Source organism: Pseudophryne corroboree, chromosome 2 (genome assembly GCF_028390025.1).
Source record: "Pseudophryne corroboree isolate aPseCor3 chromosome 2, aPseCor3.hap2, whole genome shotgun sequence".
In the NCBI taxonomy this organism is placed as follows: Eukaryota; Metazoa; Chordata; class Amphibia; order Anura; family Myobatrachidae; genus Pseudophryne; species Pseudophryne corroboree.
Window position 1 is genome coordinate 427630245 of NC_086445.1, and position 72089 is coordinate 427702333.

At 45.2% G+C, this 72089-nt stretch overlaps 2 protein-coding genes across 6 annotated transcripts; both read left to right on the top strand.

Annotated features, from left to right (window-relative positions):
* Positions 1 to 14636: 14636 nt before the first annotated feature.
* On the top strand, positions 14637 to 58714 carry NXPE3 (neurexophilin and PC-esterase domain family member 3). Of its 5 annotated transcripts, XM_063953604.1 has the most exons (7): positions 14637 to 15063; positions 19912 to 20128; positions 20873 to 21627; positions 25081 to 25154; positions 31850 to 32047; positions 46194 to 46540; positions 58568 to 58714. In XM_063953604.1, exons 2-7 carry the CDS (start codon positions 20018 to 20020, stop codon positions 58583 to 58585), a joined length of 1503 nt encoding a protein of 500 aa, XP_063809674.1. In that variant the 5' UTR covers positions 14637 to 15063; positions 19912 to 20017; the 3' UTR covers positions 58586 to 58714. The 5 variants fall into 5 exon arrangements, with proteins under 5 accessions (XP_063809674.1, XP_063809670.1, XP_063809671.1 ...); XM_063953600.1 differs by lacking the exon at positions 58568 to 58714 and having other exon boundaries at positions 14638 to 15063; positions 46194 to 47639; XM_063953601.1 differs by lacking the exon at positions 58568 to 58714 and having other exon boundaries at positions 14639 to 15063; positions 19912 to 20110; positions 46194 to 47639.
* Positions 49823 to 56859, top strand: LOC135026146 (uncharacterized). The gene is made up of 2 exons (XM_063953599.1): positions 49823 to 50777; positions 50816 to 56859. The coding sequence occupies exon 2, from the start codon at positions 52798 to 52800 to the stop codon at positions 54247 to 54249; it is 1452 nt and encodes a 483-aa protein (XP_063809669.1). The 5' UTR covers positions 49823 to 50777; positions 50816 to 52797; the 3' UTR covers positions 54250 to 56859.
* Positions 58715 to 72089: the final 13375 nt, after the last annotated feature.

Consider the following 72089-nt stretch of genomic DNA (forward strand, 5'->3'; position numbering starts at 1 on the left):
CCTGTACTTGAAGAGTTTCAAGTTCAAAATGGAATCGCTCAGAATGGTCATCGCCAGCCTGGAGGGAGGGGATTGGATGGTGTCCCTGGACATAAAGGATGCGTACCTTCATGTTCCGATTTTCCCCCCTCACCAGGCGTTTCTGAGATTTGCAGTACAGGATTGTCACTACCAATTTCAGACGTTGCCGTTTGGTCTTTCCACGGCCCCGAGAATTTTCACCAAGGTAATGGCGGAAATGATGGTGCTCCAGTGCAAGCAGGGAGTCACAATTATCCCGTACTTGGACGATCTCCTTATAAAGGCGAGATCTCGGGAGAAGTTGCAGGACAGCGTGTCTCTGTCCGTGAAGACGTTGCAGATGCACGGCTGGATTCTCAATTTACCGAAATCCCAGCTAGTACCTGCAACGCGTCTGACCTTTTTGGGCCTGATTCTAGACACAGACCAAAAAAGAGTTTTTCTTCCGGTGGAGAAGGCTCAGGAGCTCATAGCCCTGGTCAGGAACCTTTTAAAGCCAAAAAAGGTTTCGGTGCATCATTGCACAAAGGTTCTGGGGAAGATGGTGGCTTCATACGAGGCCATCCCCTTCGGCAGGTTCCATGCGAGGACTTTCCAATGGGACCTATTAGACAAATGGGCCGGGTCCCATCTACAGATGCAGAAACGGATCACCCTGTCTCCCAGGGCCAGGGTATCTCTCCTGTGGAGGCTGCATAGTGCTCACCTCCTAGAGGGTCGCAGGTTCGGCATTCAGGACTGGATCCTGGTGACCACGGACGCGAGCCTCCGAGGTTGGGGGGCTGTCGCACTGGGAAGAAATTTCCAAGGTCTCTGGTCAAGCCTAGAGACTTGTCTCCACATCAGTGTCCTGGAGTTAAGGGCCATTTACAACGCCCTACGCCAGGCGGAGGAGTGGCTTCAGAACAAACCGGTTCTGATTCAGTCGGACAATATCACGGCAGTGGCTCATGTAAACTGCCAAGGCGGCACAAGGAGCAGAGTGGCCATGGCAGAGGCGACCAGGATTCTGCGCTGGGCGGAAGGCCATGTAAGCGCACTATCAGCAGTGTTCATTCCGGGGGTGGACAACTGGGAGGCGGACTTCCTCAGCAGGCACGACCTGCATCGGGGAGAGTGGGGACTACATCAAGAAGTCTTTAAGCAGATCGTGGATCGGTGGGGACTGCCTCAAATAGACATGATGGCGTCCCGTCTCAACAAAAAGCTAAAGAGGTATTGCGCCAGGTCAAGAGACCCTCAGGCGGTAGCGGTAGACGCTCTGGTGACACCATGGGTGTTCAGATCGGTCTATGTGTTTCCTCCTCTGCCTCTCATACCCAAGGTGTTGAGATTAATAAGACTAAGAAGGGTCAGAACAATTCTCATTGTTCCAGATTGGCCAAGGAGGACTTGGTATCCGGATCTGCAAGAGTTGCTCACAGAACATCCGTGGCCTCTTCCTCTAAGGCAGGACCTGCTGCAGCAGGGGCCCTGTCTGTTCCAAGACTTACCGCGGCTGCGTTTGACGGCATGGCGGTTGAACATCGGATCCTAGCTGAAAAAGGGATTCCGGAGGAGGTCATTCCTACCCTGATCAAGGCTAGGAAGGATGTGACATCGAAACATTATCACTGTATATGGCGGAAATATGTTTCTTGGTGTGAGGTCAGAGCTGCTCCTACGGAGGAGTTCCATTTGGGCCATCTGCTTCACTTCCTTCAAACGGGAGTGAATTTGGGCCTAAAATTAGGGTCCATAAAGGTCCAAATTTCGGCCTTATCCATTTTCTTTCAAAATGAATTGGCTTCTCTTCCTGAAGTACAGACTTTTGTGAAGGGAGTGCTGCATATTCAGCTTCCCTTTGTACCTCCGGTGGCGCCTTGGGATCTTAACGTGGTATTAAGTTTCCTCAAGTCACGTTGGTTTGAGTGGAGTTGAAATACCTCACTTGGAAAGTGGTCATGTTGTTGGCCTTAGCTTCTGCAAGGCGTGTTTCGGAATTAGCGGCTTTATCATATAAAAGCCCATACCTGATTTTTCACGTGGATAGGGCAGAGTTGAGGACTCGTCCTCAATTTCTGCCCAAGGTGGTCTCATCTTTTCATATGAACCAACCTATTGTTGTGCCTGTGGCTACACGGGACTTGGAGGACTCCGAATCCCTGGATGTGGTCAGGGCTTTGAAGATTTACGTGACCAGAACAGCTAGGATCAGGAAGACTGAAACTCTGTTTGTTCTGTATGCGGCCATCAAGGTTGGTGCTCCTGCTTCAAAGCAGACAATTGCTCGCTGGATCTGTAACACGATTCAGCAGGCGCATTCTACGGCAGGATTGCCATTGCCTAAATCGGTTAAGGCCCATTCCACTAGGAAGGTGGGCTTTTCTTGGGCGGCTGCCCGAGGGGTCTCGGCACTACAACTGTGCCGAGCTGCTACTTGGTCGGGGTCAAACACCTTTGCAAAGTTCTATAAGTTTGATACCCTGGCTGAGGAGGACCTCCTGTTTGCTCAATCGGTGCCGCACTCTCCCGCCCGTTTGAGCTTTGGTATAATCCCCATGGTCCTTACGGAGTCCCCAGCATCCTCTAGGACATTAGAGAAAATAGGATTTTACTTACCGGTAAATCTATTTCTCATAGTCCGTAGAGGATGCTGGGCGCCCGTCCCAAGTGCGGACTTCTTCTGCAAGATTTGTGTATAGTTATTGCTTACATAAGGGTTATGTTATAGTTGGTCGGTCTTGAACCGAGGCTATGTTACTTGTTCATACTGTTAACTGGGTAATTTATCACAAGTTATACGGTGTGATTGGTGTGGCTGGTATGAATCTCGCCCTTAGGTTACATAAATCCTTTCCTCGTACTGTTCATATCCTCTGGGCACAGTTTCTCTAACTGAGGTCTGGAGGAGGGACATAGAGGGAGGAGCCAGTGCACACCCAGAATCCAAAGCTTTCTTAAAGTGCCCTATTTCCTGCGGAGACCGTCTATTCCCCATGGTCCTTACGGAGTCCCCAGCATCCTCTACGGACTACGAGAAATTGATTTACCGGTAAGTAAAATCCTATTTTATTTTCTCTATCGTCCTAGTGGATGCTGGGGTTCCTGAAAGGACCATGGGGAATAGCGGCTCCGCAGGAGACAGGGCACAAAAAGTAAAGCTTTAGGATCAGGTGGTGTGCACTGGCTCCTCCCCCTATGACCCTCCTCCAAGCCTCAGTTAGATTTTTGTGCCCGGCCGAGAAGGGTGCAATCTAGGTGGCTCTCCTAAAGAGCTGCTTAGAAAAGTTTAGCTTAGGTTTTTTATTTTACAGTGAGTCCTGCTGGCAACAGGATCACTGCAACGAGGGACTTAGGGGAGAAGAAGTGAACTCACCTGCGTGCAGGATGGATTGGCTTCTTTGGCTACTGGACATTAGCTCCAGAGGTACGATCACAGGTACAGCCTGGATGGTCACCGGAGCCTCGCCGCCGGCCCCCTTGCAGATGCTGAAACAAGAAGAAGGTCCAGAATCGGCGGCATGAAGACTCCTCAGTCATCTTAAGGTAGCGCACAGCACTGCAGCTGTGCGCCATTTCCTCTCAGCACACTTCACACGGCAGTCACTGAGGGTGCAGGGCGCTGGAAGGGGGGCGCCCTGGGAGGCAATGAAAACCTATTTTTGGCTAAAAATACCTCACATATAGCCTCCGGGGGCTATATGGAGATATTTAACCCCTGCCAGAATCCGTTAAGAGCGGGAGACGAGGCCGCCGGAAAAGGGGCGGGGCCTATCTCCTCAGCACACAGCGCCATTTTCCCTCACAGAAAGGCTGGAGGGAAGGCTCCCAGGCTCTCCCCTGCACTGCACTACAGAAACAGGGTTAAAACAGAGAGGGGGGGCACTAATTTGGCGTTAGAAATATATAAAAAAGATGCTATAAGGGAAAACACTTATATAAGGTTGTCCCTATATAATTATAGCGTTTTTGGTGTGTGCTGGCAAACTCTCCCTCTGTCTCTCCAAAGGGCTAGTAGGTCCTGTCCTCTATCAGAGCATTCCCTGTGTGTGTGCTGTGTGTCGGTACGTGTGTGTCGACATGTATGAGGACGATGTTGGTGAGGAGGCGGAGCAATTGCCTGTAATGGTGATGTCACTCTCTAGGGAGTCGACACCGGAATGGATGGCTTATTTAGGGAATTACGTGATAATGTCAACACGCGGCAAGGTCGGTTGACGACATGAGACGGGCGACAAACAATTAGTACCGGTCCAGACGTCTCAAAAACACCGTCAGGGGTTTTAAAACGCCCGTTTACTTTAGTCGGTCGACACAGACACAGACAGGGACACTGAATCCAGTGTCGACGGTGAATAAACAAACGTATTCCTTATTAGGGCCACACGTTAAGGGCAATGAAGGAGGTGTTACATATTTCTGATACTACAAGTACCACAAAAGAGGGTATTATGTGGGATGTGAAAAAACTACCGTAGTTTTTCCTGAATCAGATAAATTAAATGAAGTGTGTGATGATGCGTGGGTTCCCCCCGATAGAAAATATGGGCGGTATACCCTTTCCCGCCAGAAGTTAGGGCGCGTTGGGAAACACCCCTTAGGGTGGATAAGGCGCTCACACGCTTATCAGAACAAGTGGCGGTACCGTCTATAGATAGGGCCGTCCTCAAGGAGCCAGCTGACAGGAGGCTGGAAAATATCATAAAAAATATATACACACATACTGGTGTTATACTGCGACCAGCGATCGCCTCAGCCTGGATGTGCAGAGCTGGGGTGGCTTGGTCGGATTCCCTGACTAAAAATATTGATACCCTTGACAGGGACAGTATTTTATTGACTATAGAGCATTTAAAGGATGCATTTCTATATATGCGAGATGCACAGAGGGATATTTGCACTCTGGCATCAAGAGTAAGTGCGATGTCCATATCTGCCAGAAGATGTTTATGGACACGACAGTGGTCAGGTGATGCAGATTCCAAACGGCACAAAGGTGTATTGCCGTATAAAGGAAGAGGAGTTATTTGGGGTCGGTCCATCGGACCTGGTGGCCACGGCAACTGCTGGAAAATCCACCGTTTTTTACCCTAAGTCACATCTCTGCAGAAAAAGACACCGTCTTTTCAGCTTCAGTCCTTTCGTCCCTATAAGAGTCATATCTGCCCAGGGATAGAGGAAAGGGAAGAAGACTGCAGCAGGCAGCCCATTCCCAGGAACAGAAGCGTTCCACCGCTTCTGACAAGCTCTCAGCATGACGCTGAGACCGTACAGGACCCCTGGATCCTACAAGTAGTATCCCAGGGGTACAGATTGGAATGTCGAGACGTTTCCCCTGCGCAGGCTCCTGAAGTCTGCTTTACCAAGGTCTCCCTCCGACAAGGAGGCAGTATGGGAAACAATTCACGAGCTGTATTCCCAGCAGGTGATAATTAAATTACCCCTCCTACAACAAGAAAAGGGGTATTATTCCACACTATATTGTGGTACTGAAGCCAGAAGGCTAGGTGAGACCTATTCTAAATCTAAAAAAATTTGAACACTTACAAAGGTTCAAATCAAGATGGAGTCACTCAGAGCAGTGATAACGAACCGGGAAGAAGGGGACTATATGGTGTCCCGAGACATCATGGATGCTTACCTCCATGTCCCAAATTTGCCCTTATCACTAAGGGTACCTCAGGTTCGTGGTACAGAACTGTCACTATCAGTTTCAGACGCTGCCGTTTGGATTGTCCACGGCACCCCGGGTCTTTACCAAGGTAATGGCCGAAATGATGGTTCTTCTTCGAAGAAAAGGCGTCTTAATTATCCCTTACTTGGACGATCTCCTGATAAGGGCAAAGTCCAGGGAACAGTTGGAGGTCGGAGTAGCACTATCTCGGATACTGTTACAACAGCAGGGGTGGATTCTAAATATTCCAAAATCGCAGCTGATCCCGACAACAAGTCTCCTGTGCTTAGGGATGATTCTGGACACAGTCCAGAAAAAGGTGTTTCTCCCGGAAGAGAAAGCCAGGGAGTTATCCGAGCTAGTCAGGAACCTCCTAAAATCAGTGCATCATTGCACAAGGGCCATGGTAAAAAAAATGGTGATTTCCTTCGAAGCAATTCCAGTCGGCAGATTTCATGCAAGAACTTTTCAGTGGGATCTGCTGGACAAATGGTCCGGATCGCATCTTCAGATGCATCAGCGGATAACCCTATATCCAAGGACAAGGGTGTCTCTCCTGTGGTGGTTACAGAGTGCTCATCTTCTAGAGGGCCGCAGATTCGGCATTCAGTTTTGGATGTTGGTGACCACGGAGGCCAGCCCGAGAGGCTGGGGAGCAGTCACACAAGGAAAAAATTTCCAGGGAGTGTGATCAAGTCTGGAGACTTTTCTCCACATAAATATAGCTAAGGGTAAATTTATAATGCTCTAAGCTTAGCAAGACCTCTGCTTCAAGGTCAGCCGGTATTGATCCAGTGGGATAAAACATCACGGCAGTCGCCCACGTAAATAGACAGGGCGGCACAAGAAGCAGGAGGGCAGTGGCAAAAACTGCAAGGACTTTTCGCTGGGCGGAAAATCATGTGATAGCACTGTCAGCAGTGTTTCATTCCGGGAATGGAAACTGGGAAGCAGACTTCCTCAGTAGGCACGACCTCCACCCGGCAGAGTGGGAACTTCATGGGGAAGTTTTCCACATGATTGTAAACCGTTGGGAATTACCAAAGGTGGACATGATGGCGTCCCGTCTGAACAAAAAACGGGACAGGTATTGCGCCAGGTTAAGAGACCCTCAGGCAATAGCTGTGGACGTTCTGGTAACACCGTGGGTGTACCAGTCGGTGTATGTGTTCCATCCTCTGCTTTTCATACCTAAGGTACTGAGAATTATAAGACGTAGAGGAGTAAGAACTATACTCATGGCTCCGGATTGGCCAAGAAGGACTTGGTACCCGGAACTTCAAGAGATGCTCACAGAGGACTTATGGCCTCTGCCGCTAAGAAGGGACTTGTTTCAGCAAGTACCATGTCTGTTCCAAGACTTACCGCAGCTGCGTTTGACGGCATGGCGGTGGAACGCCGGATCCTAAGGGAAAAGGCATTCAGGAAGAGGTCATTCCTACCCTGGTCAAAGCCAGAAAGGAGGTGACCGCACAACATTATCACCACATGTGGCGAAAATATGTTGCGTGGTGTGAGGCCAGGAAGGCCCCACGAAGAAATTTCAACTCGGTCGATTCCTGCATTTCCTGCAAACAGGAGTGTCTATGGGCCTCAAATTGGGGTCCATTAAGGTTCAAATTTCGGCCCTGTCGATTTTTCTTCCAGAAAGAATTGGCTTCAGTTCCTGAAGTCCAGAAGTTTGTCAAGGGAGTATTGCATATACAACCCCCTTTTGTGCCTCCAGTGGCACTGTGGGATCTCAACGTAGTTCTGGGATTCCTCAAAACACATTGGTTTAAAACCAGTCAAATCTGTGGATTTGAAGCATCTCACATGAAAAGTGAACATGCTCTTGGACCTGGCCTGGACCAGGCGAGTGTCAAATTGGTGGGTTTTTTCTCAAAAAAGCCCATATCTGTTTGTCCATTCGGACAGGGCAGAGCTGCGGACTCGTCCCCAGTTCTCTCCCTAAGGTGGTGTCAGTGTTTCACCTGAACCAGCTTATTGTGGTGTCTTGCGCCTACTAGGGACTTGGAGGACTCCAAGTTGCTAGATGTGGTCAGGGCCCTGAAAATATAGGTTCCAGGACGGCTGGAGTCAGGAAAACTGACTTGCTGTTATCCTGTATGCACCCAACAAACTGTGTGCTCTTGCTTCTAAGCAGACTTTTGCTAGTTGGATGTGTAATACAATTCAGCTTGCACATTCTGTGGCAGGCCTGCCACAGCCAAAATATGTAAATGCCCATTCCACAAGGAAGGTGGGCTCATCTTGGGCGGCTGCCCGAGGGGTCTCGGCTTTACAACTTTGCCGAGCGGCTATTTAGTCAGGGGCAAACACGTTTGTAAAATCCTACAAATTTGATAACCTGGCTAAGGAGGACCTGGAGTTCTCTCATTCGGTGCTGCAGAGTCATCCGCACTCTCCCGCCCGTTTGGGAGCTTTGGTATAATCCCCATGGTCCTTTCAGGAACCCCAGCATCCACTAGGACGATAGAGAAAATAAGAATTTACTTACCGATAATTCTATTTCTCGGAGTCCGTAGTGGATGCTGGGCGCCCATCCCAAGTGCGGATTATCTGCAATACTTGTACATAGTTACAAAAATCGGGTTATTATTGTTGTGAGCCATCTTTCAGAGGCTCCGCTGTTATCATACTGTTAACTGTGTTCAGATCACAGGTTGTACAGTGTGATTGGTGTGGCTGGTATGAGTCTTACCCGGGATTCATAAATCCTTCCTTATTGTGTACGCTCGTCCGGGCACAGTATCCTAACTGAGGCTTGGAGGAGGGTCATAGGGGGAGGAGCCAGTGCACACCACCTGATCCTAAAGCTTTACTTTTTGTGCCCTGTCTCCTGCGGAGCCGCTATTCCCCATGGTCCTTTCAGGAACCCCAGCATCCACTACGGACTCCGAGAAATAGAATTATCGGTAAGTAAATTCTTATTTTTATTTTTTTATTTTTTTTGGACCCTTTCAGAGAATGTCCAACTTTCCTTTTGCAGTAATTTGGTATCTGGACTCCGGGTCGATGCCTATTGGTCGACGGTGACCAGGTTGACACCAGAAATTAGGTTGACAGGAGTCACTTTTATTATTTTTTTTTACTTTTTCATACTTTACGAGTCACGTGGACCACAATTGGGGAAATGGTAACCTGTGCCAAGCTCAGCGAGGCAATTTGCCTGAAGCATGGTGAGCGAACATGGTGCACTAATTGGGGTTCCTGGTCACTTTACGAAGAAAATGACACCAAAACAAACTCATATCGACCTAATGGCTGTGTCGACCATGAATCCCATTCCTGTCTAATTGTATATCAGGGAGAGGAGTACCACTTGTCCATAGCTAAGGGGTTTGTGTTTACTGTTTTAATATATTTGTTTACCCAAGCTATATATGGAATTTTACATTTCCACAATGCATCGGTTAAGGTTCATTTCATTCATTACAGAAGCAGCAGAATTTTCTTTTCATCCAGTTGGTGTGTTTTAAATACAGAAGCAAAATTCTGTGCTGCAGGAGATGTAAACATTACATGGAGATGTGAGACAGTAAAAGATGTGAATCAGAGTCTCAGTATGGTCTTCTATTGTCTTTCCATTCCAACCGGTCTATTAAGGTTCCCTTGAACAGTAGAACCAGATTCGCCACTAAGCTTATTTGCCCCATTAGCCTTTTACCTGATGTGGGATGTAAGTACAAATTACATACTTGGGCAATATTAAAACAATTTACCAGTGTGCCTTAAGCATGTAAGAATATTTCACTTTATACTGCTGTACAATAACAGAATGGAGAAACTGTTTACTAAAGTATAATCTGCAAGCCTCTCAGAACCTCTTGTTGATGGACCTAGTATGTGTTCAGCCAGTGAGCAGATGAAGGAAAGCTCCTCTGTATCGTCTTCTCTAAGATGCCAGTAATATCTCCCTCTTTCATTGAAAGCCCTAATGCTGGCGGTAACCCCCATCTGTCTCTTTAATAGATAGACCCTAAGTATATATTAAATGCTTAAACTTTTACCTGTAAAATGTGTTTGATCTTGAAAGGAAGTGTGAACCCCAGTCACTAAGGGCCTGATGGTGAGTTGGACACTGACAATATTCACCTAAATGATTAATGTTTGTTAACTGCATGTGTCTTTTGTCCCACCGTGTGAGCATGCACAGTCACAGGACTTAATGAGATGTGCAGTTTGAAATATATTTGGGTGTTTCTGGGGGGGGGGGGGGGGGGGGGGGCTATTCAGACACTTGGAGAGGTACTTTCTCATGGGAGTGTTTTTAGAACTGATTTTTTTTTATACCCCTTATCCACTACCACTAAAACGGGAGTTATTGCCATGACAACCTGAGAACTGGGAATACAACCCATATAGCTTCCCCACAGTTGGATAAGCCCTATCATCTGACCTGGCTCCCGCTTACAGCATGGGGAGATCCAGGGCTGTCTTTTTGTGTGGGCTCAATGGGCACTTGCACAAAGGCCCCTAGGCTGAGAGTCCCCTCTTTCCAGGGGTACCAGATTTTTGAAAATCGGCCCTGGGATCCTGAGATATGACTTCTAAGCAGTGGTCGCCATCCGAGCCTGTTAATTGCTCTTTACAGCCAGATATCTTTGGTTCTGTCTGACTAATGGTGTGTACACATGGGCCAGTATTTACTAAGAATTCGAGTTTGTCCGATTTGTGTTTTTTTTTCTAAGTCCCAATCCGGGAATTCACTAAGCACCAATCTCGGCAGTGTTTGGATTATTCGTAATGGTTTGATTTGCAAAGTTCCGAAATACGAATGAATAGACCATCGGTCAAACACGGCTGTTATTTCATAGAATACGGGCATTCACTATTCATTCGTATTTGGGTGTTAGTTTCTGAGTGCTCAAGTGCGGGTCTGTTTTTTTCGATTCGTTAAAAAAAGCAGCAAAAAAATAGACCTGCTTTTTCCAGTCGCGTTTGGATAACCATGCACGGATCAGTGAGATCTGTGCATGGTTATCTATGGGAAAGGGTCTGTTTAGTGTAAAAACTGAAAAATAAATTGCGTGGGGTCCCCCCTCCTAAGCATAACCAGCCTCGGGCTCTTTGAGCCGGTCCTGGTTGAAAAAATATGGGGGGGGAAAAATGACAGGGGTTCCCCCATATTTAATCAACCAGCACCGGGCTCTGCGCCTGGTCCTGGTTCCAAAAATACGGGGGACAAAAAGCATAGGGGTCCCCCGTATTTTTGAAACCAGCACCAGGCTCCACTAGCCAGGTACATGCCACAGCCGGGGGACACTTATATACTGGTCCCTGCGGCCCTGGCATTACATACCCAACCAGTCACCCCTGGCGCTGGCTGGGGTACCCTGGAGGAGTGGAAACCCCTTAAATCAAGGGGTCCCCCCCTCCAGCCACCCAAGGGCCAGGGGTGAAGCCCAAGGCTGTGTCCCCCCCCCCCCCCCCCCCCCCAATCCAAGGGCGGCGGATGGGGGGCTGATAGCCTTTTGATAAAATGTGAATATTGTTTTTAGTAGCAGTACTACAAGTCCCAGCAAGCCTCCCCGCAAGCTGGTACTTGGAGAACCACAAGTACCAGCATGCGGTGGAAAACCGGGCCCGCTGGTACCTGTAGTACTGCTACTAAAAAAAAATACCCCCCCAAAAAACAGGGGACACACCGTGAAAGTATAATTTTATTACATACATACCTATGTTCCCACGAGGCTCGGTCCTCTTGTCCCTGTAGAATCCTTGGGGTACCTGTGAAAAAAATTATACTCGTATAATCCAGTGTAGAATCAGACCTTTGTATAATCCACGTACTTGGCAAAATAATAAAACGGAAACCCGACCACGCACTGAAAGGGGTCCCATGTTTACACATGGGACCCCTTTCCCTGACTGCCAGGACCCCCCCTGACTCCTGTCAAAGAGGGTCCCTTCATCCAATCAGGGAGCGCCACGTCGTGGCACTCTCCTGATTGGCTGTGTGCTCCTGTAGTGTCTGTGAGGCAGCACACGGCACAGATACAATGTAGCGCCTATGCGCTCCATTCTAGCCAATGGTGGGAACTTTGCGGTCAGCGGTTGACCGAAAGTAACCTCACCGCTGACCGCAAAGTTCCCACCATTGGCTACAATGGAGCGCATAGGCGCAACATTGTATCTGTGCCGTGTGCTGCCTCACAGACACTACAGGAGCACACAGCCAATCAGGAGAGTGCCACGACGTGGCGCTCCCTGATTGGCTGAAGGGACCCTCTTTGACAGGAGTCAGGGGGGGGTCCCATGTGTAAACATGGGACCCCTTTCAGTGCGTGGTCGGGTTTCCGTTTTATTATTTTGCCAAGTACGTGGATTATACAAAGGTCTGATTCTACACTGGATTATACGAGTATAATTTTTTTCACAGGTACCCCAAGGATTCTACAGGGACAAGAGGACCGAGCCTCGTGGGAACATAGGTAAGTATGTATGTATGTATGTATGGATGGAGGTGTGCATGTATGTAATAAAATTATACTTTCACGGTGTGTGTCCTGTTTTTTTGGGGGTATTTATTTTAGTAGTAGTACTACAGGTACCAGTGGGCCCGGTTTTCCACCGTATGCTGGTACTTGTGGTTCTCCAAGTACCAGCTTGCGGGGACTTGTAGTACTGCTACTAAAAACAATATTCACATTTTATCAAAAGGCTATCAGCCCCCCATCCGCCGCCCTTGGATGGGGGGGACAGCCTCGGGCTTCACCCCTCGCCCTTGGGTGGCTGGAGGGGGGGGGACCCCTTGATTTAAGGGGTTCCCACTCCTCCAGGGTACCCTGGCCAGGGGTGACTAGTTGGGTATGTAATGCCAGGGCCGCAGGGACCAGTATAAAAGTGTCCCCCGGCTGTGGCATTATGTACCTGGCTAGTGGAGCCCAGTGCTGGTTTCAAAAATACGGGGGACCCCTACGCTTTTTGTTCCCCGTATTTTTGGAACCAGGACCAGGCGCAGAGCCTGGTGCTGGTTGATTAAATATGGGGGAACACCTGTCATTTTTTCCCCAAAATTTTTTTCAACCAGGACCGGCTCAAAGAGCCCGAGGCTGGTTGTGCTTAGGAGGGGAGACCCCACGCAATTTTTTTCTGATTTTTTAAGACTTTAAACAACTTTTTAAGGTACACAATGAAGCCCTGCACGGATCTCACAGATCCGGCCGGGATTCCTTGTGTTTTGTCAGGCAGTGTTTTACTCATCACTCCCGTAAAACACTGCCTGATATTACGAATCACATCGACATCGGAAAAAACGATTGTGCAAAACTCGGCAGCTTAGTGAATGATCGTATCAGGATTCAAAAAGTTGCAGTTAAATGCACCCGATACCATTCGAGTTCAAACACCCTTCAAAACGGACAAAACACGAATCTTTGTAAATATACCCCATGGTGAGACTTTTTCTTTCGATTTTGACTATATAGTCAAAATTGCAAGAAAAGTTAGTGCAAATCGCAAGGTGTTATGCCACTTGCGGTCCTGCCAGGTTGGTATCGCAAGAAAAGATTGACTGTGCAGGCAAGTCAATCCTTGCTCGATCGGTGTACTATCAAGTTCATCTCACATGTCAATTACATCTCACATAAGCCAAAATCTTAAGCACACATAGTCCATATCTCAAGAAAAGTTAGTCAAAATCGGTGGTGCTGGGCTCCTGGGAGTTCAGGGGAAACCGCAAAGTGAAAATCGGGCATAGCAAGGATCTCACCGTGTGTACACACCATTAGAGTTTTTCTGAGGGTATAGTCCAAAAGTTGGGACTCTCCGCTTTGGATGAACACTGGCAGCTTGTTTCCACCATGCCCACAACTAGAGATACCAGCCTTCCAGCAGCTGGTCCCTGCTCCAGCTCCACACACTGGGTTTGCAGTTTTGTATATTCATCGGTGGATTGCTCTGACTCCTGAACTCTAATTCCCAAGTCCCCAGTACCTCCTGAAAGGATGGGACTCCTTAGTGTTTTACACTATTGAAAGCTAAGAAATCTATTTCTGGGAACTGGAAATATCTGCAGTTCAGCAAACTGCCCTCCCACTGGAAAAATATGAATATTAAGCCCACTCCGCTATCCACGCCTCCACTATGTATTAAACACCCCCTAACACCATGTAAGTCATTTACCGAGGCCCCCTTCATTCAGCCCAATGCCCCCCTTCTACAGTTTAGTGTTCACCCTCCTGCCCCATCTCCCACCATCTGTGCAGTAAAGAAGTAATTAGCAGGAATTACTGCTCCAGGTCCTACATCCTGAGCGGTAGATAGAACACCCCCTACTGCCCGCAGGACATCAAAGCTGCCGCTGATAACACCCTCTACAGCTTGAGGATGGGTAGGGGCCCCAGTGCATTGCTTTGCCCAGGGGCCTACACTGCTGTACATGGGGAAGCTGCTTTCTGCAGCGCTGATACTGATCCAGGGGAGGGACCGGAGTCCCTACTGGGGCAAATACTGACCCAGTATTTAGGTGGAAAAGGGGTATTACTCAGTCGCTTACATCTGATGGAGAATCCTCACCTAGCGTAGGAATGGTGCGCCCAATGGTTGCAGATAAAGATGTGTTCATTGGGATTGCAGTGTCTAAAGATACACAAAATGGCCATCTCCCATCTCAGTCCTTGCATCTTCACACCTGTACACAAGTAGCATAAAGTCACGCCCGCAGCAACAGATGCACACACTGACACCGCTGCTCCTGAGTCCTGACTCACAATAAGCCCCTAAGTGGCTAACTATGAGACTTTTTATAATGTGTTCAATACTTGTCTCGGGATTTCATTATTATTTGAATAGGTGACCAGGCATGTTTCCATGCATAACGGTTTCCACTAAACTAAAGGTGCAATGTTCTATCCAATAAATAATATATAACAATAACATCCATCTGTCACTGAAAACGGAAGTCTCATTGTGTGTGTGTGAGATGTGTTCCTTCTACAAACGTGCCACCACAGTAACATCCCTCCCCCGTATCCAGCTCCCCCACTACACACATGCAGAGAGGGGAGGAGGCGTCGCTGCTGTCCCTGCCCGGAGGCCTGGCTGGCTGGGCTGGGCATATAACCCGTTATAATGTGTGCCACAGCTGCGCCTGGCAGCTAAATAAATGCTGCTTATTGTTGTCTGCTTGGAGCGCAGTGAGCTGGTCTCTGTAAGACGAGGCTGCGCAGCGGCCGTGCTGCAGTGTGTGCGGGGGCCCATGTGAGACACCGAGGGCAGGAGCACAGGAAGGGGCCGATAGAGGAGGCGCACATCGGAGAGCACCAGACATGGCACCTCCTGTCCCAGCAGCGCTACTGGTAGAGACCCACCGGATACTCGGCTGCTGCTGGGCCATGATGGTGGGGGCTGCAGCCTGCACCTGCTGATTTCTGGGATTGGTAAATACATGAATCCTCCTTTTATTTCCGTTTCTATCTATTTTTTCCCCACGTTAACTCCGTATTTCTGATTCGTTTTTATTGCAGTTACTGTAGATAACCAGCTAGCTCAGCCTTTTATTGTATAGCATACAGGTTCTGGTCCTGCAGGTGGTGAATCATTTCCTGTGGTTCCTCATTGTCCTTCTAGGGCTTGTCACTGGCCGATCATATTTATATGATGCTGAACTTTTATTTCCTGGCATTGCGTACCTATCATGACAATTAGTATTAGGGTGTTTATTTGTAATAGGTGATTTGAAAAAGTGCTTACTGTGAAGTTAGACCTACTAAAAACCATTCCAACAGCATGGGAACTGCAGATAAAATCATTCTTCTGTATAGGCAGTGATGGAGAATTTGAAATGTAATAATTACCTAAAAGTATAATTTATGAATGGTAATACTGCTGCAGATATTTTGCATATTGACAGCAAAAAAATATGCAGGCTAACGATTAATTTAGTTTTGGGTACAAAAGAGCAGCTCGGTGGTACAGTGGTTAGCTTTACTGCCTCACAGCAGTGGTATCATGGATTTGATTCCAATCAAGGTCCTATTTGTGTGGAGTTTGTTTGTGTTCCTGTCGGGCACTCCATGTTGTTTTTTGTTAGTACAATCTAAACCAGGGGTGGCCAAACAGTCGATCGCGATCGACTGGTCGATCGCGGACATGCGACCAGTCGATCGCGATCCGCCGCCCAGCCACCCGAAGCCGCGCCTCTCCTGCCTGCCACTCTGCCTCCTCAGTCTGGCCTGCGGCAGTGACGGCCGAGTGTATAGCTCAAATCAGGTGCCGGTTCGTTAGCCAATGAGAGCTCGCGGACCGGCGCCTGATTTGAGCCATACACGCTGCCGTCACCGCCGGAGATCAGACTGAAAAACAGGGCGGCAGACAGGAGAAGCGCGCGCTGCGCTCTCCACTCCGGTGAGCTCTACTATGGGGGCATATCTGGCATTGTGGGCACATGGCTCAGTGGGGGCATATCTGGTAATGTGGGGCATATCTGGCACTGTGGGGTCATATGTGGCACTGGGGGCATATCTGGCTCTGCGGGCACATGGCACTGTGGGGGCATATCTGGCACTGTGGGGGCATATCTGGCACTGTGGAGGCATATCTGTAATCTGGCACTGTGGGGGCATATCTGGCACTGTGGGGGCATATCTAGCACTGTGGGCATATGGCACTGTGGGGGCATATCTGTAATCTGGCGCTGTGGGGGCATATCTGGCAGTGTGGGCACATGGCACTGTGGGGGCATATCTGTATCTGGCACTGTGGGGGCATATCTGGCACTGTGGGCACATGGCACTGTGAGGGCATATCTGGCACTGTGGGCACATGGCACTGTGGGGGCATATCTGGCACTGTGGAGGCATATCTGTAATCTGGCACTGTGGGGGCATATCTGGCACTGTGGGCACATGGCACTGTGGGGGCATATCTGTAATCTGGCGCTGTGGGGGCATATCTGGCAGTGTGGGCACATGGCACTGTGGGGGCATATCTGTATCTGGCACTGTGGGGGCATATCTGGCACTGTGGGCACATGGCACTGTGAGGGCATATCTGGCACTGTGGGCACATGGCACTGTGGGGTCATATCTGGCACTGTGGGGTCATATCTGGCACTGTGGAGGCATATCTGTAATCTGGCACTGTGGGGGCATATCTGGCACTGTGGGGGCATATCTAGCACTGTGGGCACATGGCACTGTGGGGGCATATCTGTATCTGGCACTGTGGGGGCATACCTGGCACTGTGGGGGCATGTGTATCTGGCATTGTGGGGGCATATGTGTTTGAGGTTTTTACCTGTGGGGGCCAATGTGTTATTTCGTGTGAGGCAGTCATTACACTCTGTGCAGCAAGGCTACGTCCCTTTTTTTTTGTTATACCACGCCCACTTTTTGTTATACCACGCCCACTTTTTGTTATGCCACACCCCTTTTTTGCACGCGCTATTATTCCTCCTAGGTAGATCACAAAAGCTTTTTAGCTTTCAAAGTAGATCGCCGACTCCAAAAGTCTGGCCGCCTCTGATCTAAACTATTAGTTATAGCATTAACCACTTAACTAACATGGTCAGATCACATGCAATCACGACGCCCCACCCACTGTGTCCCTTAGCTTTTGACGAGAAGATCCGTTCTGCAGATGTGCATAATATTTAAATATTTGAAAACATACTTTCTAAACTATATTAAACAAAACATAAAATAAAAACAACAACTGTATGAATGGTTTTGAAGGGAAAATTTGTCAGTTAAGTGGTTAATACAGAATGTAGTTTCCAGGTTTGGGTGTGCTGGTGCTGCATTGTTGTAACTATACTTGGCAAACATGCTTTGTATTCAGAGCCTTGAAGCGTACACACACATACATAGCTTACACGTTAGCCTGAAAGCTGAGCAGCTGCATCAGTGTCCAATTTGGTGACACACGTGAGCAACCAAATTAGATGGAATTTGAGTGGCTGGATCACTGCTTGCATTTGCTAATATAATGAAATACAGGTCATAAAGTGATCCTGGCGAGGTGGTGGTACTCATTTACCCCGCCACCTGGCTCGCCCCCTCTTCCCTCACTTAAAGCGGAGCCAGTGCTAGTGTTTCCGGCAGCCCACTCAAACTATAAATTAGTGCCCTGCTTCACATACTTTATAAAGGGACATTGATCTCGCAAAGAAGCAGCGTGGTCACACAATTGTACCCCCAATTTGAATTACACCACACAGTAGCACAATCTTATTCACATTACAGCGCATGTAGTGCCCCTGATTCATATTACCCCACATAGTAGTGCCCCTTATTATAATTAAATCATTCAGTAGTGCCCTTTATTCACGTTGCGCTACACAATAGTACCCTTTATACACGTTATGCCACACAGTAATGCCCCTTATATACATTGCCCACAGTAGTGCCCCTTACACATAATTACCACAATAGTGCTGCTTCAACACACAGTGCCCACAGAAGTGCCACTTATAAACAAAATGCCCATAGTAGTAGTGCTGCTTACATACAGAATGCCCATAGTAGTAGTGCCCCTTACACATAATGCTCACAGTAGTAGTGCCCCTTACACATAATGACCACAATAGTATTGCCGCTTACACATAATGCCAACAATAGCAGTGCCCCTTACACATAACAGTAGTGCCGCTTATACACATAATGCCCACAGTAGTGCCCCTTATACCCATCTCTGCCTCTGTCACTCCAGCAGCTCACCGCTTGTGTCCTTCCAGCAGCTCCATGCCCTGTATCCCTCCAGCAGCTTTCCCACCTCTCTGGTCCCTCCAGCCACCTCTCATCTTGTCTTCAAGATGCACAGAGCCTGCTCCTCTTCATGGCTCTTCTTCACTTCAGCAGCGGTGACAGCATGACATCACATACGCCATGCCAGAAAAGGAAGCCACTGGGACCTGAGGAGGAGATGAATGCTGTCCAACAGACACAGCATGGGTGAGTACTAGGAGGGGGGAGCTGTAAATGGAGGAGGTCTATGGAGCCACCAAGACCTAAGGAAGGGGGAGCTGGCTGAAGCTCATCAGTAACACTAGCGCCGCCTGCATCATCGATTGATGTAGGTGATGGGGTGGGCTTTTCTATATTAATTACTGTGCAGGACAATGGAGGAGGTGGAACTAATCCCCCTACCATTACAGGCGATGGTACTCTGTTCCACCTCATTACCACCCCAACTTTAACCATTAATGAAATAACTCCACACATGGTGGTCTTGTGTAGCCACCTGCAGCTCACTGGGATCAAATATTCCAGACCCCACAGTTCCAGAATGATTCACTCCTGTTGGCATTAATAATGATCCAATCACAGAATCGGAACTCTAGATATGATTAAATGAATAGAGACCATTCTAAAAATAATGCACAGAATACTTGAAACTTATATAGGCTGTTGGGCTCTGTAGAAGGAATCTTTAGTGGTACAGAGAAGAGAATGTTGCTTTCGAATTACGCTCTGTAACCGAGAGAAAGGGAGAGTTCTTTGTAAAGTTCAGGAACAGAATATTTTGCACTGGGTAGATGAGGTCACTTGGAAGGGTCTGTTTTATGTCCATTGTTCTGTACAAATATTTCTTTACAGTTTTTAATTTGTATTGAGCAGTTTCAGATGCTGCAAAGGTAGTTACACAAACATAGATCTTAATTTTTGTATAGCACTGTAACGGTTTGGATTATTTCAGCAACATCACTCTGATATTTTTCTGTAATATTTTGTCAGAAGTAAATTTACCTACCAGTATGTTTTTGGAGTATTGAAGGAAACTTTAGTGTCTGGAAGAAATCCACGCAGGCACAGGGAGAATATAATAACAGGACCTCAGTGCTGCGAGGCAGTAATGCTATCCACTAAGCTATCCAGGCTGGCATATGAATTTGGGCCATGAATATTATTGATTTATTTGTTGAATTTCAAAACACAGTGGCTAAGGCTTCTAGTAAAATGACTAGCTTGTAAATGAATCATAAGTGGCTTATTTGCATATTGTGTCTTTTGGGTATAGTTCAAATCAATGCTGGGCTTAATCCCAGGAGTTTGCCTACGTGCTCATCCGTGTTGCTGTTTTACACATTTTCACGAATAACTTTTCTGGTTGATTATACGTCTGCTGGCATCCAGCTTTTGGGTTCATCTTTGTATAATATTAATATATGAGCATCTTCTCTGATTTCCCAAAGTTATTCTGGCTCATACATTGTATAATATTTGTTCTGTCTGCTGAGTTCTTCTCATTATTCCAAAATACTTTATTTTATGGCTTCTTATTAACAGATTAATTGGCATCCGAAGAAAAGCCTGGCTTGCTGGAACTATCATGACTGAGCCTGGCCATGTCCATCCTGCAATATAATATGGATGTGGGAGCGATTGCTGGAAAATGTGGTGCACCTTGTACATGTTCCAGATATGCTTTGTGCTTTTGTCACTGTTAGCTGTCCTGCTGCTGGTTAGTAACATTCACCTGGTAGAGGTAAGAGGGATTATGAAGGTATAGTTGAGGTTATTTTACATTTTGAGCAAATTTGTCTTATTTGATATTATATTCATATAGTTCAGTTTTGTGCCCCAAATTAGAACATTAGGTCTGTAATATATGTGCAAAATAGGTCTTTCAGTTCAGTTAAGGGAAGCTGTATCTAGGTTTATATGATGGGTACATAGGCTACAGTGGGCTAACACCATCTTCAGATGGCGTTAGCTGCAGTGGCCAAGCTGGGGATTGCTTGGCATTCCAGAGCTAGGTAAATCTATCAGCATTGCATTCCCCATAGAAACCTATGGGGACTTCAGCTGCAGTCGGGAATGGAGAGACCACAGCATGTATAATAGATATCTGCTGAGGTCAGTCTGTGATACATTTGTGTGATACTTAATATTTGCAGTTGCACCCCGAAAACAAGTGTTTTCAGGGAATAATCCGCAAATATTATATGATAAATGGGCCTCGAACTCTACTATTCGGAACTATCCATTGTAGTGCTTGAAAGAAGCAGTGCAATGAATTTGATTTTTGCAGTCAATTAAAATTTGGGCCCACAGCTATAATGCTGTACATTTACTTATAATATCAACTTCATACCATGTTAAAAGATGAGATATGAACTGTGGGTGAATGGTTTAGAATAGATCCTTATTATATATACTTCTCTATTCTTGGTAGTATGAAGACGTTTATTGTCTCATCACTATACTGAACGCCTTTCAAAATCATTTTTTTTTTTTTTTTTGGCAGCATATCAATCACAGGAGGGGTCTGGAGCCAGAATGGACCAACATGTATGGTGATACAACTCGTCTTCTGTCGCCAGTGAGCCGAAAACACTTTTGTGATTATCAACACCAAACCCTGTCCCAGTCTGAGCAAGAAGAGCAAAAATCCTTACTTAAAGCTCTGGAATGGCCCGCTCCACCTCATGGCAAAGTCATTTTCCTCAGGAGCACGGATGCTGCACATAGCCACTTTGTGATCTTACAGTCTCAGTCACGGTTTAAGGTGGGCGATGCAATGGAAGTGCTAGTCAGAATGCGTGATTTTGAAGGTAATCCAAAGCAATATGGAGGAGACTACTTGCAAGCAAGGATTCACACTCCTTTACTTAAAGCTGGCGCAGTAGGAAAGGTGTTGGACCATAAGAATGGATTCTATAGTGTGTTCTTCACTTTGCTTTGGCCAGGAAGCGTGACCGTCTCATTGACTTTGGTACACCCAAGTGAAGCGATCCAAGTCCTTCAACATTTACGTGAACAGAAATCAGACAGAGTCTACTTTAAGAGTTTGTTCCGATCTGGTAACACGTCGGAAACCAAAATGTGTAATGTTTGTCTGCCTGCAAAAGCACCTGTATGTAACTTCACAGACCTGAAGACTGGCGAACCTTGGTTTTGCTACAAGCCTGACAAGTTACATTGCACAAATCGAGTCAATCATGCTAAAGGAGGCTACTTGAAAAATCTTTTGACCTTCCATGAAAACATGTTCTTTCAAAGGTATTCTGAACTAAGGTTGTGATATACATTCCACTGAAACTCTAAAACGATAAGCACAAAGGGGGTCATTGTTACCCGATCGCACGCTGCAGTTTATCGCAGTGGTGCGTTCGGGTCAGAACTGCGCATGCGCCGCGCCGGCGCATGCCAGACGGCCTAAGGCCGTCGGGCCGCTACGATCGCCTCTGCCTGATTGACAGGCAGAGGCGGTCGCTGGGGCGAAGGGGGGGGGGGGCTGTTATGTGGGAGGTGGGGCCACATGACAACACACATAACAGGCCCCACAGACATGTTGGCCCACCAGGAATCTTCATGGTGAGCCCTATGGCAAATCTTCCCCTGCTGGAAAGAGTCGAAATAGTAATGTAAGCAGTTAGGGGGATATCCAATTAGCCCCGGCAATTTACCAAGGCTATTTGTCTCACCGGGGGCTATTCTATTAGCCCTGATAAGCCGTCACGAGCGCAGCCACTGCGGGCCGGGGAGCGATGAGTAGCTCCCGGACAGCACGCTAAAGCTGCGCTGGTCGGGAGCTGCTCTTGAAATGCAAAGGCATCGCCGCTGTGTGATGCCTTTGCACTTCTGCTGGGGGAACCTGCACTGACTTGCGGGGCGGGATAGCCCTGTAGCCCTGTGCTGAGCATCCCCCCGCATGTCAGTGTGAATGATCGTAGCTGTACTAAATTTATCATCTCGGAATGACCCCCAAAGTTTTATAGTTTTACAGCAAAATAATTCTAGTGTACGCTCACACTATCATCTTAGACCAAGGTCTTCAATATATATATATATATATATTAATCATAGCATTTAGCTGTCAGACCCAATCCATAAGATTGCAAATCAGTTTCAAGGTAATATACTGTTATATAACCAAATTAATTACGTCCAAAAAAATACTGTAAAATCACAAAAATTTGAATGTGATCATATTAAAATAATCAGTAGACTTTATTAATTACTTTTTGAAATAGGCACAATGACAATAAAAATTAAAACTCGCACTAATAATAGGTTTGGTAAAATGTGATATAAAAGAATTCTTAGTCAGTACCAGCACATAAGGCAAACCCTGGAGAGACAAACCAATAACATGAAATCAACCCTTTTTGTTATTCATAACTATGAATGGGGGTAAATATGGCAATCTGAGATGATTGGACAACTGTTGCATCCACAGAGGTCCCGTGTGGTAGCTGCAAGTTCAAGACTTGCATTTACAACATCGGACATCTTATATTTTGCAGCAGTAGTTGGCAGCAACCTATTGTGTGACTTTTAGTGTGATTTCTAATTAGGTTGCTACATTCTTATAGTTTGTAGCAACCTATTGTGTGGCTTAAGGGGCTATTCAAATGTTTGTTCTTAAGCAATAATTAAAGGGAGCCCATTGTTGCTATTCAATTGTTCTGGGAGCCATTTAATCATCGCAATTTACACACCCAGTTAGACAGGTTTTAGCCTCGTAAAGCAGCAAAATCTAAACAAATGGATGGGGAAAAGTCCTGTTTGGTTGCCCAAACAGCAGACCTTTCAAACATTTCAGCTCGCAGCCTCCGGAGGTTCGAGCTGAAATGTGACTTCTGCGGCAAATGAGCCTGATTCAGGTTAGCTCGCAATAAGCGATCCAGCCGCAAAAATTACAAAAAGGATACGGGCGCATGTGCAGCGTCCGTATGTGCATGCACCCGCATTTTCTGCAGATGCCCGCAGAAAATGCGAACGCCTCTGACTGTCAATAAGGCAGAGTCGTTTGTGGGGCGAGGGTCGTCAACGCTCCGTTTCCTAGATGGAGCGTTGCGGGGGCGGAGGTGGGCAAACAGGGGTGGAGTCATCAAAACATGGAACGTGGCGTGATCGCTACGGCTGCGTGACGTCACACGCAGCCGCCACAATCAGAAAGATGGCCGCAGGCCTCCTGCTGGTGCAGCTAAACTGCGCCGGCAGGAGGCAACCCTGATTTCTGCGATCAAGCAGAAATTGCGGTGTGATCACAATTTCTGCTTGATCAAGTGGGAAGCGACAGTCATGCTGGGGGGCCTTGCCCTGCGATGGGCGGCCCCCAGCATACGATCACAAGGATTGCATATTTTGCTACGTAGCAGAATTTGCAATCCTTTCTGAGTTGGGCAAAATGGGCGTCTGATCGGAGCATCAGTTGATTAACTCTGATAGATGCCCATTAGTTAAAACAATCTCTCCAACAATTGAATAGTCCCTTAGTGTGATTTTCTAATTTTTTATATTTTCATTGATCCAGAAAGTTAATAGTTAATAAATTCTATTTATTTTTACCTTATGCTAGGCTTTCTGTTTAGTGCAACATACAGTGTTTGTTAAAGTAATTAATTTGGAACAGTATATTACCTAATAATTGATGTGTGATGTTACGGATTGGGTCTGTGATAGCTAAATGCTGTCATTTTAATGGTCATGGTCTGTGACTTATCAGCTCCACTCATCCTGGTCTAGGCAAACAGCTGCACTATCTATTCTATTGTCCAACCATTTATCTACATTAGTATGAGAGGTAAAGTGTGATCTGTCATCAGCAGAAAGGCATACAGCCATAATAGTGAAGCGGGAGACATGATGGCGGATTACAGTACCCCAGTGATAGTTACTTTGCTGCATATACTAGCTTTGGTCTCATCACCCCCATTCTGGAGCACCCCCTCTTTTACCCTAACTGTATACAGGTTGAGTATCCCATATCCAAATATTCCGAAATCCGGAATATTCCGAAATACAGACTTTTTGAGTGAGACTGAGATAGTGACACCTTTGTTTTCTGATGGCTCAATGTACACAAACTTTGTTTAATACACAAAGTTATTAAAAATATTGTATTAAATGACCTTCAGGCTGTGTGTATAAGGTGTATATGAAACATAAATTAATTGTGTGAATGTACACACACTTTGTGTAATGCACAAAGTTACAAAAAAATATTGGCTAAAATTACCTTCCTGCTGTGTGTATAAGGTGTATATGTAACATAAATGCATTATGTGCTTAGACTTGGGTCCTATCACCATGATATCTCATTATGGTATGCAATTATTCCAAAATACGGAAAAATCCGATATCCAAAATACTTCTGGTCCCAAGCATTTTGGATAAGGGATACTCAACCTGTACTCACTAATAGCATTGACTCTCTAGTCCACTATTTTTACCTCTACATTAGCACAGACTTCCAAACCTTTCTTTAAGTGTGTAGACTTGACATGTAGTTATGTGTTCCTGTGGATGGGGTAAATTATTGTTAACCAGAGAACTTAGATTACACCATTTTCTAATTGTAGTCATAAGTCAGCCGGCCACGTTGTTTAATTGCATTTTAAGGTCTTTTGTCACAGCTCTCATCTAAAATAAAATAAAATAAAAAAGAAATCTTACATTTTTAAGTTTTTTTTTTTTTTTTTTCTTTTCTTTCTTTCTTCCTTTAAGTGGTGTGAACATCAAAGTACCAATCTTGGCAAGTGGCCCTGATACAGTGACTGTGCACCCTTGGAAAGTTAAAGGTACATTAACCCATTTACATTAATTTCTTTTCAGAATAAATCAGTGGTTCTCAAATTCAGGGCCTAATTCATGTTTGCACAGCCACAAGGAACTGGTTGTGCAATCTCGTGTAATAAAATGCAATGCAGCAGGAGGCGTCCATAGGAGATAGAGGACTCCTGTTAGCATTTGCGATGCCCGAATGCTGTGTCTGAGGACGCACCCTCGGTTCACAGTCGTGACCATCCGTCGGATCCAGACACCGGAGTCCAGGAAGTTTGTGTCCGAAGCAGACCCTCAACCTATCACGCCTCCAAAACTGGGGAGACACAGTGCTGGGTGTCGCCTCCAAATGCAGCAGCATGGCTGACGGGGCTGGGATCGATATCACAAGACCCATTCTGCACATGCGCAGAATGAGTCTCGTGCCTGTACAGGCCCCCCATCATCGGATTTGTATGTAAACCATCGGGTTACATACAAATCTGAATTGGGCCCTCTGCAATGCCTGGAAGGCTTCCCCTAGAAAGTCTGTTCTGGATCCCTATTGCTGGCAATGGGGACCATATTGCTGTCACCATCTATAGATAGTGTAAGCAGTACAGTGACAAACATTACTGCTGTAGATACTGTAAGGAGGACATAACCCTTTCTCTATCGTCCTAAGTGGATGCTGGGGTTCCTGAAAGGACCATGGGGAATAGCGGCTCCGCAGGAGACAGGGCACAAAAAAGTAAAGCTTTTACCAGATCAGGTGGTGTGCACTGGCTCCTCCCCCTATGACCCTCCTCCAGACTCCAGTTAGATTTTGTGCCCGAACGAGAAGGGTGCAATCTAGGTGGCTCTCCTAAAGAGCTGCTTAGAGAAAGTTTAGCTTAGGTTTTTTACTTTACAGTGAGTCCTGCTGGCAACAGGATCACTGCAACGAGGGACTTAGGGGAGAAGTAGTGAACTCACCTGCGTGCAGAGTGGATTTGCTGCTTGGCTACTGGACACTAGCTCCAGAGGGACGATCACAGGTACAGCCTGGATGGTCACCGGAGCCGCGCCGCCGGCCCCCTTGCAGACGCTGAAGAGAGAAGAGGTCCAAAATCGGCGGCTGAAGACTCCTGAGTCTTCATAAAGGTAGCGCACAGCACTGCAGCTGTGCGCCATTTTCCTCTCAGCACACTTCACACAACAGTCACTGAGGGTGCAGAGCGCTGGGGGGGGCGCTCTGAGAGGCAAATAAAAACCTTATTAGAGGCAAAAAATACCTCACATATAGCCCACAGAGGCTATATGGAGATATTTAACCCCTGCCTAACTTCAAAAATAGCGGGAGACGAGCCCGCCGTAAAAGGGGCGGGGCCTATCTCCTCAGCACACAGCGCCATTTTCTCTCACAGAAAAGCTGGAGAGAAGGCTCCCAGGCTCTCCCCTGCACTGCACTACAGAAACAGGGTTAAAACAGAGAGGGGGGGCACTGATTTTGGCGATATTGTATATATATAAAAGATGCTATAAGGGAGAAACACTTATATAAGGTTGTCCCTATATAATTATAGCGTTTTTGGTGTGTGCTGGCAGACTCTCCCTCTGTCTCCCCAAAGGGCTAGTGGGTCCTGTCCTCTGTCAGAGCATTCCCGGTGTGTGTGCTGTGTGTCGGTACGTGTGTGTCGACATGTATGAGGACGATGTTGGTGAGGAGGCGGAGAAATTGCCTGTAATGGTGATGTCACTCTCTAGGGAGTCGACACCGGAATGGATGGCTTATTTAGAGAATTACGTGAGAATGTCAACACGCTGCAAGGTCGGTTGACGACATGAGACGGCCGACAATCTATTAGGACCGGTCCAGGCGTCTCAGAAACACCGTCAGGGGTTTTAAAAACGCCCATTTACCTCAGTCGGTCGACACAGACACAGACACGGACACTGAATACAGTGTCGACGGTGAATAAACAAACGTATTTCTCATTAGGGCCACACGTTAAGGGCAATGAAGGAGGTGTTACGTGTTTCTGATACTACAAGTACCACAAGAAAGGGTATTATGTGGGAGTGGAAAAAACTACCTGTAGTTTTTCCTGAATCAGATAAAATAAAATGAAGTGTGTGATGATGCGTAGGGTTACCCCGATAGCAAATATTGGCGTTATACCCTTTCCCGCCAGAAATTAGGGTACGTTGGGAAACACCCCTTAGGGTGATAAGGCGCTCACACGCTTATCAAGTGGCGTTACCGTCTCCAGATACGGCCGCCCTCAAGGAGCCAGCTGATAGGAAGCTGGAAAAATATCCTAAAAAGTATATACACACATACGGTGGTTATACTGCGACCAGCGATCGCCATCAGCCTGGAGATGCAGTGCTGGGTTGGCTTGGTCGGATTCCCTGACTGAAAATATTTTATTCATGTAGAGCATTTAATAGGATGCATTCTATATATATGTATGTGAGATGCACAGAGGGATATTTGCTCTCTGGCATCAAGATAAGTGCGTTGTCCATATCTCCCAGAAGATGTCAGGGACACGACAGTGGTCAGGTGATACAGATCCCATACGGCAGATGGAAGTATTGCTGTATAAAGGGAAGGAGTTATTTGGGGGTCGGTCCATCGGACCTGGGGACCACAGCAACAGCTGGGAAATCCAACCTTTTTTACCCCAAGTTACATCTCAGCTAAAAAAGACACCGTCTTTTCAGCCTCAATCTTTCCTTTCCCATGAGGGCATGCAGGCAAAAGGCCAGTCATATCTGCCCAGACATAGAGGTAAGGGAAGTAGACTGCAGCAGGCAGCCCTTTCCCAGGAAAAGAAGCCCTCCACCGCGTCTGCCAAGTCCTCAGCATGACGCTGGGGCCGTGCAAGCGGACTCAAGGTGGGGGGGTAGTCTCAAGAGTCTCAGGGCGCAGTGGGATCACTCGCAAGTTGACCCCTAGATCGTACGAGTATTATCCCAGGGGTAAAGATTGGAGAGTCGAGACATCTTCTCCTCGCAGGTTCCTGAAGTCTGCTTTACCAACGGCTCCCTCCGACAGGGAGGCAGCATTGGAAACAATTCACAAGCTGTATATCCAGCAGGTGATAATCAAAGTACCCCTCCTACGACAAGGAAAAGGGTATTATTTTTCCACACTATATTGTGGTACTGAAGCCAGACGGCTTGGTGACACATAGTCTAAATCTAAAATGTTTTGAACACTTACATAAAAGGTTCAAATCGAGATAAAGTCACTCAGAGCAGTGATAGCGAACCGGAAAAAAGGGGACTATATGGTGTCCCTGGACATCAAGGATTACCTCCATGTCCAAATTTTGTCCTTCTCATCAAGGGTACCTCTGGTTCGTGGTACAGAACTGTCAATATCAGTTTCAGACGATGCCGTTTGAATTATCCACGGCACCCCGGGCCTTTTTACCAAGGTAATGGCCGAAAAGATGTTTCTTCAAAGAAAAAAGGCATCTAAATTATCCCTTACTTGCACGACCTAAAAAGGGCAAGTTCCAGAGAACAGTTGGAGGTCGGAAGAGCACTATCTAAAGTAGTTCTTCGACGGCACGACTGGATTCTAAATATTCCAAGAATCGCAGCTGTTTTCCGACGATACGTCTGCTGTTCCTAGGGATGATTCTGGACACGGTTCAGAAAAAGGTTTTTCTTCCCGAGGAAAAAGCCAAGGAGTTATCCGACCTGTCAGGAACCTCCTAAAACCAGGAAAGGTGTCTGTACATCAATGCACAAGAGTCCTGGGAAAAATGGTGGCTTTTTACGAAGCAATTCCATTCGGCAGATTCCATGCAAGAATTTTCCAAAGGGATCTGTTGGACAAATGGTCAGGGTCGCATCCTCAGATGCACCTGCGAATAACCCTGTCGCCAAGGACAAGGGTATATCTTCTGTGGTGGTTGCAAAAGGCTCATCTATTGGAGGGCCGCAGATTCGGCATACAGGATTTGATCCTGGTGACCACGGACGCCAGCCTGAGAGGTTGGGGAGCAGTCACACAAGGAAGAAACTTCCAGGGGGTATGGACGAACCTGGAAAAGTCTCTTCACATAAACATTCTGGTACTAAGAGCAATCTAAAATGCTCTAAGCCAGGCGGAACCACTCCTGCAAGGAAAACCGGTGTTGATTCAGTCGGACAACATCACGGCGGTCGCCCATGTAAACAGACAGGGCGGCACAAGAAGCAGGAGTGCAATGGCAGAAGCTGCCAAGATTCTTCGCTGGGCGGAGAATCACGTAATAGCACTGTCAGCAGTGTTCTTCCCGGGCGTGGACAACTGGGAAGCAGACTTCCTCAGCAGACACGATATTCACCCGGGAGAGGGGGGTCTTCATCCAGAAGTCTTCCACATGCTAATAAACTGTTGGGAAAGACCAATGGTAGACATGATGGCGTCTCGCCTCAACAAGAAACTGGGCAAGTATTGCGCCAGGTCAAGAGATCCACAGGCAATAGCTGTGGACGCACTGGTAACACCTTGGGTGTACAAATCAGTATATGTGTTTCCTCCTCTGCCTCTCATACCAAAGGTATTGAAGATTATACGGTGAGGAGGAGTAAGAACAATACTAGTGGCTCCGGATTGGCCAAGAAGGACTTGGTACCCGGAACTTCAAGAGTTGGTCACGGACGACCCGTGCCCTCTACTTCTGAGAAGGGACCTGCTACAACAGGGTCCCTGTCTCTTTCAAGACTTACCGCGGCTGCGTTTGACGGCATGGCGGTTGAACGCCAGATCCTAAAAGGGAAAGGCATTCCAGAAGAAGTCATTCCTACCTTGATTAAGGCAAGGAAGGAAGTCACCGCGAAACATTATCACCGCATTTGGCGAAAATATGTCGCGTGGTGCGAGGATCGGAGTGTTCCGACGGAGGAATTTCAACTGGGTCGTTTCCTACATTTCCTACAATCAGGATTGTCTATGGGTCTCAAATTGAGATCTATTAAGGTTCAAATTTCGGCCCTGTCAATATTCTTCCAAAAAGAATTGGCCTCAGTTCCTGAGGTACAGACTTTTGTTAAAGGAGTACTGCATATACAGCCTCCTGTGGTGCCTCCGGTGGCACCGTGGGATCTAAATGTAGTTTTAGATTTCCTCAAATCCCATTGGTTTGAACCATTGAAAAAGGTGGGTTTTAAATATCTCACATGGAAAGTGACTATGTTACTGGCCCTGGCTTCCGCCAGGAGAGTATCTGAATTGGCGGCTTTATCTTATAAAAGCCCTTATCTAATCTTCCATTCGGATAGGGCAGAACTGAGGACTCGTCCGCATTTTCTCCCTAAGGTGGTATCAGCGTTTCACCTGAACCAACCTATTGTGGTGCCTGCGGCCACTGGCGACTTGGAGGACTCCAAGTTGTTGGACGTTGTCAGAGCCTTAAAAATATACATTTCAAGGACGGCTGAAGTCAGAAAATCTGACTCGCTGTTGATACTATATGCACCCAACAAGTTGGGTGCCCCTGCTTCTAAGCAGACGATTGCTCGTTGGATTTGTAACACAATTCAACTTGCTCATTCTGTGGCAGGCCTGCCACAGCCTAAATCTGTTAAGGCCCATTCCACAAGGAAGGTGGGCTCATCTTGGGCGGCTGCCCGAGGGGTCTCGGCATTACAATTCTGTCGAGCAGCTACGTGGTCGGGGGAAAACACGTTTGTAAAATTCTACAAATTTGATACCCTGGCAAAAGAGGACTTGGAATTCTCTCATTCGGTGCTGCAGAGTCATCCGCACTCTCCCGCCCGTTTGGGAGCTTTGGTATAATCCCCATGGTCCTTTCAGGAACCCCAGCATCCACTTAGGACGATAGAGAAAATAAGAATTTACTTACCGATAATTCTATTTCTCGGAGTCCGTAGTGGATGCTGGGCGCCCATCCCAAGTGCGGATTATCTGCAATACTGTACATAGTTATTGTTAACAAATTCGGGTTATATTGTTAAGGAGCCATCTTTAAGAGGCTCTTTCTGTTATCATACTGTTAACTGGGTTTAGATCACAAGTTGTACGGTGTGATTGGTGTGGCTGGTATGAGTCTTACCCGGGATTCAAATTGCCTCCCTTATTGTGTACGCTCGTCCGGGCACAGTACCTAACTGGAGTCTGGAGGAGGGTCATAGGGGGAGGAGCCAGTGCACACCACCTGATCTGGTAAAAGCTTTACTTTTTTGTGCCCTGTCTCCTGCGGAGCCGCTATTCCCCATGGTCCTTTCAGGAACCCCAGCATCCACTACGGACTCCGAGAAATAGAATTATCGGTAAGTAAATTCTTATTTTTAGCGAGTTCTAAAGGATTTATGCCTCTTTATTAAATGGGGCTCTTAGTTCCTTTATTTCTCTTCTACAACTGCAATTTTTGTATACATAATTATACCTTTTAAAGAAAGTAAATGGAATATGCCCAATGAAATGTTATTTCAACTGCAGGCGCAATTTCATTAAAGAATAAAAATCAACTTCCCACACGTCCAACAAAAAAGTAATTGTGAAACAGAACGCTACTGGCAGGTGTAAAGCGGCTGTCACTGGGGGACTGCAGTCTGGCTGTCATGCTGGGACCTTGCTTTCTTACATTTCTAACATAAATAGAACTTCCCAACATTGACTGACTGTACTGTTGACTAATTTCAACAACTAAACAATTGCACAAAGAACAAGTCAGCATGGAAATGGTACAGGTGCATGTTATTAATTGTTGTACTCGTTGGTTTTTAGACAAGCCTTTGCTCCGTAGCTCCAAGTTTCTGCCGGCAGGCTATTATTACAGAGATCAGTGGATGTCTGGGAGATCCATTGTCTGGCAGTTTGACAAGCCCTCCGATATCACAGACTGTTTACAAGGGAAAGTGGTGCATTTGTTTGGTGATTCTACAATAAGGCAATGGTTCGAATATCTCACAGAATTTGTGCCAGGTAATTTCCTTGTCCTGTTTTATTTTTTTTGTGTTCCTGCTGATACTACTGAAGTGAACAGCATAATAACCTTTACATTGTAGGGCAGTGATGGGTCTAAAATGAATATGTAAGCTAACAGAGCCTTGGCCCTCATTCCGAGTTGTTAGCTCGCTAGCTGCTTTTAGCAGCATTGCACACGCTAAGCCGCCGCCTACTGGGAGTGAATCTTCGCTTTGCAGAATTGCGAACGAAAGATTTGCATAATTGTGAATAGAAATTTCTTTGCAGTTTCTGAGTAGCTCGGGACTTACTCTGCCACTGCGATCAGTTCAGTCAGTTTCGTTCCTGGTTTGACGTCACAAACTCGCCCAGACACTACCCCGTTTCTCCAGACACTCCCGCGTTTTTCCCAGAAACGGCAGCGTTTTTTCGCACACGCCCAGAAAACGGCCAGTTTCCGCCCAGAAACACCCACTTCCTGTCAATCACAGTACGATCACCAGAACGATGAAAAATCCTCGTTATGCCGTGAGTAAAATATCTAACTTTTGTGTAAAATAACTAAGCGCATGCGCTCTGCGAACCTTGCGCAGTAAGCGACTAATTGCAATATAACGAAACTCGGCAACGAGTGAACAACTCGGAATGAGGGCCCTTGTTTCTGATAAAACCAGTAATATGAATGGCACCACAAGATCAGTGTGACGCTAAATGAAGTATGCTGCCGGTAATCCGTACCGATCTTAAATGCAGCCCTTGCTGAGCTCTTCTAATCTGCCTGCTCATGTTCCTTATGACAATGCCTATTCTATACCTTGTATAAAACACTCTAAAAGGTTAATGAACACAGTACGCAATTGGCGTATGGAATACCGTAAGAGTACGCACGTAGCGTAATGAACGCTTAGCCGTGGACGAGGCGCACGAGCGGCACGTTCGCTCACGGCTTAGAGCGTAAAGGCAAGCACGCTATAGGCTGCCGACTAACGTAATGATACGCTGTCAGCGTAGCGGACGCTTGGGACCACGAGGAGATCACAAGCGGCGCTGACGCTCACAGAGTTAAACCTTTATAACTATACCATAAACAATGTACTTATACTGTAAACCCTTGTGCAGTGATAAGGTGTAAATGCAACACAGTGTAACCTTGTTAGTCTAAAAGCTGTATGAGCGTATGTGACGCTCAGAGAACCCCTTAGCAATATAATAAACACTCAAATACCTGTCTAAGGGTCTAACGCCTTTTAAGGAAATGAATGAACGTTCAATTGCAAAAGAATAATACAATACAAGTTATACACTACCAAGATAACATAAAATACCTAACCGGATAACTACACATAAAATACAATAAAGATACAATTACATTTAAAAGAGGGGAAGGAGAGAGAGAATGGCATATAACATTAAATAAGAGACAATATGGTTGCAGAGAACTTACGCACCAGGGGAAACAATCGTATGCGCCTTTCTGGATATCCAGCTCCCGATTATCAGCAATGAGAACCGTTGAAGAGAGTAGAGAGCTGGCCCAGATCGGCTTGTCCTTTTATACACTTACACACAGTACAGTACAATGGTCCCTACATTCTTATTGTTCATTGGACACAGGAATTCGTCTTCGCATTATAACAAAAGGTCATAGGTTGGTTCATACAGGTGGGCTGTGACTATTTCAAACTGCTCAGGTGGGAGGGAAACTGGGTTTCCCGCCGCATGGGTAATAAAGTGCAAATATAGTAAATGTCCATAAACTTCTTATGTCCATAACTATACGCACGAGCGATTAATCCGCTTCAAACCAACACCGGAATATTGCTAATTATATTCTCTTCCGATGGATACTAAACACCACTGTGTAACCCCTGTCTGACCCTTCGTATCAAACAAAGAGGGATCTCTTTGTCTCTGAACATACTACATTAACTAAACTTTCAGATTCTATCAAAGGGACCATAATCTACAAAATACATTATATGACTAAAATATGTTACGATTGAGTCGCCCGCTAGACGCACATAAACTCTACCATAAATGCGCATACCGTGCGCCTGCGGGTGCACGCAACTGAGAGTATGCGCACGCACGGGAGGGCTCATGCACACGCAGCAGGCACTCGCATGAGGTGCATATATGGCAGTGTGTAGCGTGATATTTTTCTGACTTTGACAGTCCACCCTTTGGCAGTCACCAATAACTGCCACTTCCTAAAACATTTCAAAAAGAGAAAAATATATGTCATGTGTAAATACATTTCTATGGTTGGGTAGGGGAGGAGAGGAGAAGGTAGGAAAAGGGTATGACCTAGTGAGATAGCAGAAGCATGTGTGTATGTATCCATGTTTGGGGGGTCATGTATCATCGTGGCGTACGTGTTTTAAATCAAGCTTCGAGGTATTGCGAAGTATACATTTGAATTCCTTCTTATCCCGTGGTACGGGTCTGTGGATGGGCTGTCAAACTTTACCGAGCTCTTTTCGGCTTTTGGTTGCAACAAAATGGGGAGCACATTTTAGTTGATGATACATAAATAGGGGGATATGTGAGTGCTGATATCTGTGCCTATATTCCCTATCGACTATGTGTGTTATTACCTGAAGGTTGTAGAGATGAAGATAAAGAACAATTATGGTAAATGCAGTGATAAACTATGTGAGTTTAATATACATTTGCCGATTGAGGTCTTGTCTTGTCTTGTCTTGTCTCGATGTACATGTTGACTGTAGTCTCCTTGGGCTTTTGCCAAAGTGCGAGCAAAAGCTTTCTCAATGTCCATAGACTTACAAAAAGTGTTGGGCTAGCGTAAAATTTAAAGGTACTAGGGATATGGGGGTCTATGGCATAGTCCATCAGTTGTCTGTGTAAAAGGTTGTCAAATTCTTCTTCCAAGCGGATGTCTTTTTACCTTGGAGGAAAACAAAGGAGAAACAGGTGAAAGAAACGGACCGTGGAATCACATTTTCATCACAACATTGTCTCTATTGTTGGGTCATAAACCAAATCAGTCGTTGTTATTACAGTATCTTCACTTCTTAAACTCATCACTCGGGCGCTACGTTTACACTTTGTTAAAACCCGAACGCATCTAAATATCAGACCGACCAATATGATGACACCCAGAGTACACAAAATAAATTTCCCTACATCCATGATAATTCCTTGAGTCCATTCTCCTAAACCAGAGAACCAATTTCGTGGGTTCAACCATGACACCCAACTGGTCAGCTCATTACCCACAGCGGCAAGGGTGAGATTGTGTTTCCTTCGGAACTCCCATTTTAATTGCAAAATGTCATCCATCTTTTTGTCTATGACCTCGACCGGGTCCTCGGTGCTGTTTGTAATATATGTGCAGCACTTTATTCCATACTGAGTCGCTAGGGTAACACAATACCCGCCTGTCACAGCTGTGAGATAATTGAGAATCATCCTATGCTGAACCAGTTCTGTTTTATAAGCTTGGAGCTCCCTTCCGGTATACCTGAATGTGTCATCATACATTTCAGTGATATTGTCTAATAAATTTGCAAGCGCAGATATATATTTATAATTTATCTCTCCTCTGGCGGTACGAGTGATATCTAACGCGATTAGGAATTGAATCCCGGTGGATTCATGGATCAGGTCAGAGGCCGGATGCTCTGTTCTTTCTATCAGGTGGCGTTTAACGATGTGTTCGTAATGAGTGTGAGTATAAGGAGCTTGGGCACTGCAGTGAATATCCTTCATTTTAGTGTGGGATACAGTCATTACCTCAGGCAGTACTTTTCCAATGTAACATAACCCTTCTGAGTTTGGGGCAAGCCACTTATACGCCTTCCTCCCGCATATGAAATATGCATCATCGGGGAGAACATATGGGACGGAATAGGACATTACCATATTACACATTTTCCATATGAAATCTCCTAACCCTAATGGGCCCTACTCACTTGGCGATGTGCCGCCGAGGTGGCCGACGAGCGACCCGGCGGCGGGGGGGGCAGTGACGGGGGGAGTGAAGTTTCTTCACTCCCCCCGTCACCCGGCTGCATTGAAGTGCAGGCAAATATGGACGAGATCGTCCATATTGGCCTGCATGCACATCCGACGGGAGACCAGCGATGAACGAGCGCGGGGACGCGCATCGTTCATCGCTTAAGTCTCCACACTGAAAGATATGAACGAGTTCTCGTTCATTTATGAACGAGATCGTTCATATCTTTCAGAATATCGCCAAGTGTGTAGGGCCTTTAATTCTCCCATCTGTTTAGTACACGTATCAGTTTGTACGATATGTGCACAGTATCCTGGTGATACCTCTCCAACTCTCATGGTCCTACTTCCTAGGGTATACCTTTATCGGAAATATTTTCCGCTACCGGCTATGTGGCGTATAAGTTCTGTATCTGTAGGCATTCTATCGGCTCTGTATGAAAAGGTCATGGTTTGGTTATTCCATGACACTTCCCAATTTCCCGGCTTTCGGGGATTGGAAATGTTAAAACATACTAGGGATCTATCCACATGATATTGGTGGAGCTTCAAACTAGGAGGACTGGAGATATTAAACCTCCTGTCCACCGGCCTCCCACCACTTAGCTCAAGTACCTCCCCTATAGTTAAAGGGAAGGGCACTAATCCTGATTTGCTATGGCCTTGAGGTACTTGAGAGCATACCCAACAATCTGTCTGATTTAACACTTTACCCACTAAGGAGTGGTAGTCACTCAATGGATGCCGGTCCATGTTAATGTTAAAACTGGACTGACATTTCTTGATGCACCCATCCTCAACTACACTGTCACAGTGTCTACAGATACAGTTCTTTTCAGTTAACATTCCTTCACAATGTTTACAAATAACATGGCTGTTAGATCGTTTCCGGTACTCGCCTTTGCTCGGTGATTGTGTTGCTATTGGAAATTTACACCTCCGTCTTAGTCATCAGAAACCCTTCTGGATCCTTTCTCGACCTCACTGGTACTCTCACCGAAACAGACTGCTCTGGTCAACATCATGGTCAACAGGAAAATCCATATCACAGTCTCTTGGGGCAAGTCCATCTTACAGGAGGAGAAAAGGAGAAATTTGTAATGGGGGTACAGAAAAAAAAAAAAAACAGTTTGGGGGGGGGGGGGGGGGGGGAGAGAAACTTGTTACGATAATTAGTTCTCTAGTCTTGTTGTTCTTCTTGTTCTGCTGTCATCTCAAAGGTGCTGTCTCTCAGTCTTCCAACCGAACATTCTGGTGATACAATACTCCTTCCAAATCAGCGATCTCTCTGTAAGGAGCAAAAAAAATCTTGCATTACCATTTGTCTAACTGATGTGTGACATACCATCTTTAAAACATGAAAACATGAGTGAGAAGAGAGAAAACAAAAAAAAACAAAAGAGAGAGAGAACAATTCATATTCATATATATTACATAAACCAACAATAAACAACAACAGGAAAAAAACATTTTTTAAACATTTTAAAACATTGTCAGATCTGCCGTTCATCATAAGGCTGTCATATCTACATGTCCAATGGTATCCTTGCTCAGTCCCTCCCACCAGCACCTCCATACTCCACCCTTTGTATCTGGCCAGGATACATTGATGCGGATAGGTCATGCTGGGGTTTGGTAGACTTCTGCGAAGACCAAGTAGCTATGTAATGTTTGAGTCCTACCGATAACTGTCAGAGATGGGGAAAAAGAAAACATTTCACAGATACATTACAAATTTTACCCGGTCATTCCTGTGTCCTCAAGGAATGACCTCCCGATTTGTTAACAATAACCTCAGGCTTACCATCAATCCTAATGATCACCTTTTCCTGACTACATATCATTGGTGTGGCCCAAAATTCTTCCTATATGATCCCTGATTATAATTTGGTGTGTCATAACTTTGCTCATTTCTTTGTCTAGGGGGTCTGACTTTATGTGGGCTATTACAATTGCTGGCATAATGCCCTTCTCTTTTACAAAGATAACAAATCCTTGGCTTCCTCCATGTGCTAGTGGCCTGGGGTTTCGGTCGACTTGATGCCTCCTCTAGTGCTTGGATGCTCATTACCATCAACCGCTCTCCCTGTGCTTCCCTGGTTCTTTGGATATTACGGTCATGCTCGATAGCGGACTCTCTTAATGCAGCCACCGAGATACCTCTCCAGTGAGGTAGAGAGGTTTGTACCCTGATTCTTAGTGTATCTTTTAATCCGTCCATTAATACGGACACAGCTACCTCTCTGTGGTGTACATTAGTTTTAATGTCATCTATACCAGTGTACCTAGCCATATCCTGCAGAGCCCGGTGAAAATACTCTGGTGTGGATTCACCTTCTTTTTGTCTTATTGTAAAAATTTTATTCCACTTTACCACTGCAGGGAAATATACTCCTAACTGTAAGTTGATTCTCTTTACATTATCCTGATTATACTCGTCTGTTAGTGGTATTTCTTCATCTAGTTTACAGTCAGCGATAAATTTCACTGAGTCGACATCGGGGGGTAAACATGCCCTCAAAACTGTCCTCCTCCAATCTTTGTTATTTGGCTCTGCAGAATTTCCTAGCTCTCTAATATACTTTTGACATGCAATTAAGTCTTTCCTAGGGTCAGGAAATTCAGACAAAATTGTTCTTAATTCTGTTCGGGAAAAGGGGCAGTGCATGGCGATGTTCCTGACAGGAGTGACTCCTGAAGTGTCAGTTTTCCCATTTGGTACTGCAATTACCCTGACAGGATTAAGTCCAATAACGTCATTCTGAGTTGGTTCTACAATATGAGGTACATTTGTTTGTGCGTGATGTATAACACCATACGTACCTGTGGACACGACCTCACCTGACCCTCCGTTAGGGGGTTTGATTACTGCCTTTACCGATTTGGTCGCGTCCACCTGGATGTCTTGTAGGATGGCTTCTGGAAGAGGTACCGACATCGTGCTGGGCTCACTTTCTTGTTTGTAATCCTGAGGGAAGTTTAACATGGGGTGCAACTTGCATGGGTTAATAGTTGTACATTTAACAGTATTACAATTATCATCGTTACGTTTATTACAATTAGTCTTATCCTCTATAATACAGTTGCTAAGTGCCTGTTTATCATACCCCATCGTGCCATTCTCTGCAGCCATAATCCTCTCCATTGCCATGTCTCTCCTCCCAAGATGAGAGTCAGATATGTAAGTTAAATTTCTTTGCATTTCACTTTCCTGTTGCCATAACTGTAAACAATCATAATGTCTAATTCGTTGTTTCCAGGATTTTATGAGACAGATCCTTCGCCTTAAATTATGCAATACCTCTGAGTCAAAACTACCTATCCCAGGAAATGGTGCTTTATCCCCCACAGTCATTCGTGTCCATTCATCACAAAAGGTCTCAGTGTGGGGACCATACCTCCCCCACATTACTAACCGAGCAGACCCTCGGGGTCTGCGAGCCTCTTCAGTCTGAACCCTGACTGCTGAACGTCCCTGTGTTGTGCACTTGGCTGCCATTGTGGACCTTTTTTTTAACACAGAAAAACTTCCTAAAATGCACTAAACACAGAAGTCTACGGTGGAAGTTCTCCAAGCTCTACCACCAGCTTCTTCTGCTCCGAGTACAACGAATCCGCCCCTTTTTGCAGACCCACGTAATCGTTGCAGGCACTACCAGCGAAAATTCCTTATTTTTACACAAATCACACTTGCATGTGCTCCCTACAACACGCATGGGGGCAATTTAATATATGACCTCATATCATGTTGCGTTATTGGTCACACATACAACCGTGCGGTCCAATCGTACCACTTATAGACACTTGTTGCCTATAAATTGTAGGATCATTGGAGTCTCCCTACTGTGCTCCAAAACAGCCAGAGCGTAATACAACGAAAACTTTATCACACTCCGTCGCACGTTTTCACCTAGACCGTGCTCATCACGTACCGTGATTCACCAAGACTTACTTCACCAAGATTTACTTCACCAAGATTTCACCAAGACTTCACCAAGAGGAGTTCAATACACTCATACCGTTTTCAACCCACTATCATTCTATAGTTTTCTGATCAGAAAAATCATTTCCCGTAATCTGATAGCTCTCCCCAGAGGCATTACAGTAAAGTAAGGTATTTAAACTAAGTTTTGGAAACTGAAATCAATTTGTGCTATTATCGCGTGGCTATACTATACCGCCCCCACTAAAATAATGCTATTGTGCGATTTGAGTTTCGGTGGGCGTACCCAGACGCTCCGTTGCGTAATATACGCTCCGTGCGTCGACCCTTGCGTCGCGTACGCCCTGCCCTTGTAAGGACACGTGTACGCAGACCAAGTACGTTCACAGAAATACAATTAGCACGTTTATCAATGTAGATGATCTTTAACTGTAATCATCTACCGAGCACCACACAGGTCTCTCCTTGTATTTTAGGCAAAGCTGTGTGTGTGTTTACAAATTACCCCTTAATGTATTATTTTTACTCTTTAACTACCAATAGCAACAAATCTTTCTCAGCACATTATCAATTATGAAATGGCAACCAGGAGGATGAGATATGGACAAATATTACTAAGCAAGAAATACAGGTGTGTGTGCTTATGCGTACGTACGCAATACAGAAACTAAATAGGTTTTAAAAGACAATAACGTACTGTTCCTACCTCCCGGTTCCGGATTCCTTCAGCACTCCTTACTAAGCGAAGCAGACGCTTATCTGGTCAGCACTACGAGGAATATTACCTCCCGCCTTTTGCTGACCGATAATGTCTGCTGGAATTGCCTAGTGCAGATATGTGAAGAGCGGGCGAGTCCCCAATTGACTGCCTATTCTATACCTTGCATAAAACACTCTAAAAGGTTAATGAACACAGTACGCAATTGGCGTATGGAATACCGTAAGAGTACGCACGTAGCGTAATGAGCGCTTAGCCGTGGACGAGGCGCACGAGCGGCACGTTCGCTCACGGCTTAGAGCGTAAAGGCAAGCACGCTATAGGCTGCCGACTAACGTAATGATACGCTGTCAGCGTAGCGGACGCTTGGGACCACGAGGAGATCACAAGCGGCGCTGACGCTCACAGAGTTAAACCTTTATAACTATACCATAAACAATGTACTTATACTGTAAACCCTTGTGCAGTGATAAGGTGTAAATGCAACACAGTGTAACCTTGTTAGTCTAAAAGCTGTATGAGCGTATGTGACGCTCAGAGAACCCCTTAGCAATATAATAAACACTCAAATACCTGTCTAAGGGTCTAACGCCTTTTAAGGAAATGAATGAACGTTCAATTGCAAAAGAATAATACAATACAAGTTATACACTACCAAGATAACATAAAATACCTAACCGGATAACTACACATAAAATACAATAAAGATACAATTACATTTAAAAGAGGGGAAGGAGAGAGAGAATGGCATATAACATTAAATAAGAGACAATATGGTTGCAGAGAACTTACGCACCAGGGGAAACAATCGCATGCGCCTTTCTGGATATCCAGCTCCCGATTATCAGCAATGAGAACCGTTGAAGAGAGTAGAGAGCTGGCCCAGATCGGCTTGTCCTTTTATACACTTACACACAGTACAGTACAATGGTCCCTACATTCTTATTGTTCATTGGACACAGGAATTCGTCTTCGCATTATAACAAAAGGTCATAGGTTGGTTCATACAGGTGGGCTGTGACTATTTCAAACTGCTCAGGTGGGAGGGAAACTGGGTTTCCCGCCGCATGGGTAATAAAGTGCAAATATAGTAAATGTCCATAAACTTCTTATGTCCATAACTATACGCACGAGCGATTAATCCGCTTCAAACCAACACCGGAATATTGCTAATTATATTCTCTTCCGATGGATACTAAACACCACTGTGTAACCCCTGTCTGACCCTTCGTATCAAACAAAGAGGGATCTCTTTGTCTCTGAACATACTACATTAACTAAACTTTCAGATTCTATCAAAGGGACCATAATCTACAAAATACATTATATGACTAAAATATGTTACGATTGAGTCGCCCGCTAGACGCACATAAACTCTACCGTAAATGCGCATACCGTGCGCCTGCGGGTGCACGCAACTGAGAGTATGCGCACGCACGGGAGGGCTCATGCACACGCAGCAGGCACTCGCATGAGGTGCATATATGGCAGTGTGTAGCGTGATATTTTTCTGACTTTGACACTTAGTACAGAAGAAAAAGCCTTTCTTTTACCACTTGATGAATGCACATTTTAGCCGCTTAGAAATGGATTTCACTTTCACATTTAGGAGGATTGGGAGCATCAGTGAATACGTTTTTTAAGAGTACCAAATAAATTGAGTAGTAATTATGTGTTAATCATAAAATGATCAGTAAATAATTAATATGTTCAGTCTTGAAAATTATTATAGGACTAGTTGCTGATAATCTACCCGACTGCTTCCATGCATGTTACTATAATTGGAGGCTGTCAGAAGAATTTCAAAATGGTTTGAGCTTTGATTGAATTCAATTTGATGACCATGTGACACAATTGTCAATAGGCCTTGATTCATTTAAAAAAAAAAAAAATTGTATTCCCTGTTGGCATACAGTCTTTTTCCTAAATTTGTTTTAATTGATGTGTGAAATAGGAAACATAAGACAAATTGCATGTCACAAAATAATAAGGGGTAAGTGAAGTAAGGTGGGACATGATGTTAGAGGGGGTTCCCAAGTGAAGGTACATCACATATACATGTTACATTACATTTTTGTTTCTATTGTTTATTTAATTAGTTAAAAAGTGTTATAATATTTTATAACCTAGACCGTTCCTCATTTCTGTTAGATTTTCATTTCCAACTTCCTCTCACTAATCACTGAAAGTTTTTACCTTGTCATTATTAAAAAATAATACAGTAATGATAATACTTAACTTTAATATTAAATACTTGCAAAAATACAAGGATAACAAGTCATCTCTCAGATCTGTGAAGCCTATTCTGTGGTCTCTGGTGGCTTCTAATATTTTACATTGAGGCAAATCTATCACTTATTTATTGCTAATATTTGCTCTGTTCCATTAAAAAATAATGAATGTAAGCGGGCCAGGACCTATTTATCACAATCCGCATCTCAGATGCGGATGGGCTGTGATAAATACGACCAAATCCAGGCAGGTGAAAAAAAAATCTTTGATTATGCCGGCCATCAGGGACAACTGAATAACCCCCGGGGCATCAATTTACCCGCTAATTGAATTCACCCTAAAGCTGATTGGTTTCTGTGATTTGGTGTAAATCTTGCATTCAAATATAATTAATTTTTTTTAAAAGGCCTTTTTTTTTTTTTTTTTTTTGTACTAAGAACATTTTTAATTCTGGTAAAGAGAGAACAGTATTGCAGAAACAGAATATAAATTCCTGTACACTGCCCATGTACAGCTTGCAGAATCATGTATAGATGGCTAGTTACATATGGGCCATATGCAATTGCGGTCAAATTGCCGCAAATGTCGAAAAACGGGGCATTTTCAACAAAAAAACTGATTCGACAATGCAATACAGTACTTTTCGACAAAAAAACGGCCGTTTCAGATTCGACTTTTTGCAATTCGACATTTGTCAAATTCGACATGTCTGCAATGGTAAAAATGCGGCTTTTCGACAAAAGTATATTCAATTGAAGAATGTTGATTCGACAACAGTGCTTTTCGACAGTCATTTCGTCAATTTCAGTCCGTCTCATTTTGCTGGCGTGATCTAATAAAATTTTGTAAAAACATGTTTTTTGTTTTTTTTATTGCTAATAGCATATCTATTTTATATTAGAAGGGATAATCTACTTGGTTTGTCTATTTAGGAGCCACAAGTATTATTTAATATATATTTTTTAAAGAATATATATATTTTTTTTACGGACTAAAATACTATGGAGAGATCAGAGCATGTTTTTCAGTGGGAATGGGTTAAAAATCCTGAAAAAAAAATGCATGGGGTCCCCCCTCCTAAGCATAACCAGGCTCTTTGAGCCTGTCCTGGTTGTAAAAATACGGGGGAAAAAATGACTGGGGATCCCCCGTATTTTAACAACCAGCACCGGGCTCTGCGTCCGGTCCTGGTGCCAAAAATACGGGGGACAAAAGACGTAGGGGTCCCCCGTATTTTTCACACCAGCACCGGGCTCCACTAGCTAGAGAGATAATGCCACAGCCGGGGGACACTTTTATACCGGTCCCTGCGGCCGTGTCATTAAATTCCCAACTAGTCACCCCTGGCCGGGGTACCCTGGAGGAGTGGGACCCCTTAAATCAAGGGGTCCCCCCCCTCCAGCCGCCCAAGGGCCAGGGGTGAAGCCCGAAGCTGTCCCCCCATCTAAGGGCCCGCTGGTACCTGTAGTTCTACTGCAAAAAAAATAGCCAAATAAAAACAGTACACACACACCGTGATAGTATAACTTTATTACATACATGCACACCGACACACACATACTTACCTATGTTGACACGAGGCTCGGTCCTCTTCACCAGTAGAATCCACGGGGTACCTGTAAATAAAATTATACTCACAAGCAAGCCTGTGTAGATCTGTCCTCTTCAGAGTTTGTAATCCACGTACTTGGTAAAATAATAAAACGCATAACCCGATCCACGCACTGAAAGGGGTCCCATGTTTACACATGGGACCCCTTTCCCCGACTGCCGGGACCCCCCGTGACTGCTGTCAAAGAGGGTCCCTTCAGCCAATCAGGGAGCGCCACGTCATGGCACTCTCCTGATGGCTGTGCGCGTCTGAGCTGTCAGGCGGCGCATAGCACATAGGCGCTCCATTATATTCAATGGTGGGAACTTTGCGGTCAGCGGTTGGCCGCGAGTAACCTCAACCGCTGACGCAAAGTTCCCACCATTGGATACAATGGAGCGCCTATGTGCTACATCTCGAGTGCGCCGCCTGACAGCTCAGACGCGCACAGCCAATCAGGAGAGTGCCACGACGTGGCGCTCCCTCATTGGCTGAAAGGACCCTCTTTGACAGCAGTCACGGGGGGTCCCGGCAGTGGGGGAAAGGGGTCCTATGTGTAAACATGGGACCCCTTTCAGTGCGTGATTCAGGTTTTGCGTTTTATTATTTTGCCAAGTACGTGGATTACAAACTCTGAAGAGGACAGATAAACACAGGATTGTTTGTGAGTATAATTTTGTTTACAGGTACCCCGTGGATTCTACTGGTGAAGAGGACCGAGCCTCGTGTCAACATAGGTAAGTATGTGTGTGTGTCGGTGTGCATGTATGTAATAAAGTTATACTATCACGGTGTGTGTGTAATGTTTTTATTTGGGTATTATTATTTTTTGCAGTAGAACTACAGGTACCAGCGGGCCCGTTTCCCCCCCACATGCTAGTACTTGTGGTTCTCCAAGTACCAGCTTGCGGGGGAGGCTTGCTGGGACTTGTAGTTCTGCTACAAGAAAACAATATTCTTTTTTTTGACACTTGGCTATCAGCCTCCCATCAGCCGCCCTTAGATGGGGGGACAGCTTCGGGCTTCACCCCTGGCCCTTGGGTGGCTGGAGGGGGGGGACCCCCTTGATTTAAGGGGTCCCCACTCCTCCAGGGTACCTCGGCCTGGGGTGACTAGTTAGTGATTTAATGCCACGGCCGCAGGGACCGGTATAAAAGTGTCCCCCGGCTGTGGCATTATCTCTCTAGCTAGTGGATTATCTCTCGGCTGTGGCATTCTCTCTAGCTACCCCTACGTCTTGTCCCCCGTATTCTTTGCACCAGGACCGGACGCAGAGCTCGGTGCTGGTTGTTAAAATACGGAGGATCCCCAGTCATTCCCCCCCCCCCCCCCCCGTATTTTTACAACCAGGACCGGCTCAAAGAGCCCGAGGCTGGTTATGCTTAGGAGGGGGGACCCCACGCATTTTTTTTCAGGGTTTTTTAAACACTTTTGTGCCGTCCATGAAGTCAAATCCAGGACGCACACTATCGTCAATTGGTCCGTTTTTCGACAGCGGGACTGTCAAATCCGTTTTTTATTGAATATGTCGAATTCGGGTCCTGGCGGGAGGGTGTCTTACTGTCGAATTAAAATACGGTCGAATTCCAATTGCATATACCCCAAAATTGGTTTATCTGCCTGAATTGAAGAAAATTAATGAAAACATATTTACATTTGATCATAAAACTAAAAAGTAATTCAATTTTCTCTTCTATCCTAGAGCTTAAGCCATTTGACCTTGGGAGCCCTAAAAATGTTGGACCATTCTTATCCGTTGATGTGGATCATAATATAATGCTAAAATTCCGCTGCCATGGGCCTCCCATTCGCTTCTCAACAGTTTCCAGCAACGAGCTCCGCTATATAGCCAATGAACTGGATGGTATAGTTGGAGGACAAAACACTGTAATAGCCATAACCATCTGGTCTCACTTTAGCACCTTTCCAGTAGAGGTGTATATAAGACGCCTTAGGAATATACGAGCAGCTGTCCAACGCCTACTGGAGCGCAGTCCGAACACCGCCATTATCATCCGCTCTGCCAATGTCCAGGAGCTTGGGCCTGAAGTGAGTCTTTTCAATAGTGACTGGTTCTCATTACAACTTGACACTGTAATGAGGTCTATGTTTGCAGGACTTCACATACAAATTGTGGATGCCTGGGAGATGTCACTTGCTCATTATCTCCCCCATGCTCTTCACCCTGATCGTGTTATTGTAAAGAACCAGATAGATGAGTTTCTGTCATTTGTATGCCCCAACTGAGTGTCTGTTTGAGTTTATTGGTTACGTTTTATTTTTTTGGAAGAGATTTTCATTTGGCTATTGGTGTGGAAAGCCCACAAAACATGTCTAGTGTAGCACTTTATTAGTTGAATACTTATGACCATAAAGGTGAGGGAAGAGGCATTCATACACAGACAAAGTGTAAGTAAAGGGCAGCTCATGCAGACTAGCAAATAAGCACATATTAGGAAGTTTATCTTTTGCACATGCTAAAATGCTACAGGGCAAGCTAACACTGATTATGATAACTTGTAGTAATGATGGAACGCAAGAAAAGTCCATGATTTCTCAGCAGTAAGCCCATTTATTAAATTAGTAAAAAAAAAAAAAAACGGGTGTGGTATGGGCTGACCGATGGTCTCCTGACCGCCGGTCAGCATACCAACGCCGGGATCCCGGCGGGGACGGGCGAGTGCAGCAAGCCCCTTGCGGGCTCGGTGGTGACCCGTGAGCTCGGTGGCGACCCACGGTCGCCACGGGTTGTATTCCCACTCTATGGGTGTCGTGGACACCCACGGGTGGAAATAGTCCCTGTTGGTCAGCATGCCGACTGTCGGTATAGTGAGGGGACGGGATTTTGGGGGAGGTCATGTGAATACCACCCATAGTAAACATACCCCTTAATAACTCATGGTTTTCACAGTTTATTTGGCTTGGAGTGCATTGCAGAAGGGAACCGCTCGGTATTGTACAGAGGCAGCTCACAATCATTGCCCTTATACTTTCCCTGCTGAATGCACTCAAAACCAGTCATTGGTATTTAATATATCCCTGTAAATTATCCATTTTTAAAGACAAATTTAGTTTTACATGGTATTTAAAACAGATCCACTTTAAAATATATTTACAGTGGCTGGAAATATTAAATTTGTTATGTTAATGCTTTTTTGTTTCTTCCTTAAAATTTATAGATAAAAAATATATAGAGATATATATATATCTCCACCATATAACGGCACTCGGACACTTTCATTGTTTTAAAACAGGTTGTATTAACCACTCCTGGTCAAACATTTTTGTGGCAACAGCCCCTTCATCAGGACCACACCAACAATAAAAATATATGTTTTTTATTGTTTGTGTGGTCCTGACGAAGGAGGAGTTGCCACGAAAACATTTGACCAGGAGTGGTTAATACAACCTGTTTTGGAACACTGAAAGTCTGAGTGCCAGTGTATGGTGGTGGTAGATAAGTATTGCAATTGCCTGTACAATGCACCTGCGCAAGTTGTGGTTATTTGGAATGCCGGCAGACTTTGGAGATATATGTATTTATATATTTTATTTATATATTTCTTTTGGGTACCCCCTTGTGTGTGTGTGTGTGTGTGTGTGTGTGTGTGTGTGTGTGTGTGTGTGTGTGTGTGTGTGTAATATAAATAAATATATATATAACAGCGAGTAAGTCATCACCCAAGACGGAGCATACACAGGGATCAACCCTGTGGAGAGAGACACCGACTTGCTGTTACAGCCTGCTAGGTCTGCACGGTATCGGGATTACAAACCGGAAGACGTGAGCAGGGACGTGGAGGTTGCCGAGCTGGTGACATAGAAGCTGGAGCCCTAAGAGGAGGAGATTCGAGACTATCTCTGTTGTTGATCCCTGTGTAATTTAAAAAAAAAAAAAAAATGTTATTACACCATCTGTGCTCCCTTTATTTCTGTTACTATAGTGATATCCATCACCCTTGGGGAAGGGTGAAGAAGGGAGCAGCGATGGTGGGAGACGTGTGAACTAGATATGACATATGGATTTTATGCTTTTTTTAAATTGCGCATGGACTTTTGTGTGGGTGTGTGTGTGTATGTATGTATGTATATGTGTGTATGTATGTATATATATGTATGTATGTGTATATATATATATATATATATATATATATATATATATATAATAGATGAGGAAAGAGGTGGCACTCAAACAGACGTCTTAAGCAGGTAACAACGTGGTCAGTTTAATCCGACATGTTTCGGGGTAATCACCCCGTCCTGCTTAAGACGTCTGTTTGAGTGCCGCCTCTTTCCTCATCTGTATCCAGAGGTATTTGCCTCTAGGAGGGCACCGCAGCATCTATAATCGCTAAGAGTGAGTGCCGGGCACACAGAGAGTATATATATATATATATATATATATATATATATATATATTTTATTTAATATATTACACACGAGGGGGTACCCAAAAGAAACAGGAATGGTTAATTCATTATTTATTTGTACATTTTGAAACTTTCCATGTTACATACAATATATGTATAATATATTGGGAGCAAAAGGTAAATACTGTGCCACTCGTGAAACCAGCATCAATCAAAGAATCCGACTAATGTGTAACGACACTCCCAAACTACAGGGCGTCTGCTGACCCCCAAATATACAGGGATGGTAAATCCCTGAAACAAGTAGAGCTAGCGAAAAAGGGGTGGGGGTGTAGCGACCAACAGTGTCTATAATAAAGTGATATACCAGTATAAAAATATAACAAGTAATTTATTAACAATATTCTAAAAAAAACAATTGATATACAAATCTCTTTGGGACAAGAAACATACACAAAAATGAATAAATATAAATCTAATTAAAGTGCTGACTATTTGTAAAAAGGAGGTATGAAGAGACCCCTGATGAAGTCTGTGTGAAGAAACGTGTTGGGAAATCTGTAGTGACCTCTTATCCAGATAAGATACCTCCTTTTTACAAATATTCAGCACTTTACTTAGATTTATATTTATTTATTTTTGTGTATGTGTCTTGTCCCATTTTTTTTAAAGAGATTTGTATATCAATTGTTTTTTTAGAATATTGCTAATAAATTACTTGTTATATTTATATACTGGTATATCACTTTACTATAGACACCGTTGGTCGCTACACCTCCACCCCTATATATATATATATATATATATATGTATGTATGTGTGTATATATATATATATATATATATATATATATATATATAATACACACACTTCTCTTACGTCCTAGAGGATGCTGGGGACTCCGTAAGGACCATGGGGTATAGACGGGCTCCACAGGAGACATGGGCACTACAAAGAACTTTAGATGGGTGTGCACTGGCTCCTCCCTCTATGCCCCTCCTCCAGACCTCAGTTAGATCCTGTGCCCAGAGGAGACTGGGTGCATTACAGGGGAGCTCTCCTGAGTTTCTCTGAAAAAGAATTTTGTTAGATTTTTTTATTTTCAGGGAGCACTGCTGGCAACAGGCTCCCTGCATCGTGGGACTGAGGGGAGAGAAGCAGACCTACTTAAATGATAGGCTCTGCTTCTTAGGCTACTGGACACCATTAGCTCCAGAGGGTCGGAACGCAGGTCTCACCCTTGCCGTTCGTCCCGGAGCCGCGCCACCGTCCTCCTCACAGAGCCGGAAGATGGAAGCCGGGTGAGTATAAGAAGAAAGAAGACTTCACAGGCGGCAGAAGACTTCAGATCTTCTCTGAGGTAACGCTGCGCGCCATTGCTCCCACACACAACACACACAGCGGGCACTGATGGGTGCAGGGCGCAGGGGGGGGCGCCCTGGGCAGCAATATTAAACCTCTAGGGACTGGCTACCAAGTATATAGGCTGCGGAGGCAGTATATATTATAATCCCCCGCCAGTATTGTAATTTTGAGCTGGACCGAAGCCCGCCGCTGAGGGAGCGGAGCTTGATCCTCCAGCACTAACCAGCGCCATTTTCTCCACAGCACACTGCAGAGAAGCTGGCTCCCCGGACTCTCCCCTGCTGAACACGGTGACAGAGGGCAAAAAAGAGGGGGGGCACTTTTAATTGGCAGTGAGTGTATAGAGATATATTTATATAAAAGCGCTGTTTATCTGGGAAGTTGGTTTCCAGTGTCAGTTGGCTCTGGGTGTGTGCTGGCATACACTCTCTCTCTGTCTCTCTAAGGGGCCTTATTGGGGAACTGTCTCCATATAGATATATCCCTGAGTGTGTGGGGGTGTCGGTACGTGTGTCGGCATGTCTGAAGCGGAAGGCTCATCTAAGGAGGAGGTGCAGCAGCTGAAGCGGAAGGCTCATCTAAGGAGGAGGTGCAGCAGATGATTGTGGTGTCTCCGTCGGCAACGCCGACACCTGATTGGTTGGACATGTGGAATGTTTTAAATGCAAATGTGGCTTTGTTACATAAGAGATTAGACAAAGCAGAGTCCAGGGATAATACAGGGAGTCAATCAATGGCTTTAACGGTGTCACAGGGCCCTTCAGGGTCTCAAAAACGTCCCCTATCCCAAATAGCAGACACTGATACCGACACGGATTCTGACTCCAGTGTCGACTACGATGATGCGAGATTACACCCAAGGGTGGCCAAGAGTATTCATTATATGATTATTGCAATAACAGATGTTTTGCATATCACAGATGACCCCTCTGTCCCTGACAAGAGGGTACACATGTTTAAAGAAAAGAAACCTGAGGTAACTTTTCCCCCATCCCATGAGGAGAACGAGTTATTTGAAAAGGCTTGGGAAACTCCAGACAAGAAGCTTCAGATTCCCAAAAGAATTCTTATGGCGTATCCTTTCCCTGCGCAGGACAGGTTATGGTGGGAATCCTCACCCAGGGTGGATAAGGCGTTAACACACTTGTCCAAAAAGGTGGCGCTTCCGTCTCCAGACACGGCAGCCCTCAAGGATCCTGCTGATCGCAGACAGGAAACTACCTTAAAATCAATTTATACACATACGGGGGCCTTGCTCAGACCGGCAATAGCGTCGGCTTGGGTTTGTAGCGCTGTAGCAGCTTGGACTGATACCTTGTCAACTGACATTGAAACCCTAGATAGGGATACCATTTTATTGACCTTAGGTCACATAAAAGACGCAGTCTTATATATGAGAGACGCTCAGAGAGACATTGGTCTGCTAGGTTCGAGAGCCAACGCCATGGCAATTTCTGCTAGGCGAGCTCTGTGGACCCGCCAATGGACGGGTGATGCCGACTCAAAGAAACATATGAAAGTTTTACCTTAAAAAGGTGAGGATTTATTTGGGGAAGGTCTCGAAAGACCTGGTTTCCACAGCTACCGCGGGTAAATCTACCTTTTTACCTTATGTTTCTCCACAGCAAAAGAAAACGCTGCAATATGAGATGCAGTCCTTTCGGTTGCATAAGTCCAGAAGAGGTCGGGGCTCTTCCTTCCTCGTCGGAGGTAAGGGTAGAGGGAAAAAACTGCCTGCTACGGCTAGTCCCAGGAGCAGAAATCCTCCCCGGCTTCTACTAAATCCACCGCATGACGCTGGGGATCCACTGAGGGAGTCCGCGCCGGTGGGGGCACGTCTTCGACTCTTCAGCCACGTCTGGGTTCAGTCAAACGTGGATCCTTGGGCAATGGAAATTGTATCCCAGGGTTACAAGCTGGAATTCGAAGACGTGCCTCCTCGCCGGTTTTTCAAATCGGCCTTACCAGCTTCGTCCCCAGACAGGGGGATAGTTTTAGCTGCAATTCAAAAACTGTGTCAACAACAAGTGGTTGTCGAGGTTCCCCTAGTTCAACAGGGGAAGGGGTACTATTCAACCCTATTTGTGGTCCCGAAACCGGATGGTTCGGTCAGACCCATTCTAAATTTAAAATCCCTAAACCTGTACTTAAAAAAGTTCAAATTCAAGATGGAATCGCTCAGGGCGGTTATCTCCAGCTTGGAAGGGGGGGATTTTATGGTGTCACTAGACATAAAGGATGCTTACCTTCATGTCCCCATATATCCCCCTCATCAGGCGTACCTGAGATTCGCTGTACAGGACTGTCATTACCAGTTTCAGACATTACCGTTTGGGCTTTCCACGGCCCCGAGGATTTTCACCAAGGTAATGGCGGAAATGATGGTGCTCCTGCGCCGGCAGGGAGTCACAATTATCCCGTACTTGGACGATCTCCTGATTAAAAGCAAGATCGAGAGATCAGTTGCTGAAAAGCGTGTCGCTCTCCCTGAGCGTGCTGCAGCAGCATGGCTGGATTCTAAATCTACCAAAGTCACAGTTGGTTCTAACGACTCGGCTATCTTTCTTGGCCATGATTCTGGACACGGAACAAAAGAGGGTTTTTCTCCCAGTGGAAAAAGCCCAGGAACTCCAGAACATGGTCAGAAACCTGTTAAAACCGAAAAGAGTGTCAGTCCATCAATGCACTCGAGTACTGGGGAAAATGATGGCGACCTACGAGGCCATCCCCTTCTGCAGGTTTCATGCAAGGACGTTTCAGTGGGACCTTCTGGACAAGTGGTCCGTGTCCCATCTTCAAATTCAGCAGAAAATAAGTTTATCCCCCAGGGCCAGGGTGTCTCTCCTGTGGTGGCTGCAGAGTGCTCACCTTCTAGAAGGTCGCAGGTTCGGCATTCAAGACTGGGTTCTGGTGACCACGGACGCGAGCCTCCGAGGATGGGGAGCAGTCACACAAGGAAGAAACTTTCAGGGGATATGGTCAAGCCAGGAGGCTTGTCTACACATCAATGTACTGGAATTAAGGGCCATATACAACGGCCTACGTCAAGCGGAGAATCTTCTTCGCGACCTACCGGTTCTGATTCAATCAGACAACGTCACAGCCGTGGCTCATGTAAACCGCCAAGGCGGGACAAGGAGCAGAGTGGCAATGGCGGAAGCCACCAGGATTCTTTGCTGGGCGGAAAGTCACGTAAGCGCTCTGTCAGCTGTCTTCATTCCGGGTGTGGACAACTGGGAAGCAGACTTCCTCAGCAGACACGATCTCCATCCAGGAAAGTGGGGACTTCATCAAGAAGTTTTTGCAGAGATAACAAGTCGTTGGGGACTTCCTCAAATAGACATGATGGCGTCACGCCTCAACAAGAAGCTTCGGAGGTATTGTGCCAGGTCAAGGGACCCTCGGGCAGTAGCAGTGGACGCCCTGGTGACACCGTGGGTGTTTCAGTCGGTCTGTGTTCCCTCCTCTTCCACTCATCTCAAAGATATTGAGAATCATAAGACGAAAAAGAGTGCAGACAATACTCATTGTCCCAGATTGGCCTCGAAGGGCCTGGTATTCAGATCTTCAGGAAATGCTCACAGAAGATCCGTGGCCTCTTCCCCTCAGAGAGGACCTGTTGCAACAGGGGCCCTGCGTGTTCCAAGACTTACCGCGGTTACGTTTGACGGCATGGCGGTTGAACACCGAATCCTAGCTGGGAAAGGCATTCCGGAAGAAGTCATCCCTACTCTGATAAAGGCTAGGAAGGAGGTGACGGCGAAACATTATCACTGTATCTGGAGAAAGTATGTATCTTGGTGTAAATCTAAGAATGCTCCTACGGAAGATTTCCATCTGGGCCGTTTTCTCCACTTTCTGCAGACAGGAGTGGATATGGGCCTTAAATTAGGCTCCATTAAGGTACAGATTTTGGCCCTATCAATTTTCTTTCAGAAGGAATTGGCTCCCAGACTCTTTTGTAAAGGGAGTGCTGCACATACAGCCTCCTTTTGTGCCTCCAGTGGCACCATGGGACCTTAATGTGGTGTTACAGTTCCTAAAATCTCACTGGTTTGAGCCCCTTCAAACAGTGGAATTAAAATTTCTCACTTGGAAGGTGGTCATGTTGTTGGCCTTGGCGTCTGCAAGGCGGGTGTCTGAATTGGCGCTTTGTCTCACAAAAGCCCCTATCTGATTTTCCATGTGGATAGAGCAGAGTTGAGGACTCGTCCTCAATTTTTGCCTAAGGTGGTTTCATTGTTTCATATGAACCAACCTATTGTGGTGCCGGTGGCTACGAGTGACTTGGAGGATTCCAAGTCCCTGGATGTAGTCAGGACCTTAAAAATTTACGTAGCCAGGACGGCTCGGGTTAGGAAAACAGAGGCACTGTTTGTCCTGTATGCAGCCAACAAGGTTGGCGCTCCTGCTTCTAAGCAGACTATTGCTCGCTGGATATGTAACACGATTCAGCAGGCTCATTCTACGGCTGGATTGCCGTTTCCAAATTCGGTAAAGGGCCATTCCACTAGGAAGGTGGGCTCTTCTTGGGCGGCTGCCCGAGGCGTCTCGGCATTACAGCTTTGCCGAGCGGCGACTTGGTCGGGTTCAAACACTTTTGCTAAATTCTACAAGTTTGATACCTTGGCTGAGGAGGACCTCATGTTTGCTCAATCGGTGCTGCAGAGTCATCCGCACTCTCCCGCCCGGTCTGAAGCTTTGGTATAATCCCCATGGTCCTTACGGAGTCCCCAGCATCCTCTAGGACGTAAGAGAAAATAAGATTTTAAACCTACCGGTAAATCTTTTTCTCCTAGTCTGTAGATGATGCTGGGCGCCCGTCCCAGTGCGGACATATTTCTGCAAGACTTGTATATAGTTATTGCTTACATAAGGGTTAAGATCAGTCTTTAGCTGATGCTGTTTTGTTCATACTGTTAACTGGTTGCGTATATTCCAGGTTATACGGTGTGGATGGTGTGGGTTGGTATGAATCTTGCCCTTAGATTAACAAAAATCCTTTCCTCGTACTGTCCGTCTCCTCTGGGCACAGTTTCTCTAACTGGGGTCTGGAGGAGGGGCATAGAGGGAGGAGCCAGTGCACACCCATCTAAAGTTCTCTGTAGTGCCCATGTCTCCTGCGGAGCCCATCTATACCACATGGTCCTTACGGAGTCCCCAGCATCCTCTACGGACTAGGAGAAAAAGATTTACCGGTAGGTTTAAAATCTTAGATCGATATATATATATATATATATATATATATATATATTCTCCAACAAATATAAAACCACAGCACTCACCACCCCAGAAGCGGGGTGCAGTGTGTGCACTCGCCACTCATAGGGTGGGGTGCATGTAGCCCATGGCCTCCTACTTAAAAATATACAAACAGAAAGTTCAGCACTCACCATAGAAAGTTCACTTATTTTTACAACATCCATCAATAAATGATGGGGGTTTAGTTAGTGAATTGGCCAATGCACGGAAGCCTGCAACTGCTCGCCAAGGTACCCCATCTTCATGCAGGTCCTACACTATCACAGAGTCTCAAAAATTAAAACCTAGCAACTGTATCACACATAATATAACTGCAAATATGCCTACTTGGTTTAATGTGTACCTGCCAAATACTCCATGACTAACTAAACCCCCATCATTTATTTATTGATGTTGTGAAAATAAGTGAGCTTGCTTTGGTGAGTGCTGAAGTGTGTGTGTGTGTGTGTGTGTGTGTGTGTGTGTGTGTGTGTGTGTATATGTGTATATAAATTATTTATTTTTTTATAAAAAAGGTTAATGATGCACACCCACGTTTATATTTACCACTTTTGTTTCTGTTTGTAGCATTACTGATAGAATTACAAAAACCCCACATTTGCACTTTTAATTAGCATAACAATTTGTGTGTTGCCTGGTAGGCATTGACAATATTTGTATTGTGCAAATAGAAGTTGGGAAATATTTATGAAACCTGGTGCATGGGCAAAAGGGTCACCCTAGTGTGACACTTGGGGGCTGATTCAGTTGTTTTTGCGACCTCTGCTGGGCGTTTTTTGCAATGGGCATCCTTCGGAGCTATTCAATTGTTGCTCTGAACAGACACCCATTGCTGTCAGCTCCTGGTTTAACCGCGCACAGCATCTGAACTCATCTAAAAAACCTGAATGGGCTTCCAAAGTCTAGTTTGGGAGCCCAAACTACAGACTTAAAATTTTTTATTTCAAAATGTGTTCAAATGTGTTAACACATTTATTCTCGCACCACCGGGCGAAAAAAAGTGTCTGCCGCTACTAATGGATGTCTATCAGAGCAACAATTGAATAGCTCCGATAGATGCCCATTCCTTCAGATGGCCAGCAGGTGGCGCGCACAACAATTGAATTGGCCCATTGGTGTCCATTCCCAAGCTTTATAAAATCTAATTGGTTACATTGCCTCACAAAAGTATTTTCCTGTGTACCATATTTTATTTCCACAATTTGAGAAAATGTTGGAAAAATAAAATGAGTTATGTTTTTCATGCTGGTTCATATATATATTTGTGTTTGTGCACAGGATGGTTTAGCATTATTTTAGTTTTTAATGTGTTTAGAGTGTTCTGGTAATGTATTAAGTGATCAAATGAAATAAAGTGTTTTTATATTTTTAGTTTTTGTCACCTTTTTAGTATTATTATAATCATTTAGAACATTAAACTTTTGTTATATACAAAGTCATATACAGATTTTATCTCAGCACTACAAAAGTATCAGGACTCTTTACTTCCTCAGACCACTCTTACATAAGTGACTGCAGTACTTTTCTATCACATGCCCCCACTTAGGTTCTCAGAAATGCTGTTTACCCCTCACACATAGGCAGCTACCTTCCTACTGGGAATAATAATTCACTCCCCAACGCTTCTGCTGTATCTGAGCAGCTGTACATTACTCAGATCCATGCTGGTGGAAGACGTAACCTAACTGTCCCAGAGTTTTTATGTATGCCCACTGATACCTGCATTACTTGTTTTTTATTTATTTTTTATTGCATCTGCATTCTTAAAACATAATGCATTTTAAATGTAATAAAAAAAAAAAAAATGTGGATTACAGTTGAGAGACACGTCTGAAACGTGAAATGGTCAAATATGATATGTGGAAATGAAGGAGTAATTTGCAGAAGTGAAAAACATGCCTTCCATGGAGTATATGTCATTGTCTGTATTCTTGGGCAAAATCACTAATGTATTTCAAGGAATCCTATGGCTTTCTGGGACAAATTAGCATTGTCTGTTGGGGTGCATAATTTAGTGAACTTGTGATCGGAACAGATAGAGGTGTTCTTTACCACTGCATTTCCTGTACACACCATTCTTAAGAAAAAAAAAAGTTTTGCAAGACAAAATTCCTTGAATGAAAATAAAGGGGTTACTGGGAAGTGCATTTTGAGGACAAGTCAAATGTCCAAGTCCTTATGTGAAGGCTGTAGATCCTTTTTCTCACTACAATTTTATTAAATTTTTGGAGATGGTGTAAAAAAAACTTAGATCCATACTTTCAATAGAGTACCATTGGATCCACATGCCACTCTTCACATAACAAAGGCCCTATATTATGAACAATGTAAGAAGAACTTTTAAAAAACCTGTAAGTGATACATACTAAAGACTGTCCGATATCACCACACTCTTGTGATAAGTTTACATAGTAACTTGAGAGTAGTTTCTTCTTAGGAAACAAGTGTTTTTTTATTAAAGGGAATAGACCTATAAAGGCTGCATCTCCTTCATGTCAGTAGCTGGCACTTTGTGGTGTGCTAGGAAGGCATTGAAACAGTGGAGGTCTCAGCCAACTGCCCTGGTTCACCTATTAGTAGAGCCAGCCCTGCCTACTGTATATCAGAATTAGATTTATTGGCCAGGTGTACTCATGTACACTAGGAATTTTTTGCGGCACAGTGCATCGCCAAGCAGCAACTTGAAGGGGGAAGACATAGCATAAGAAGGGGTGAAAACGTAGCATACATTACAAACATTACACGTATGAGTTCATACTGCACATTGCATCTGTACGATAGACTCAACATATTATACATATTAGACTTTTTATATATTGTTCAGCTGGTGGACAGCTAGTGGGAGGAAGCTTTTTAATGGATCTGATCGACTTCGCGAGAATGGACCTGTAGCATCTGCCTGATGGAAGCGGTTCAAACAGTTTGTGACCTGGGTGCTGCATATCTACCACAATTTTCTCTGCTCGCCTCCTGACCCTTGACTGGTTTAATTCCTGGACGGGAGGGAGATCAGCCCCAACGATCTTTTCAGCTGTCCTCACCACCCTTTTCAGCCTCTGTCTGTCACTCTCATTGGCAGCTTCATACCAGACTGTGATCGAGGAACATAGGACCAATTCTACGATCGCTGTATATAAGATGAGCAGCAGCTTCTGCGGGATGTTGAATTTCCTGAGTTGCCTCCGAAAGAACATCCGCTGTTGAGCCTTCTTTACGACATTTGAGGTCTCTGGAAATTTTTGACGCTAGGAATCTGAAGGAGTCGACCCACAAAACCACGGTGTCGGCTATTACGCGTGGCTGCATGGCATTGGGTTTCCCAACATGGCATATGTTTTGCATTAATGACCTTTTAATGTTTTAATTACTGTTTGCAAAATGTAGTTCAGCGGACAGTTACTAAAACTGCATGTGAATTTAGTCCTCAAGTGATTTACTGTAAGAATGTTCTACGTGATGCATCAAGAGTCATATTGAGGACAAACTTGGACCATTGTCATTAGAAACCATTAGTGCATACCAAATCTAACCCTTGGCTTGACTAATGAACATATTTATCAAAATGTTGTGTGTAATTTGTTCTAGTACCTTTGTTTTGAAGAATGGACACAAATGTCATTGTGAACTTTGCTCTAAAATGTGTCTGGCAGTTGAGACTTGTATTAAATAGTAAATTAAATGTATTACATTGTGTGCTGATTGTGCAAAGTCACGGTGAAACTACTCTCTCATATGGGGGATTTTTTATTTAAAGCCAAGAAAGGATGAGAATTAAGGAAGTTACTTAATAGATCTTATTCGTTGATTGAAAAATGTCAGGTTTGGAGAACCGTGAAATCTTTTCCCATTCATATATTTGTGTTTATTAAAGGCAACGAAGAAGCAGTTCTGAGCTGTATTCTGAGACTTAGCAAGGTCTCGGGGTATAGCTGAGACTATTCATCTAGGCAAAACGTATAAAAAATAAAGTTGGTAGGGTGCGTATGAGGATAAAAAGAATAAGTTTTGATGGAAACTTTAAAAAAAAAACATTTTAAATACTAAGGTTCGCATTGAGACATAACATTGAAAATCCCCAGCAACTGATAATCCACTTAAAACCATAAAGAATATTAAAAACGAACTAGATTTTGACAATTATAAAACTGCCTCACTTCAATTATGTTACAATTTTTTGTAGACTTAGGCTGCATACTATGGGGATTATACCACATGATGAGCACTATACTGGTTGGTATAGATTATTTTGTGTGACATCACTCTCCGTGTACCCAGAAAACTGGATGCACGCATATGCGGCCATGAGGATTTGCATGATTCTGCTACAGACCAAATACATTAAGGGCTTGTTGCAGTAATGTGGGCAGTGAGGAATGATGGGGTGGTGAGCTGGGGGTGGGGGACTAGTAAAGTGTGAAGGGGAAAGTGTAAGCTGTGGGGGGCAGGGGGGTTGTGAGGAGAACAGTATGAGCTGAGTAGGGAGGGGGGGCAGTGAGTTATGTGGAGAACTATGAAATGGATAATGAGATGGCTATAACAGTAAAATACTTTTATTTTTTTTGGGTGTAGGGGTCAGCCAATAATGTTGTGCCTAGGGTTGGCTTGACCCCTAAATCTGTGTGGCATAATGTGTATGGTGCACCTCTGTATGTAGTAATGTATAAGGGACACTACTACTGTGTAGCGTACCATGAATAAGGGACACTACCATGCTGGTTAATGTGAATAACGGGCACTAATGTGTGGCATAATGTGAATTGGATGTACTATAGTGTGGCCATGCCCCCCCACAATACCAATCCCCTTTTTGGTTAGCTATAGCGCTTTGTCGCATGTGGTGGTTGAAAGTAGCAGTTTTACTTTGATATTCTGACAGTTTTGATAAGTTTACCACAATGGTAAAATTTTATTTATGTGAAACTATAGCTTTGAACTTTCTGTGAACTATTTCTTGAATTGTTGCCAAATGAAACTATAAAAATGTGAAATGATAAACCTAATGTTTCACCATGTTCTACATAATGAGGAAAGGGTGTGGTATAGAAGACAGTAATTATATAGTCAATAGGCCGACAGGCATTAGGTCAACAGGTAGAATTTAAACAGTACAAAAGGTACATAGGTACAAAAGGTTTACATGGAAATGGTCAACACAAAAAAGGTTTGTAAAGTATTTTAACTATGTTGGATAATGTCCTAGCAATGTAGAATTTAGGGTCTATTGGCAATCATATTTTCACTTAAATCATGTGGAAATTAATGTGTTTCTTCATGGGATCCAGTATGATATACTGACAACGGTATCCTGTCTGTCAGAATACCGGCAGCAAGGCAGCGAGTCCCCTCGCGTGCTCACTGCGCTGGCCATGCTTCGGGCCTGGTGACTAGCTTTGCTCGCTACTGGTTCTTTTCCCAATTGGTTGGTGGCGTGAACCCACCAATCGAGTGGGAATTAGGGGCGGGTGCCGGTATGGCGACCGTCGGTAAAATGCCGGCAGTCGGGATTTTGGCATCTGTCTCCTGAACACCGGGATCCCAACCACCGGCATTTTAACAGCATCCCTTTACATGATTTAAGTATCACTGCTATGTAGGGAGGCCAATCCTGGGCCGTTTTTTCAATCCCGGGATTCGGGATTGAAAAACGGCGGATCCCGGGATTGCAGTAGGGACCAGTGAAAGTTGTAGGGAGCAGCGCTGGAGGGAGGGTGCAGGTAGCGGTGCGGGAAGGAGGGTGTAGGTAGCGGTGCGGGAGGTAGGGAGGGGGTAAGCCAGTGACATGCGGTGGGGTGAGGCAGAGCCTTTCCTGTCATACTTACGTTTAAACCAGAATTTTGACTGAATAAAATATATGAAAAATACTGATAATTTTTTGAAATATCTTCTTTGCATTATTCTAATAATTTTTATAGCCCAAACTCTGGAGTAAAAAGTCTATGGCAGGTGAGGCAGTGCCTCACCTGGGTATCCTTTCCACACATCTATAATCAAAACTCACCATATTTCCAGGAGTTTATAATGCTGCACCTGTGTATAATGCCCAGATGTACGCTTTGGCTCATATATTGCATGTAAATCTGGCTCTGGGGTTAGCCAGTGCCTCCTGAGCCATTTAGCTCACCGCACGTCCCTGGGGTAAGCATAGGCGTGCGCAGACACTGACAGGCGGGTGCCTCTACGGACTGCCCCCTCCACGGCATTATAGTGTTCTCTCACCTGTCCTGTTTATAGACTGCTCATCTGGGCGGCCCAGGTAAGCAGTCTATATCCAGGACAGGGGAGGTGAGAGAACACTATAATGCCGTGGAGGGGGGGGGGGGGGGGGGGGGGGTGTGTAGGTAATGGTGCGGGAGGGAGGGTGTAGGTAGCGGCGCGAAAGGGAGGGTGGGTGTAAGTAATAACACTTACTATTAGGCGGGCGGCAGCCATGAACACACTGAACACGGCGGCATTTCAAATGAAGCTCCGGCCGCCAGCCAACCAGAGCTGGCGGACCGGCAGCCAATCAGGGAAGCTGCCGCAGCAGATGCTCCTGATTGGCTGCCACTGCTGCGGCAGGTTCCCTGATTGGCTGCCAGTCCGCCAGCTCTGATTGGCTGGCCCGCTACAATTGAAGTGCCTCCGCGTTCAGCTTGTCCATGGCTGCCGCAGCCGCCCGCCTAATAGTAAGTGTTATTACTTACACCCACCCTCCCTCCGGCCCTCCCGCGCCGCTACCAACCCTCCCGCACATGCGCACTGTAATCCCGGGATTGGAGGCTCCAATCCCGGGATTCAAATCCCGGCATTTTTGGGCCCAAATCCCGGGATCCCGCAGATCCCGATCTCGGGATTGGCCTCCTTACAGCTATGTAGGAAAGTGTTTATGGAGAAGATAATGGGGCAGCATGGACGGTGTAATGGTTAGCATTACTGCCTCACAGCACATGGGTTTGATTCCCACCATGGCCCTAACTGTGTGGAGTTTGTATATTCTCTCTGTACTTGCGTGGGTTTCCTCCAGATACTTCTGTTTCCTCCCACAATCCAAAAATATACTGGTAGGTCAATTGGCTCGCAACAAAATTAACCCTAGCATGAATGTGTGTGCATGTACACATACCTCCCAACATGACCCTCTCCAGGAGGGACACAATGCTCTGCTTCTGGACTGCTCTCTTAGTGTATGATTGCCGCCACCTGTGTTGAACAGGTTAATGGACAAGAAAGGTGTTTCAGCACAGGTGCTGGCAATCATAAATTAAGAGAAGTCCAGGAGCAGAGCATTGTGTCCCTCCTGGAGAGTGTCATGTTGGGAGGTATGTGTACATGTGGTAGGGAATATAGGGGGTCATTCCGAGTTGTTCGCTCGCAAGCTGCTTTTAGCAGCTTTGCACACGCTAAGCCGCCGCCTACTGGGAGTGAATCTTAGCATATCAAAATTGCGAACGAAAGATTAGCAGAATTGCGAATAGACACTTCTTAGCAGTTTCTGAGTAGCTCCACACTTACACGGCATCTGCGATCAGTTCAGTCAGTTTCGTTCCTGGTTTGACGTCACAAATACACCCAGCGTTCGCCCAGACACTCCTCCGTTTCTCCAGCCACTCCCGCGTTTTTCCCAGAAACGGTAGCGTTTTTTCACACACTCCCATAAAACGGCCAGTTTCCGCCCAGAAACACCCACTTCCTGTCAATCACATTACGATCACCAGAACGAAGAAAAAACCTCGTAATGCCGTGAGTAAAATACCTAACTGCATAGCAAATTTACTTGGCGCAGTCGCACTGCGGACATTGCGCATGCGCATTAGCGACTAATCGCTCCGTTGCGAGAAAAAAATACAGAGCGAACAACTCGGAATGACCCCCATAGATTGTAAGCTCCACTGGGGCAGGGACTGGTGTGATTGGCCAAATATTTTCTGTAAAGCGCTGCAGAATATGTGTGCGCTATATAAATAATTGGTAATAATAATGTTCTCCTTTTAATGCCTGACTTCTACAACATTGCATTGCTTTTCCCAGTGATTAATATTTTCTACTATTCTGGTAGCAGAAAACCCTAACCCCCCCCCCCAAAAAAAACCCAAAAACAACGGAAACTGAGAATGGCGTTATATGAGGAAAATCCTTATTTCAGTCGAAAAATTGCAGGGACTGATGCAGCTCGTTCAATCAGTCCATGCAGCCAGCTGTAACTCTGCCCACTCTCCTCCCCTTATTATGTTATTACACTGCCAGTGTTCCAGACACTGTAATTATGTGGCTTTGTAAAAATGTGTGTATGTGTGTATGTATGTATGTATGTGTGTGTGTGGATGTGTGTATGTATGTATGTGTATATATATATATATATATATATTTATATATATATATATAGCAGTCTTGAACGGCGGCACTCAGAACAAATGAGACATGACACTGCAAGTTGTTGCCAACGTTTCAAAGCAGTTCGCTTTTTCGTCAGGGCATAAAACAATACAGACATAAACTCACCAATTTAAGTGCTCACCCTCACCATGCCGCTTCCCGCCGCCGGCCTCCTCCGTTCTGCCGTGCGCGGATTGATGACATCACCGTGCAACCCATCACCATAGAAACAGCTGTAAACAATGTTTTTACAATATAACAGTGCTTCAGATGTTACAAGTAAACAGTAATGGAAAACTCAATGAGATTACACCGAGCTGCTATAAAACCTGCACTGCTATAAATCATACAAAGCAGGCTACTAAATAGTAAAAATTACAAAGTTGAACATATAATGCACTGAAAGAATAGGGCTATAAAAAACTATGCAAACCACTATTTTCATTAAGCCCATTAGGGCTGAGGGAATCAAGCAAAAATATCCACCTGGCCTCGCGCTGCCTTAGTAATTTAGATCGATTACCTCCTCTGGGTGATGCTGGGATATGATCTATTATTTTGTGCTTCAGTGAGGTAGGGGAATGTCCTGCCATTGCAAAATGCCGGGCGACAGGTTGTTCACTTTTTCCAGAGAGGACAGCCTCACGGATCGCAAATCTATGTTGTCCCATTCTGACCTTAAATTCGCAGTCAGTCTTGCCCACATAATATTTGCCACATGGGCATATCAACACATAAATTACAAATTTAGATGAGCAAGACAGATGATGATAAATTTTAAATGTTTGATTTTTAAAGGGATGTTTAATCACATCCCTAGTCAACATATAACTACAGGTTACACACCCAAGACACTTGAAGCAACCGGGCTTTTTATTACCCAAAAAGGTGGTGGGCACATTCCGTTTACCAAACCCCGTGATGTCAGTACGGACTACAAGATCACGGATATTCCTGCCACGTGAATGGCAGCACATGATCTTTTTGTTGTCTAGCCCCGTAAGCTTTTTATCAGAGGTAATAATTGGCCAGTATGTTTTAACAGCATGTCTAACCCTGTCACTTGCTAGATTAAATCTGCTGGGCCAAATGATCCTATCGGAATTAGATTTAGCTGTTTTGGATTTAAAGGTATCCGATCTCGGGATTGCCACTACTTTTCTTTTGATATCTAGAAGTGTTTTTCTATCATAACCCCGTGCTTCAAATTTATCAATCATTAAGTCAAGTGAGTGTATAACCTCATCTTCATCACTGCAAATTCGTCTCGCTCGTAAGAATTGGGAAAAAGGGAGACCTCTACGTGTGGGCATTGGATGATGACTGGTCGCCTGCAATAGTGTGTTGCGGTCAGTAGGTTTCACAAATAAAGATGTTTTGATTTTGTCACCATGTCTTTGAATTCTAACATCCAAAAAATCAATGCTATTACTGTCAGCTTTGCAGACCAGTTTAACGGGGCTGTCACTGTCATTGTGTCGTTTAATCAGAGATTGCAATGAATCTATATCTCCCAACCAAAGCAGTAGCATATCATCAATATAGCGTGAATAATGCAAAATCTTACTGGAGACATTTTGATCATGAAAGAAAATATCCCTCTCTGCTGCGATCATGTAAGCATTAGCATACGACGGGGCCACCGAGGACCCCATCGCACACCCAGCAAGCTGAAGAAAAAATTTACCATCATAGTAGAAATAATTCCTACTTAGTACCATTTCTAATAAACAGCAAAAGAAATTGACATCAGGTCCCTTATACCAAATGTTATTGGTAATAAGATGTCTAGTTGCTGCAATGCCCTCGGCATGCGGTATACAGGTATATAGGGAACTGACGTCAATGCTGCTGAAAATAACATTGGGAGGAAGTTTATCCAAATTCATCAGTTGTAATAATAACGATGTTGTATCCTTCAACACATATGAAGCATTTTGTACACAGGGCTGAAGATACGTGTCTAAATAAATAGACACTGGCTGAAAAATAGAACCCCGGGCTGATATGATAGGTCTGCCCGGGGGGTTCAACCTATCTTTGTGTATCTTCGGAATCGTGTACAAAATAGGCTTAATTGGACAATCAGTCATGAGCAAGCGAGCTACATCATTTGAGATAATACCATTATCGACTGATTGCAACAAAAACTTATCAAGCTGTTTCTTAAAGTCATCAGTAGGATCACAAGGCAATAACCGATAGGTACTGGTATCAGATAACTGACGAGCAATTTCTTTTTTATAATCAGTTAAGTCCTGAACAACGATAGAGCCGCCTTTATCAGCGGCCCGTATAACAATGTCCTGCCTTGATCCTAGACTCTGTAAAGCTTGATATTCTGCTTTTGAGAGGTTGGAATGTCCCCTATATGACCTTGTCTGGTCAGTATCTACAGCAGCATCAACCAACCGGGTAAAAGTCTTAATCGAGGCATTATTTGATACCGGATCAAAGCTTGAAGAAGCTTTTAATTTGCGTAATTCAGGTGGAATGGCATCTTGCTTGTTATTAGAGACCATAGTCCCAAAATGTTCCCGTAATTTGAGTTGTCGATTTAATTTAAACATTTCTGTTTTCCAAATAAACGGATCAAATGAAGTGGTAGGTACAAAGTTCAATCCTTTTTTAAGGACAGATTCTTCAACACTGGAAAGTGGTGTACTAGAAAGATTAAATATTACTTCTTCCTGGGGGCCGATGTTTTTTTGGGATTGCCGCTTCCACTGGCCGCCTCTTCTGTTGTACCTCCGTCGGCTGCACGGTATTTCGCCCGTGTTCTCATGCCTAAAGGGAGGGATCTGTATTTTTTGCCACGTCGGGAACCTTGGTCACTATCACTGGCAGAGGTAGCAGATTCATTCGTAATATTCGATGGCTTATTATGATAGAACCTTCTGCTATTTCTCTGCTGCGTGGACCTGTTTTGAGGACCGCCTGTTAACCATCCGTAAACATTATTGGTATCATAATCGGAGTTAACCTTTGCAAATTTTTCTCGTTTATATCGCAATAGGTCAGTTTTATAAGACTCAAGTTGGGTGGATAATTTATCAAGCCAATCACAGGTTTTATCCTCCTGTAACGTTTTCTTATGAATTGCCTCATATTCTCCGATTTTGGATTTTGTTACATTATGCTCCCTGGTAGCCTCTTCAATGACTAGAAGCATTAAATCCAGGGAGCATTTATTTAAAATAGCCACCCAACGTTTACAGAAGGTGATATTATGTCTCCCAATCGTGGGCATATTTTTAACACGGAATCCACGTGGCAGTTTTTTAGCAGTAAAATACTCAGATAGAGTGGCTCCGTGATAGTAAAAGTCTATCTCACGTTTTTTAAGTTTTAAAAGGTCTCTATAAATATCCTGAACAGGAATGTTATCAGTCACTGAAAAAACTTTCTCCTTGTACACAATGTTTCCAGCATCCGAATCAGAAAAAGAAAGTACATCTCCAATATCTAACACAACCCGCGAAGGGATGTCAGGCATTAAACTTGCATTTTCCATAATAACCGTTTACTGCACCACTGCAATACACTGTGCAATAAAACCAGCATGGATGGATTAAAAACCAATTTAGTTCCTTATGCTGTACCACTGATAAGCAGATATATGAAACCAGCAGTTTGATGAAATGAGCCCTTATTGAAATCACCGCAAGGTGCCTGAGCAATGACAAGAACAAATCCCAAGGAGAAGTACTTGCTTGTATATATTGCGTATGGCCCGGCACTCTCAGCACAATAGGATTACTCCGTCTGTTGCCTTCCGTTATTAGGAGAGTATGGCAGCTCCCCACATGTAGCAGTCTTGAACGGCGGCACTCAGAACAAATGAGACATGACACTGCAAGTTGTTGCCAACGTTTCAAAGCAGTTCGCTTACAGCTGTTTCTATGGTGATGGGTTGCACGGTGATGTCATCAATCCGCGCACGGCAGAACGGAGGAGGCCGGCGGCGGGAAGCGGCATGGTGAGGGTGAGCACTTAAATTGGTGAGTTTATGTCTGTATTGTTTTATGCCCTGACGAAAAAGCGAACTGCTTTGAAACGTTGGCAACAACTTGCAGTGTCATGTCTCATTTGTTCTGCGTGCCGCCGTTCAAGACTGCTACATGTGGGGAGCTGCCATACTCTCCTAATAACGGAAGGCAACAGACGGAGTAATCCTATTGTGCTGAGAGTGCCGGGCCATACGCAATATATATATGTATATATATATATATATATATTAGTGATGAGCGGGTTCGGTTCCTCGGAAACCGAACCCCCCCGAACTTCACCCATTTTACACGGGTCCGAGGAATACTCGGATTCTCCCGTATGGCTCGGTTAACCCGAGCGCGCCCGAACGTCATCATCCCGCTGTCGGATTCTCGCGAGATTCGGATTCTATATAAGCAGCCGCGCGTCGCCGCCATTTTCACTCGTGCATTGGAAATGTTAGGGAGAGGACGTGGCTGGCGTCCTCTCCGTGTATTGTTGATGCAAATATTTGTGCTTGCTTTACTTATTGCTTAGTTGTGGGGACTGGGGAGCAGCTGTATATTAATATAGGAGGAGTACAGTGCAGAGTTTTGCTGATCAGTGACCACCAGTTTTATCCGTTCTCTGCATGAAAAAAACGCTCCTTATCTGTGCTCAGTGTGCTGCATATATCTGTGCTCACACTGCTTAATTGTGGGGACTGGGGAGCAGCTGTATTATATAGCAGGAGTACAGTGCAGAGTTTTGCTGACAGTGACCACCAGTATACGTTGTCTGCCTGAAAAACACTCCATATCTGTTCTCAGTGTGCTGCTTTATTGTGGGGACTGGGGACCACCAGTATAATATTATATAGGAGGAGTACAGTGCAGAGTTTTGCTGACCAGTGACCACCAGTATACGTTGTCTGCCTGAAAAACACTCCATAACTGTGCTGCATTGTAGACAGTATATAGTAGGAGTACAGTACATAATTTTGCTGACCACCAGTATATAATATATAGGAGTACGGTACAGTAGGCCACTGCTGTACCTACCTCTGTGTCGTCAAGTATACTATCCATCCATACCTGTGGTGCATTTCAGTTGTGCGCAGTATATATAGTAGTAGGCCATTGCTATTGATACTGGCATATAATTCCACACATTAAAAAATGGAGAACAAAAATGTGGAGAAGATGATGTTCATCAAAATGAATTATAATCAATTCCTCCGTGGAGACATTCACCAGCAGCAATTGCCTCCAGAAAGTACACAGGGACTTGAGATGGTGGATTCCAGTGGGGACGAATTAATAATCTGTCAGGAGGGGGATGTACACAGTGAAAGGGGTGAGGAATCGGAGGATGATGATGAGGTGGACATCTTGCCTCTGTAGAGCCAGTTTGTGCAAGGAGAGATTGATTGCTTCTTTTTTTGGTGGGGGCCCAAACCAACCAGTAATTTCAGTCACAGTCGTGTGGCAGACCCTGTCGCTGAAATGATGGGTTCGTTAAAGTGTGCATGTCCTGTTTATACAACATAAGGGTGGGTGGGAGGGCCCAAGGACAATTCCATCTTGCACCTCTTTTTTTTCTTTCATTTTTCTTTGCATCATGTGCTGTTTGGGGACAATTTTTTTGAAGTGCCATCCTGCCTGACACTGCAGTGCCACTCCTAGATGGGCCAGGTGTTTGTGTCGGCCACTTGTGTCGCTTAGCTTAGTCACACAGCGACCTTGGTGCGCCTCTTTTTTTCTTTGCATCATGTGCTGTTTGGGGACTATTTTTTTGAAGTGCCATCCTGTCTGACACTGCAGTGCCACTCCTAGATGGGCCAGGTGTTTGTGTCGGCCACTTGTGTCGCTTAGCTTAGCCATCCAGCGACCTCTGTGCAAATTTTAGGACTAAAAATAATATTGTGAGGTGTTCAGAATAGTCTGGAAATGAGTGTAAATTATGGTTATTGAGGTTAATAATACTATGGGATTAAAATTACCCCCAAATTCTATGAGTTAAGCTGTTTTTGAGGGGTTTTTGTAAAAAAACACCCGAATCCAAAACACACCCGAATTCCGACAAAAAATTTTCATGGAGGTTTTGCCAAAACGCGTCCGAATCCAAAACACGGCCGCGGAACCGAAACCAAAACACAAAACCCGAAAAATGTCTGGTGCACATCACTAAATTATATATATAACGGTCATTGCAGGAATGCACCTCACATTGGAAGCCCCCCGAAACTGCAACCCAGGGACCAAAGGGTGTTAACCAGGGAGCTGTGAAAGAACCAGTCGTCTCATGCATACAGTACCATTATGCACATGAGTTCCAAAATGTCCACTGATGTGCCGGTTTCGACACTTGGATATTATGGGCAAGCATATGCTCATGAACTTCTAATCAAAAAGAAGAATGCAGCCCAGCGATTATGATGGTGTAAAATGCGCAAAACTGGACAGTGGAACAATGGTGGCGAGTGTTAATGAGTGACCAATCATGGTTTACACCAGGCATTCCCAACCACGGTCCTTAAGGCACACGAACAGTCCAGGTTTTTGTGATATCCAGGCTTCAGCACAGGTGACTTAATTAGTAGCTCAGTTATTTTGATTTAACCATCTGTGCTGCAGCCTGGATATCACTAAAACCTGCACTGTTGGTGTGCCTTGAGGACCGTGGTTGGGAATGCCTGGTTTACACTTTTCACATCAGATGGACGTGTTTGGGTTTGGAGATTGAAAGGAGAATGTTTGATGCCTGAGTATACAGTACTTACAGTAAAGCATGGAGGTGGTAGTGATATGCTGTGTGGCTGTTTCAGCTGCTTTGGTATGGGTCCTTTGGTTGTAATGCATGGCCACATTAAGAGAAGTATAGAGATGTTCTGGATAACTCTGTGCTCCCTACATTGTTGCAGTTCTATGGAAACGACTAATGTTTTTATCAGGATGACAATGCCACCTGTCATGTTTCCAATGTGATGCTGGACTGGTATACAGGAAATTTTGTAACCTGGATGGACTGGCCAGCTTAAGGTGCATACACACTTAGCGATATAGTAAACCATATCGCTAATTTTTCACCTCCTGAGCGATATAGTTTACTATACCAGTGTGTATGCAGCCGACGGCGAGCGATGCACAGCCCTGCAGGCCGTTAACAACCTTTGGTCTCGGCTGTGCACGCAGCTCAATTTGGACTCATTGTCCAAAGCTGCATGCTCTGGCAGGCTGTGTCATGATGTCACTGTGCGGTATCGCACAGAGGGGGTCATTCCGAGTTGATCGCTCGTTGCCGATTTTCGCAACGGAGCGATTAAGACTAAAATGCGCATGCGCATGGTTCGCAGTGCGCATGCACTAAGTATTTTAGCACAGAACTTAGTAGATTTACTCACGTCCGAATGAAGAATTTTCATCGTTGTAGTGATCGGAGTGTGATTGACAGGAAGTGAGTGTTTCTGGGCGGAAACTGGCCGTTTTCTGGGAGTGTGCGGAAAAACACAGGCGTGTCAGGGAAAAACGCGGAAGTGTCTGGAGAAATGGGGGAGTGGCTGGCCGAACGCAGGGCGTGTTTGTGACGTCAAACCAGGAACGAAACGGCCTGAGCTGATCGCAATCTGTGAGTAGGTCTGGAGCAGGAGCGGATCTTGGTGCGGGCAAGCAGTGCCTTTGCCCGGGGCGCTGCGGCCTGGGGGCGCGGCCGCAGTCACCCCGAAGGCACCGCCGCCTGCCCGCACTCCGCTCCCCGCTCCACGGCTGCAGCAGACGCCGTGGGCTGTGTGGGCGTCCGCTGCAGCCGGCTCCAGGCACAGACACTAGAGGTCAATAACTTATAAGTTATTGACCTCTAGTGTCTGTGCGGCGCTATGGGAGAGACGTCATTGACGCCTCTCCCATAGAGAGGAGCGGGCAGCCCGACTGACGGAGCAGCAGAAGAAGCAGGAGCGGGGCAGTGGTAAGTATTGTTTTTATTATTTTGTGTGTGTGTTTGTAAGCGGGGGGCACAGCGAAAGGGGGCAAATAAAGGGGGCACAGTGACAGAGGGCAAATAAAGAGGGGGCACAGCGACGGGGAAAATAAAGAGGGGGCACAGCAACAGGGGGCAAATAAAGAGGGGGCACAGCAACAGGGGGCAAATAAAGAGGGGGCACAGCGACAGGGGGCAAATAAACTGGGGGGCACAGCTACTGGGAGCATAACTGGCCACGCCCCTCCCCTATGAAGCCCCCAACCGCACACTAACTGTTTTGCCACAGAGGGGGCGCCAGTGGA

What these genes read in the sequence shown, in the direction of transcription:
- LOC135026146 (XM_063953599.1), top strand. Translation starts at nt 52,798, where the DNA reads ATGATTCTGGACACGGAACAAAAGAGGGTTTTTCTCCCAGTGGAAAAA.
- NXPE3 (XM_063953600.1), top strand. Translation starts at nt 20,018, where the DNA reads ATGTGGTGCACCTTGTACATGTTCCAGATATGCTTTGTGCTTTTGTCA. An exon ending in GAAAACATGTTCTTTCAAAG is followed by an intron (nt 21,628 to 25,080) that starts GTATTCTGAACT and finishes TCTTCCTTTAAG; the next exon opens with TGGTGTGAACATCAAAGTAC. An exon ending in GCACCCTTGGAAAGTTAAAG is followed by an intron (nt 25,155 to 31,849) that starts GTACATTAACCC and finishes GTTGGTTTTTAG; the next exon opens with ACAAGCCTTTGCTCCGTAGC.